Genomic DNA, 72089 nt, shown 5'->3' with positions numbered 1-72089 from the left:
AGGTAAAGCAGCTCTGCATTATTTTACATCCTAATGACAAAAGTAAGCTGGAATTTAGTTCATTTTTGAAGGCCTCTTTTGTATCTTACCTCCTTTGATGGAGCCTTGAAAAGGAAAGTAAGAATTTTATTCAAAGTGGTTTTATAGCAATTTTACTTTGTTCATGGGCTGATCTGTAAACAGTAAGGAGAGTAACACAGTGTCCTCCTCATACAAAACAGTATTACTATACTTCAGTGAGAGATCTGCCTTCAAAACCTGTGACAACTCTGACTGACAACTGTGACATTTTTTTTGGCACCGAGACCTCTGATGACTGCAAAAGAAGGCCAGGAGCGGAATTGTTTTCCTGTAAATGGAGAAGTTTCTAAGTGCTAATCATGCTGAAAAAAAAAGATGTTTTAATGGAACACCTAACTTGTTACAATCAGCTCCTGAGACCAGCTCCTGGTCTTTCTCTTTGCTTTCTCTTTCAAAGTGACGAACTGTCCCTACAAAGCGCACAGTAAGCCTTTTAAAAAAAAACAAAAAAAGCAAACAAAAAACAACAACAAAATACCCCAAACAAACAAAACCCATGTTTTTTTACTGCCAATAACTATGAGAGACCTTCCAAAGCTTTCCCGTTCTGTTTAATTTAGCTAGTATTTTAAAACACAGACTCCAGAACTGTGGTCTGCAGACCATTGGTGGCCAATAGCTGGTTACACTGAACACTGAAATATATACACAAGTCAAATTTTGATGCTAAGAGGTTTTCTGTGAGAAACTTGGAAGACTGATAGCAGTCACTTGTTCTGATCAGCACTAAAGAGCTTTAGTCACCCAAAGTTACTGGATAACCAGGAACCAAACATACATTAAAGCCACCTTAACTGTTTTCCTGAGCATTGACTTGTAGACTGAAAGTGATAATTTCCTCCTGACATTCATTAGAACAAGCAAAAGTTGCTACAATTAACATCCCACAGAGGCCTGGCAAATATGCCATTAAACTTGAGAAAATTTTGTTCTCTCCACCAAATTAAGACCGCAGAGAGGTGGTCTTCGTGCCCACTCCTCTCTACCATTCCCGGCTCCACTGAAAATGTATGTCACAATATCAAGGGCTCAGAAGTTGGGTTGCAGCTAAGATTCTTTTTGTGCACGGTTACATGATTTCAAAGTATTTTTACCTCTGTTTCAGAAGGCAATTTCTTTCCAGATCCTGATGACCCATGGGATTAACAGGTCTCAAATTCGTTTCAGATCCTGTTACAACTCTTTCAGTGAGGGGCATTTCAGGTAACTCCAAGTGTCCTCTTTCTCCCCCACCTTTTTCTGTGGGTTTCTTCTGGAATATAATTATTATTAGACAACAGAGCAGATGCAGATCTGAAACAGGTATCCCCCATATATTTGTAGGCTTTCTGGAACAACGCTAGCATCTTTTTGTAGTCTATCTGACAACAATCAAGTACGCACCTTGAGTTTTATCTTTAGTCAGTATTATGAAAACACAGAAGATCTGCTCTGGAGCAAGAAGAAAGTTTTTCTTTCTCCCTTAAGACAATGTGTGGTCTGAACATCAAAGGCAATGATAGAAAAAGTAGCAAAAGGATGCATAAACTCTGCTAACTTAAAGATGTTTAACAATGTTTCAATTGGATAACTGGGCAACATCATTTACCAACCCTAGGGAAGATTGCCATTTCATGTGAAGGGGTACCATGGCAACAGAGACTCTGCGCTTGTCATCCTTGGCTCCTGAAGCTGGTGAGTTTACTACAGCCAGCCAGCATTGCCATGAGCCCCTGGAGTATCCCACTTTGCCCGTGATAGTGTCATGACTTGTGAGGAAATCCTGTTGTGTGCCTTCTGCATTCACCATGTTTAGTAAATAATGTGAGTGATAAATTATGCTTAACATGATACTAATGCAAAAACATCAGCCTTCATGTATTTGTAAGAGCTCTTAAGCCTGATGGGATTTAAAGTGGGTCCTCAGGTCTTTTTAAAAAGGAAAAAAGTAATTTTAAATCTGCCTTACTCTTAATCATTGCCTGAAAATTGTATTGTCAAGAGAAGCCTCCGTAACAAGCATTTTTTGGACGCACCTCACTCAGTTATCACACGGCCCTACCAAGCCTTTCTACATTTTTCATCCTATTAAAAATTCCAGAGTTGATTTATTTCAGCCTTTTCTCCCAAACTCTTCAGCTGTGTTGTCTGTACAAACCATCCCTGGCCTGCCCTTTGTTGCTGTAGTATATTAGGCCAATCTTGGTGCTATAAATTCTCTTCTTCACAGGCATGGCCATATTTTTGTCTCAAATACTCTTCTGGCATTTATGTGATCCTTCATTTTTCATAGATCATAACGATAGAAGGGACTGTTGTGATCATCTGTTTTGCCCTCTCAGATAAAACACTCCACTTTTTTTTTTTTTTTCCGAAAAAGACTGCACTTGAACCATAAAACTTTGCTTGTGCTATAGGGTCTGTCCCAGACCTCTCTGATAGCTCTTGGTAGGCTTCTTGTCCAGGAATGCCAGGCAAATATTTTGATATAATACTTTCCTCACTTTCTGGACCCTTGTCTGTCAGCACTATTTCTGATAGTACTTCACTAGTAAAGATCTGCATAGCAAATGGTACAATTTATCACAGGTGGCCAGATGCCAGGCCTGCTGAGTACTCTTCAGGTCATCACCTGCAAGAAATTGTAGTGTGCAGCATCTCTCTGCTGTGTTTTCAAAAAGCTCTGTTCCTGGCACAAATGCTGCTAGGCACAAACACGTCTGATTTACATCTGCTTGCGTAAGTTCATGTCTAGTTGAAATATGTAAGCCAGTGATAGATTGTCTCTGTTTTTCAAGTATATTAATTAGTGATCCAGAATGTAAGTTTTAAAATAATTTTATGTAAACTAAAGCAAAGCTTCATTAGGGTTTGAAAATACAAAGTTTTTAGAAAATGCTTTATAAACTTCTTTTTCACTTCTGTTTTCCTCATCAGTAATATTTAATTCTACTTCTAATGATAAACATAAACTCTTCATTTGAAATATGAGTTCACTGACTGAAATATAAATAAAAGCAAAATATGCTTTTATTTCTATTTGTATTATCCTGTTACAAGGAGGCTCTATGAAAACACACACACTTTTCTGGTGATTGAGTACACTGTGTTTCCAGCCTTGTATTTCATGGGGAAGGATCTGCTGTTTCCATAGGAAAATAATAATTAAAAAAAAAGTTGGCAAAAGAACATGTTCTGGAATAGAATTATTCCACTATTCAACTAATGTGAGTTTCCAACCATTTTTGTGTGTGCGTGTGGAATAGAGCCCTGTTATAGCAGCTTTTTTATTGCAAAGCTTTTAAAATATGACTCATGTGTGTTGCCCATGGAAACGTTTGTAAAAGATGTTAGAGTATTTTTTTGTTTTCAAGTTGTCTGTTAACCCTGATTTCAAATGTTTATATACAGGTCACATTCAATCATGTCTTGATTCAAATCATCTGAAAGTAAGTTGATGTGGATAAAAATCACTTCATAATCACATTTTTGTTCAACTTTCCATATGACATCTGTTACAGAATAGAGACCATTTTTTAAAAAAAGGCATGTTACTGTACCTTTTTGTTTAAATAGTTGACATAAAAAAACATGTAAATGCACACTTCAATTAAATACAAACATTTCAAGTTAAACATATAGCTGAAAACTTTTATTCCCCAGAGGTTAAATTAATGATAATTCACAGTACCACTGTGAATTTAATGATCACTGACTAACTGGGATAAGGTCTTTCTAGAAAACATAACCACACGTAAAAAAAGATCATAACATTAAGAAAGTTGTTAAGGTATGCATAAAGTCATTATGCATGCTGAAACGACCATTTATTTTATTAAGAAACACGTCAGTAACAGTCAAATATTCAAAATCAAAACCTGAGCTGCTATTAACTCCTGGTCTTATAGAACAATGCAAACTTTTTTATCTTTTATAAGTGGGCTACTGCTGGTCTTCATGGTGAATATTGGCTGAGTAAAGGATAGTTTAAAAAGAAATCAGAAGATGAAGGAAAGGGACAGGTAGAAAAATATACCTTTCATACTTCATAGATGTAACCCGATTTTCTGTTTAGACCAGAAAATCCTGAGATGTGGCTCCTGGCTTTTTAGTTTTTTGAGCCACTGTGTTCCTGGGAATGGAAGGACAAAGAAAAGACAGATCATTTCTTAGTCCGCTAATTTGGTAAAATAGTGTTTTATCTCTAACAAAGCGTTCAGTTAAAGAAACAAAAAAAAATTCTGTTGAAATTATGATTTGGCAGCATACTTCTGTCTCTCTGATTCATCAGTGTTTTGCTGATGTTTAGAACCACAAAGGCATATTTCAGTTCTGGTAATGTTGCTCTTTCTCATGAAAATGAACCTGAAGCATTTGGCAGGACATTTCCAAAAGTAAATAAATAGTAAGGTTGTTTCTCTTACCAGACATAGCTCTTTTCCTGGTTTCCTGCTTTTCAAAAAACAATAAAAAGTAAGAGCAAATAGCAATTACAGCAAGGATGGCACTTAGTGAAAATTTGGCCTATGTCATTTGGGAACTTTACATGAAGCACTGAGATAAAGGTGGATCTTGTGGTGAGGTTAGACTATGATTAAAAAATCTGAATCAGTCTTTTGCAAAATCTGTGTGACTTCAGGAAGATTTTTAAATAGAAGAAAATATCAGAAGTTTTTAGTGAAAACCTCTGCTTAGTTACTTTTTGCTATTTGAAATAATTTTAAACAAATGTATTTTTATTCCCAGACTTTTTGAAGAAAAAAAAATTAACAGGAAACGTTTTTAGTCTTCCTTCCTCCCTTCCCTCCCTTCCCTCCCTCCCTCCCTTCCTTCCTTCCTTCCTTTCTTCCTTGCTTTCTTCCTTCCTTCCTTCCTTCCTCCCTTCCTTCCTCCCTTCCTCTCTTCCTTCCTTCCCTTCTCTTTAAAATTTTATTTTAATAAACTGGCTATAACTATTTATCTCAGAACCAGGAAACAATACTCTGGAGAAACAGGAACTTAACTATCTAACTTTCCCTTCATTATTCTGCTGTATTTCAGATTGCTTTCTAAAAAACAGTTAACAAGTAAAGCTAAATTCAACTAAATATTTTCATTTGTCAGAGGTCCTTTATATTAAAAAAAAGTAATAAGTAGTGATTGAAAAAAATAATGAGAAAGTGTAATTTTTTTTCTGAAAGTAAGATGAAATATATGTAAAAGAAATATTTTACAACCTTTAATTAAAAAACAAAATACCATTTCTAACAAAAAAGTGAACCTTTTTTCTTGGTATAATAGTGGACTATACTTATCAGCACCTGAAACAAGAACAATCAGTGCTTGATCCCAGGAAAACATTTGAAACATTTCATCAGAGGTCACTGGAGCCTCTCCTTCTGTGCAGCTCTGGGAAATGAAACCCTTCCTTTGCTCACTGTAATTTGAAGATTTTCAGGGTTTCTATTTTGAAGTCTGTGACAACGTATGCCATTCCTGCGATCATGCAGTTTTTAATTGTGAATAACTTCTGATTAACTACTCAGAAGAAGCACTTACTTAGCCTGGGTCCTCTAATCAGAAAAGAAATTTGAGGCATCAAAGCTCTTACTCTTCAAGCAACCACAAAGAATGCCAGCGACTTGGTTAGTTTTCAGTATTCACGGAAGAAAGAAGGAAAAAGGCAAATGGTAACAAAATTCTTAGTTGTATTCATCATCTTGCAAGACAAAGATTTGCACCACAAGATCACTATAATGAATAAGCTGAAGACACACCTGCCACTCAGAAGCTGAGTGCAACTTGATTCAACTGCTTTTTGCAAGCAAATGTGATCCTGGGACTTTACAACAACTGAAAAAGGCTCAAAACAAATGCACAATTCCAGTTACTCAAGATCGCAGAAATCACAAATCTTAAATCTATAAGGGCTATTTTCACACTGGTTTATTGTAGACAGTGTCCAGTTATGGTTGATGAAACAACAAACTTCCTCAAGAAAAAGCAACTGACTTTACTCAAGCATACATGGATAATGACAGAAGATTCATATAGAGTCCGCAAGATTACTCAATGTGGAGAAGTAGTTGTAATGGTAAAGTTATGATATTTTATTCAGTCCTGAGGCTCAACAGTTATCATGGAAACTTCTGCAAGGATGCCAATACTGTGGAAAGCTTGGTACCATATGTAGAAAAACGGACTTGGCAGGGGCTCTGTTTGCTCATTACAATGCCCGTGCTTGGAATTTGGCATGGCTTCACACTGTAATATACTACTATTGCATGTGATATCTCTGCATTTTTTTTAGCAAACTATCAAATTTAATTTAAATGACACAAAAGAGATGGTATTTTTCAGATTAAATAAAGAAGAGTCATGATGACATCATAAGGAATTTGACCAAAAGGATAGCAAACGTTTGGAGGAGCACTGGTTTTAATTTCTGAACTGACTAGAACATGTTGCAATAGGAAAATGGAGATATGCAAAGAAAGCATTTTAAATGACTGTTTGAACTGATTGCAAAGAGTTGTGAGTTTTAAAAATCACCCTCTTTCATACGATGGAAAAATTCCAAACAGGGTAGACCTTTCCAATGCAAGTTGCAGCAAAAGCAGGTAAATTATATTTCTGTCCACTCACATTGCTGAAATCTAGAAATAAGATATCAAGCAAAGATTAGCACCTTGTAATTCAAATGACAGAATGGGGTTGCAGTAGGAGGTTTTTCATGGTACAGTTTCATATTATGTATGCAATGAGGAGCACTCACCTGATATGTTATGCCAGAAGAGCTCTAGCAACAGAATCCCTGGCAGAGAAGCAAGGATAAAAATCTGTGAAGGGTGTAATTTCTGAACTGACACAGACATTTTGTCGGGAATGATTTGCCAAGGGTTATATTCTAGGACAAATCCACCAAAAAGATGCAAAGTTAGAAATTCTTGGAGGTGCCTGAGATTCCAGGGAAGAGGAAAGTTCCAAAGAAAGAATGGCTGACAAATAAAACTAGACACTCAAATTCATCAAAGTATTTTATGACTTTAGCATTGGCTCATAAATACATTTCCCAGTCTCCAGCACTCAATCAAACTTTGAACAGAAGAGGCACCAATTATATAAGATCTGGAAATTCATAATGATGTCAACCTTAATAGAAACATGCATGCAGACGTGCTTTGCGTGAATGGTTGTAATTGCAACTACAATTGGCTTATTTGCTAGCTTTATTAGTAAGTTTCCTTTCAAGATTCGTCTACTTCAAAGCATGAGGGAGATTCTGGATGATAAAAACAGGAATGTGAGGTTGAGAGCCAAGTTGAAGTGGCATAGAAGTAACACTGTTTTAACCATAGAAACAAGTCCTGGAAGAAGTCCTCCCATGCGGGGCAACCCAACACACTCCCCTACTCTGTAACCAAACTCTCCAGCTGGTCAGCAAACAACCAGCAGTAAAGGCACCTGAGCGAAGGTGCTGCACGGCCAGTGTGTGAGATTTGGTCCTAGCTACGGAGAAGCAGGAGGCTGGAGTCACCAGCATGAGCCTTGACCTCTCAGTGTGCGAGACAGTGTCAGCTTACAACAAGATCGTTAAAGTCATAGAATCGTAGAATCATAGAATGGCCTGAGTTGGAAGGGACCCACAAGGATCATAGAGTCTAACTCCTATCCCTGCATAGGACAATCCCAAAATTCACATTATGTGTTTGAAGGTGTTGTCTAGTCGCTTCTTGAACACTGTCAGGCTTGGGACCATGACTACCTCACTGGGGAGTTTGTCACAGTGCTCTACCACCCTCTGGGTGAAGAACTTATTTCTAATGTCTAACCTAAGTCTTGCTTGGCACATCTCCTGCCATTCCCTTGGGTTCTATCATTGCTTGCCAGAGAGATCAGCGTCTCTCCCTCCTCCTCCCCTTGTGAGGAAGCCGTAGATAGCAATGAGTTGTCCTCTTAGTCTCCTCTTCTCCAGGCTGAAAAAACCAAGTGACTTTAGAAGCTCCTTATATGGCTTCCCCTCCAAACCCTTCATCAACTTCACGGTCCTCTTCTGGAGACTCTCCAGAAGCTTTATATCCTTTTTATGCTGTGGCACCCAGAACTGCACATGGTGTTCCAGGTGAGGCTGCAGCAGTGCAGAGCAGAGCGGGACAATCGCCTCCGTCGCCCAGCTGGCAATGTTGTGCTTGATGCACCCAGGACACGGTTGGCCCTCTTGGCTGGCAGGGCACATTGTTGGCTCATGTTCAACTTGCCATTGGCCAGAACCTCCAGATCCCTCTCTGTGAAGCTGCTCTCCAGCCTGTCGTCCCCCAGTCTGTATGTACAGCCAGGGTTGCTGTGTCCCAGGTGCAAAATCTGGCACTTGCCCTTGCTAAACTTCATGCGGTTGGTGATTGTCCAGTTCTCCAATTTGTCCAGATTGCTCTGCAGGGTCTCTCTACCCTCGAGAGTGTCAACAGCTCCTCCCAATTTTGTGTCATCAGTGAATTTACTTAGCATTCCATCAAGTCCTGCATTGAAGTCATTTATGAAGACGTTAAAGAGTGCTGGCCCTAAGACAGATCCCTGCAGAACCCCGCTAGTGACTAGTTGCCAGCCCAAGATAACCCCATTTACTAGAACCCTTTGAGCCTGGCCCATCAGCCAATTGCTCACCCACTGTATTGTGTGTTTATCCAGCTGTGTGCTGGACATCTTGTCCAGGAGGATTCTGTGAGAAACAGTATTGAAGGCTCTACTGAAATCCAAAAAGATCACGTCAACAGGCTTCCCTTGGTCAACTAAGTGAGTAACCTTGTCATAGAAATAAATTAGGTTGGTCAAGCAGGACTTAACCCTCATGAACCCATGCTGGCTGGGACCAATGACTGTGTTGTCGTTCAGGTGCTTTACAATAACTCTCAGAATAGTCTTTTCCATAATTTTGCCAGGCACAGGAGTGAGGCTGACAGGCCTGTAGTTGCCAGGGTCATCCCTATTGCCCTTCTTGTAGATTGGGACAACATTTGCCAGTCAACTGGGACCTCTCCAGATTCCCAAGAGCATTGAAAAATCATGGAAACAAATCTCACTATGACATCAGCCAGCTCTTTAAGTACATTTGGATGAATCCCATGAGGCCCTATCAACTTGTAGAGATCAGAAAGGTGTGTATTTGTTCAATCAAACACCAATACCATCTGTTTTCAAATGTAGTGAAAGCAGTAACAACAGGCCTGGTGGCACTGATAATGAATGCTGTTTGTGGGCGTATTTAAGTACTCTCTTCATTATAATGAACTGTGGCTTTGATCCACAATTTAACAGTCATGACTGAACTTGTATATGATTTCACATGTTTAAGAGTGGAAAAAAATGATGACTTACAGCAGATGCTGCTGAAGATTTTATTTCAAGAAGCTCATCAGGAAGCTCTCTGGACTATTTGTAGATTTCTAAGTTGTTGTTTTTCTCATATTTGAAAGATTAATGTTTTAATGAATAGTATTTTACTATGATTAAATTTGTCCACTAAGCTGGTGCAAAGAGCACCAAATGCAAAGCAAAAATGTAGGGTTTTATATAGGCAGGTGTTTATGAGCACTTCTTATGTGTTTTTGCATTTGCATTACTGTAGTCCAGAAGTTTTTCTGTAGCATGCCAGCATCAACTGTCCAATTTGTGTATGTTTTTGAACTTGGCCTTCAGCAAGAAATGCACGCAAAGGCAATCCTCATGGATCCTCTACAATCCAAACTGTTATTTGAAACCATCTTACTTCATAGACTGATTAATTTTTGTGTGCGTGTTTACTGAAATACAACTGGGGTGGGGTTTTTTTTACTTTTTGAGACATCTTTACAGCTCATTTTTTTTGCTGTTCCTACTTGAACTTCCACCCACAGAGCAGTGGCACTGCTGGTCTAAACTCAAAGTGAAGTCAGAGCTGTTAACATCACAATCAGCTCTGGTGCAGAACTGCAGTTTCATTACCCCTGAATAATCACAGCTTCCTCACTGCAGTTATTTTAAAAGACAAATAGAATTGTATATGACACTGAAAGATGCCAGGATAAGCACCCGTTGTATTATTTTGCTGAAACGTGTTTCCTGAAAACACCCATGTCATTTAAAGAAGTTTAAAGTAGTTGTTTGATCTTATCTTGCTCCTGTAGATGTCAACAAAGAGAAACCATTACATTCAAAATGAAAGCAACAGGAATAAACCTTGCAAGATTTCTGAGTGAGCACTCCCTTGAGCCAGTCAGCACCGAACATATTCAGTGCATTGCAGGAACCTGCCTTCCAGAACAGGTCCCATAAAGGCCTTGAAACCAAATATGCTCCTACTTCACAGCTTTCAGTAAACAGGGACCTAGTGTGCTGAAGCAATGTTCCATGTTTAACAGCTTTGGTGGTAAACGTAGGAATCGGATTCTCAGCAGATCTAAAATGGAATTACTCCCTTCGCTTCAGCAGAGTTGTTCTGATTAATAGTAGCTGAAAATGTGGGATTATTTCTTTTTTAGAACTGCATTCTCAGCATACACTGCACTTAAATCATACTATTTATTACACCTTGCAGGTTTTCTCTAAGCTGGCAAGTAATTTTTAGTTGGAACCTTCAAAAGCCTTAAAAGACAACTTAAAACAAAGAAAAACAGGATATTAACAGAAGAAGAGGTCAGAATATTGTCTTCTTGCAATACTGTTATTCCCGTGTTGGCAGCCTCAATGCCGAAAATGTCAGTATATGCAGGGAGTATTCAGCTGCTGCTGCCTTGGATGCTGTGGGGAATGGCTGGGGGTGCTGGCAGTGGGTGGAGAGCTGCTGTACAAGCACACATTGCTCTGGTAGCATAGGCATTAATTACAGTCATTATGGTAATCAGAAGCAATTTGGCGGTATTTCTGAAGAAGAAGATCTCTTTTAAGTACTACAGGCCCAGAGGTGACAGCAGCTATTCCAGGAGCTAGCCAGGTCTGGGAGTGGCTCTTTGTCTGAAATGCTCTTGGGTTCCAGCCCTATTGCTCCTAAGGCAGCCAGAAATGATCTTCCCTTTTGGTAGGACATGTTAAAGATCATCTTGGAAGGTCTCAAGGCCATTACGTGTGCTTCAGATTAGCCATGTGAGGTCACTTGGGAACTAAAGCCAGGTCCTGTTTTTCCTTTGCAAGGATGAGTGGGGTCAGTATGCATTAGGAACAAGTGACATTTGCTCATAGTGCACTAGAAATCTCTTGTTGTAAGAAAAATATTTCAGTTCCAGAAATAGAGTTTTGCAGGTCAGGTGAGTGTTTGTAGAGCTTTTGGAAAATTACATTTCAGTTATTAAAAGGTGAGATGGTATTACTATGATGGTGACAGTGTCTGGTCAGTATCAGTTGCTTGTGAAGCTGAGAGATGTGTACTCTACTGCTTAGATTCCAGCTCAGAAAAAAACCATACACATATGCAATGTAAGTATGATAATTCTGTTCCTAAAGAGCAAAACACCAAAATACACGGCTAAATATGGATCTACATTACATCAACAACAACAAGATTAACTGATGTCTTGCTGACTCAGAAACCTAACTGAACACTTGAGTGATTAGATAGCTGAATAGTTTCTTTATCAGTGATGTGGGTTTTCTTTGTATTGTTAAAAGGTTTTTCCCTTGCTGGATGTACCTGGTGGTGACAAACAGAGTGCCTTTTTCCAGATAATGAGTACATGGAAAGTGAGAGTTCAGATCCACAGTTCTGTATCTCAGATCTGTGACAAAGCCATAGTAGAATTTAACTGATTAGAGTCACTATAAAAATAAATCTAATCAAATTATCTAAAGAAAATACATGAAAAATGCAACAAAAACGTGTACATTTTTAATCTGCATAAATGATGTGTAACTGATGAATAAAACCTGATCAGCCCAGTCTTTCAGACAATTCTATGATATTTTTACAGATAAATTGTTGTTTCATGCTACAGTCATTTTCCAAACCCTGACTTCTATTTCTAGCTGTACACGGCATTTGAAAGGAATTCTTTACGCTTCTTTATCTGATATACCACACAGTAAACATGACTCATGAATACTTAAGGTATTAGACATGAAGTATGATAGGTCAAAAATGTAGTAGACCTAGACTATTGCTTCAGTTACTGTAGAAATATGCAGCCATTTGGCTTTTTGAAGTAGACCACATTTCAAGGAAATGTCACAGTAAGCAACAACATGCTGTGATTAAGGATGCCAGGTGATTGCAGGAAGGGACTAGAAGTCAGCCTCCAGCCCTATTCACAGCTTCACTACTGACTAGCTATTTAGCTAATTTTTAGACCACAGTTCAGCAAATCAGTCACATTTGTGTTTATTTTTAAACACAGGCTAAAGCATTATTAAACTGGAAATAGAAGAAATATTTTCTACTAAACTGAGGAAATGTTCTCAACTGCAGAAAAAACACAAACAAGAAAACAAACAAACCAAACCAACCCACCCCACCCTTACTTTACTGTGAAGAAAAATCTGAATGTGTGGTCCTAGGTATTCAGGGCTTATTAACTCATATATTAGTGAAGATCCAGTCTGTGTTAAAGGCATGAACAGTTGGCTGATACATAAAAAGTTATAATTATGCTGTAATTGATAGATATTTAGCAAATAATTATTCTAATTATTCAAGTTTGTAATGAGGTATAACACAAAAATTTTAATGTGTTTGAGCCTTTCCAAAATTGCATTTTTATCGATCTGAAGTACAAGGAAGAAACCACAGCCAGTAAATACTTACTTTCAGCTTTAAATGGCATAAAGAACACGAAACTCCTATTATTTATGCCAGTGGTCAACTCCTATCTAACATGGACACAATCAGTTTTAAGTTTGTAATGATGCTAGAATACATTTTTCAGGTCTTACCCTGGTAGCTTAAATTTCATTTTCAGAAGCACCTGCTTTCCATTTAGGCACCTAAACAAAGGCTTGATTTTCAAAAGCATCTGGCCTCTCCTGACTCCCAGTGAGGCACCTGTGGCCAGATTTTCAAGTTCTTAACATACTTGTTGCTGAAAAACTGGTCCATGTTGACAATCTGTATGGTCAAAGCTAGCCACCTACTGTTTAATTCAGCAGAGATGCTTGGGATCTACACTGAGATCAGATTCTGATTCTTTACGTCTGGTTGTATCAATGCACATACTCTGTTTCCCTGAAAATAAGACAGGGTCTTATATTAATTTTTGCTCCAAAACTTATTACTTTTTTACATTTATAGCTGCCTGGACACTGTTTAAATTGCCTTTTTTAATGAACTGTAACTAGGGCTTATTTTTGGAGTAGGGCTTATATTTCAAGCATGCTCAAAAATCCCGAAAAATCTTGCTAGGGCTTATTTTTGGGCAAGGTCTTATTTTTGAGGAAACAGGGTATTTTTTTTATTTTTTCCTGTATGGACATCAACTAACCAAAAGAAAAATAAACTGTGTCTTTAACTGTTGAAAAAGGAAACCTTCTCTGGATTTTGTGCTTTCGTAGCAGTCCTTTTTTTTTTTTTCTTTTTTGATTCTCTGAGGTCTAATAATATGGTAACTTTCCCCTCACAGACATGTTCAGCTTTCTCTTTTACTTGGATGAGCCTTTTCATGAAACTCGTGGCATTCTACCTAATCTGAGATTTCTGTCCCTGCATTGAGCTGAACTTGCTAATGGGTTCACAAACTAGTGCTGAGGAGGATCAGTCGGAGTCTTAGACAGACACAGCATGATTGTATAGACCTTTTTTCCTGAGGAAATCAGACTAAAAACAGCAACAACAAAAAAAACCCTTATTCACGTCATCTCTAGCAGTCAGTTATTTTCTACCCAAGCGCAGCTGAGTACAGTGTGCGAATCCTTTCTAGAAACACAATATAAAAAAATCTTCTGAGACGGAACAGCATTTTTCTTGCCTTGCTGCTCATCCTCTTTAAGACATGAATTTTTTTGGCATGGACCCTGTTCTTTTGCCTTGTCACTTCTGCCTGCAGAATTTTTTTTTACTGTCACATGGAACATTTTCCTTGATGACACGCAACGTAAGTGAAGCCATCCACCGTAACAAGTCTGAGGAACTAGGACAAAAATAGGATTTTCCTAACCTGAAAAATGTTATTCTTTTGCTCAGCCTGTTGCTATGGAAGTAAGTGCATTGTGGCCCTACTTACTACTGCCCCTGCCTTGGATCCAGAGGCATCACTGCAAGCACCTCTCTAGGATGGATCCCTGCAAAAACTTGCCTGGACCCTGGAGGTCTTTGCCTGCGCCATATTGACTGAGGTTCTAGGCTTGCACCCTATAGCCAAACCTGTTTTCCTTCTTTCGAGGTGACCTGCTGCCTTTTCTCTGTGAGAATGGAGTGAGTGAACCTTCCCTGCAGAGCACAGCAGATTTGGCTGGGGAGGGGAGAGGTTTGCTAGCAACAGAATGGAAACTGTGTAAACACAGAAAGAAATTGTTTGTTTAATGAACACACTTTGTATAAAGTAATCTAGCAACTAGCAAAGCTAAACAGCTTTAGTTACAGAGAGGAAACAAATGTTTTAATGGTACAAAAGACATCTTGTGAGTCCTTCCCTAGGGCACAAGTTCCAACCCACTTGCTATTTCAAGAGAGAAAGAGATCTTTCTCTACCACTTTCAGAGCCCTTCTTCCAAGTCCCTTTTGGCAAACATATGCTCATCGTGCAGAAAAGTTCTTGCCCTGATACTCTTCGGTCTAATTTGCCAGCTACCTATTCATATTAATGTTTTGATTTGATAATCCACTTTAGAGTTTTGTCTTCACTAGAAAAAAACTCTTTTTAAATAATGTTCAATCAGCATAAAGGCATGTTATACTTTTTCCTTCATTAAGATAAATACTAGAGGAAACCAATTATTTTACTTGAGTTGTTGATGTATGCAAATCAGAACAACTGTGTTTTCACTAGGACTTTCTGGGTGATACTTTTCCATCTTAAAAAAACAAAACACACACAAAAAACCCCACCAAAACCAACCAACACATTTCAGTTCTTGGTCCAGCTCACCATGGAGAACTGATTCCATTATTTTTTTTTCCACAGCACAAGCAGATATAGTAAATACAGCTTTAGCTTCTGCTGCTCAATATAACATCTTCCTTACTAACTTCCATGCTGCACAGTGTTGTTTCAGTTTGGTTTATTGCCTGCAGCAGTTTCAGTACATATTTTTGCTGCAGACTTTGGCTGTAGTTTCCCCTACTGTGCTACTGTTGCCCCAAGTTCTATGTATTCATTAAAATGCAATATCACAGATCTTTTTTAAACAAGTCTTCACCTTGACTAAAGTCTGAGAGATAGCCCACTGATGATACAACATGCTTTGAGAGCTGTTTTTCTGATGTTTAACGTTGCACAGAACTATATGCTGCCCTTCAGAAACCAGGTAAAAGCTTTCTGATTGCTTTGGTTCACTGTTTATCAGGAAAGGTGGTTTTGCCTGCCTGGGTGGAGTGTTCCTTAGTGTTTGTAAAGCCTGCTTTGTATTAGAAACTTTTGTTAGTATAAGTAATGTCCCTTAGGAATGTGATTTTTGGCGATGTTTGATACTGGCAACAGCCCTAATGTGGACACAGAACTGGCAGAAGAAGTGCTTTTGCTGGTATAGATTATACTCGGGGTTCTGGAACCAGTAAAAACAGCCCAAACCGCTTTTACCAGCATAACTATACTATAAAATGTTTTCTAGCACAGACCTGGCAGAAACCCAATTTTCACCCCCACACCACTCTTGGTTATTAAATATTGTTTCATTGGGAGGTATACTCAAGCTGCTATCTCACGTGTAAACATCTTTGGCCAGCACATTCTCTGCCATGGAAGTTTTTCTTTCATTGGTGGAGATGGGGGAGAGAAAAAAAAAATATTTGACCATTTCTGAGTGGCTTCTTTATATCCAGAATAGCCTGACATTGCACCTTTGTTTCCTCTCACATGTGCATGCATAAATCATGGTGTATTGGCCACAGCTAATTTTCATTGGAAATCATTGTACAGGTAACTGTCATGCAGCCTAGGGTTTGTGGTGCCCCTCTTCTAATGGTTTGATGGGCAGCGGGGTTCATATTTGTTTTCTCATGAGCTTTAGGAATGATGAAAACAAATGGGATGAGAACAATATGTAATGTACACTGAAGCCTTAATGTTTATCATTCTTCTGATGAGAACTGCAGCAAAACTGAGATCAGATCCAAAAAGATATGCTACTTTCCACCCCAGCTGCTCAATCTGTTGCAGGCAAATTAAATATGTTTATAGACAGAACCAAAGTGCGTCCTTTGACTCTGCAGTCATTGCTAAGTTTAACTGTCAAAATATGTAGTTATTTAAACAAAAGAAATGCAAAAAATCAGTGAAGTGGAACGCATATACTGTAATCAAATGAAAAGTGACGACACAGCTGCCACTTCCCATACATGTTATGTTACATCAAGCCAGAATGTGACTGTTTACACTCCCAAGACTTCCAGGATCCTGCCACTACTACCAGTAAGGTTGCAAAAGTGAAAGGATGTGGCTTGCTGGCATTCACTCACTTCCAAAGTGAGGTAAGATCCATGATGCTGCTTGTGCCCTGGAGTTGGCAGCCCTAGTTCCTGCAGACCAACTCTCCTGCTATTGCAACACTAGTCACCATGTTCATATGCTCCGACCCATCATGCCCAGCTCTCATCCAGGACTTCCTACGTACATGTGTTATCAGCTTCTAAATTTCCTGTGTCAAAATTTACCTTATAGGTCCCACTTCTGTCTCAAAATATTCCTCCCCAAATTCCATTGATTTCAGTGACAGAAATATATCTGAGAAATGAGTTGAGCTTAGCAAACAAAAAATGTGAAAAATGTATTGCCAAAACAGCCTGCAAGCATCTGCTATTGCTTTTGTCTGCATGTACAGCATGTGGGTTTCCCCTGTACACAAACAGTGAAGTTAATTAAACGCATGAAATTGCTTATTAACTCTCCAGGTCATGCTTAGCATTCCTAAGACCTAACAGTCTAAATCTGCTTTCTGAAAGTCTTTGTCTTGAAAATGAGTCAAAGTGCAGAAAGCTGCACTGTCTCATCAAACGATGTTCAAAGAAAAGTTGTTACGGAGTATGAGTTTCAGTGGAGGATGGAAACAAGCTGACAGATCAGATATATTTTTGGAGAGGTAAGCAGGGTATGCAGTGCTGTCTTTTAAACACCTACTTGAGATACCCTCGAGGTAAACTCCATTACACAAAAAGACAGAAGTGGTAGAGTTTGATAAAAATGTGGGAACTAATAATTGGTTGCCCTTGTACAGAAAACCCTGGCAGACTCTCTTAATACTCAAGCCCTTTTCTGAGACCCAGAGGTGAACTGAAATCATGTAGATGCCTTATGTGGGTCAGCAGGATCCCACAAATCTACTGGTACAAATATCATCTATAGTGATTTTTCTAGCTGAGAAACAGTTGAGAAGCATACTAGATTTAATTAATTTTGATTCATCCCTGTGAAAAGTGATGTTAAAAATCATCAGCCTGAACTTAAGTCTTACTGTTTAAGGTAAAATACCACTACTATTTTCAAAATTATTCTTTCAGTCAAAAGAATGGATCGTCAAAAACATCTGGCTCTGAAAGTACTTCTACAGGGAACAAACATTTCTGTTATGAGCTAATGGTCCATTCAGAGAAATGAAGTCTAGGGAAAAGTATCTTATCTAAATGGAAATTTTAAAGAGTAGTATGAGATGACAGAAAATAAGTTGAAATCTGGAGTTTAAGATACTAAGATCTTAATTTATTATTAAATTATAATAGTGTAACAGTGAGTTTCAACTGTTTTGGGATATCATTGTCATTAGCATTACAGACACATGACAGATGGTACCTACCTCAAAAAACCAACAACAAAACCCAGAAAATTAAATACATAACAAAAATTAAATAGCTGCTTTTTTAATAGCTCTGAGTAAGCCACTAAGTATCTTTGGAAATGTTTTCCTTCTCCTCCTCATGTCTAACAGGGCTTTATCTGCCCTACATATTCTATTTCCAGATCTTAAATTTATAAACTACACCTTTAGAGAGGCAATAGGAGCAGAAATTACATGATTTTTCTGTAACAGGTAATTATAGTACAAAGTGAATAACCCTGCTATGTTACTCTAACCTCTGGCTTCTCATAACAGCACAGAGCTCTCTCAATAATGTATCTAGTTGGTTAAAGCATTTGGAGATAGGGCACCTCTTATCTTTGTCACAGTCAAGGCCTTACTTTATTATACAAAATAGAAGAGATTACCATCCCCAAATCGCATCTGGTCAAGTGCAAAAGGCTGTTTTTTGTATTATTAGTTGGGGAGGGAAAGTGTGCAGTTCTCTGAATGAACTGAATGTTATTGCAGTGGATTGAGCATTTAGTTGAAATGGCATTGGCACCATTTCAACTTCATTTTTTTCCAGATGAAACTACTTGCTGAGTTTCACCCCACTTTACTACTAGCTCTGGTCAAACAAACCCACTTATTTCGGTAAGTAGCTCATTTGGTAGAAATTGCGCACCATGATCGACACTATCTCCTCCATAAACAATCCATATTCTGCCTTTATCCACATTTTTATCCTGTTTGATTTATGCTTCAGCTTTTTGGAGACAGGCTTAGAAAACCTGTGAAGCCTCTTTTCATCAAAGGGGAGTTTCAGCTGTGAGTCCTAAGAGCCACAAAAACACAGGTAGCAAATAACAACAGGACAAGCAAATCATCTCTTCTCCAACTCCTCATGACATTCCTGGTGCAAAGACCATTTATCTTATCTCCCTGTGGCTATAATCTTTGTCCCTTTAATGTTATTCAATAAAATGATGAAATCACTGAGAAAAACACCTGCAATATAACATCTGGGAAAACCTGTTATTTCCTCAAGCTCATGGAGGCAAAAAGGAACTCTTTCCCCACCCCCCCAAATGTCTCTGCTTTTATAGAATCACAGAATAGTTTGGGTTGGAAGGGACCTTCAAAGGTCATCTAGTCCAACCCCCTTCAATGAGTAGGGACATCTTCAACTAGATCAGGTTGCTCAGAGCCCCGTCCAACCTGACCTTGAAAGCTTCCCTCCTTTGTAGATGTCTTCTCAGGCCGTTGCCATCCCTCCTTCACTTGCTTCCTCATACCCAGCAGTCTGATTCTCTCACAAGCACAGAGATGCCCAAACCGGTCATACAGGTTCACACGATTTTGGTCACTGTATTCATTGCCAGTAAATCTAATTATTTCTAACCTTGGTCCTTATCAGAAGGACATCCTTTTTCCCTGTCCCAGCAAGTTCGATATGTTTGCAACATGCCATGTGAAAGTATTAATAGAAAACCCTAACTCCCAGCGGTGCACAAGGAGTACACACTTCGTTCTTTCCTGACTGTGCCTATCTCTCCTCCCTAAGGCGAAACTCCTGCACCACCTCTCCTGGTTTCAGGTGTAATCATAAACCAGCTGAAGGCAATTATGGGTAATGTAGTTCAATCGCTTCCTCCTGTCTGTTTGAACAAGTGGTGCCAGGTACCTGCTAGACTGCACATTCCAGCAGGCATTGCTCAGCACCCCTGAGAGTGAGGCATACCAGGTGTGCTCCCAGCACCTACCCAAGCACAGCGGAGTTTTCCACAGTTGGAGCAAAAATAGGTGCTTTTTCAACAGTGCTGATGTCTTGATGTCTTGATGTCTTGACCAATGACATAATTTGGATCTAGGAGAAAGGTCTTAGTTTCCAGAATGGTGAGTTTGTTCTTTTTTTTTTTTTTTTTTCTCCAAATATCTTCTGTAGTTTTGTTTAAAATACTTTGGGAGGGCTGAAGTATGGGAGTACTTTTTTACCTAGTATTAATGCTGCAGTCTGATACTCTCCTTTTGGCCATAGCTAGTGCCAGGTACCTCTGGAGAAGGCACAGAACCCGTGTACATTTTGAATTGCACAATATTGTACCCTAGAATGGTTGGAGGTGTGTGGAGAAAGGCACGGAGCTTGCTAAATGCTGTTGCTTGTCTTTCCTGAGAGCATAAATGATCAAGTTCCTAAAATTTTAAATCAACCAGTCAGCTTTCTCTGTCTTTTGTCTTTCGTGAAATAAGCTGCTGTAGTTGTGTATGTGTGTGTGCATGTGTGGGGTTGTTGTTGTTGTTTGGTTGAACTTTTGTTTGTTTAGTTGTTTTGGTTTTATTGAAGTACTATATGAACTGAAATACTCCTTTTCCCGCATGCAGCAGTTGGACTGGTTCCTGGTTTTGTATGTTAGAGATCAGAAGTGTGCAATAGGATGCTGAACACTGCATAATGAACCTTCCTGCTAACAAGGCAGCTATTAGAAATCAGAAAAACAGAGTTTAAAGAGCACATATTCTTCTGAACTTTAAAATGTTAATTTGCTATTAGAAGAATACTGGAAAGGTAATATCTCCAGGCTAAACGGAGGCAAGACCTCTGTGGAGGCAAGACCTATCATGCTGACAGACCTTGAACCAACTCCCTTTATGGCTAAAAAATGACAATCAGAACTGGCGGGTCTGTTTAGAAATATAAACATTTAAATGAAAGGCAAGAAAGAAACAGCTCTTGTTCTCTTGCCACCTGTTATTACCACTCAGCTAATAACACCTCTTTGTAGTTATAGATTTCTTTTTTAAAGGAGACACCCTGGGAATAATTTTTGACTGGCTTTACTAGAAAATTGCAATAGGCATCCTCCTGAGTAAGTGAGAAAGGGAAGGGAGGAGGGAGAGGATCGCACTGAGTAGAACTTGGGGAGGTGCAAATTGCCACACTGGCAACACTTTCCCTCGCCCAAAACCATGTATTTGACAGTGGTTAATGTGAAATGCTCCAATGCAGAACTTACACACTGAAACCAGTCACACAGTGTCTGTGCTGGGTGGGGTATATACAACGGGATTTAAAACCCGACTACAAGCTGGTTATTGTCATGCTAGAAGTCGTAAAATAGTATTTAGCTTGGGTAAATATCTACAGTTGTATTCACTAAACTGTATAGTACAATATCCTGTGGGAATGTGTTCAACAGGCTAATTATATGTTGCAACAGAAAGCTCATCGAGCATTTAAATGTTTGTTTTAAAATGTTTTGCTGTCTTTATTGCCCCCCTTTCTCCCTTTATTATGAGAATGGCTAATTGGGTTCAATTGCTCTCTTCTTTGTTATTCAACTTCTTTTTAACTTTATAATTGTGATTTTCGGCCTGTGGCCAAGCAATATTTGTGTTTGGTGGACTGTCTCTGAGGGATTTCTACGAAGGGTATCCAAGTGAATAAAAAACTTAGAAATTCACCATTTCTGAAGCTGGACGCTTTCGCTTTCTGTTTTCCACAACAGATAAACTCAAACACCTTGAAAAACTACATTTATGCTACTGTAAACTTTGGCATAAATTCCCGCAGGGAAGTCTATCCTTGAAATATGAATACAAAGTAGGTGGAAGAAACACATGCACACACACACATATATATATATATATCTGCAGAAATAGAAATTATGTTCCTGAAAAAAAAATAATGGATTTTTGGACAGAACAGTCAACATAATTTGATGGTCTCTGAACAATGTCCTGTCTGAAAAGTTGAACTCTGCAGTAGTAGGAACTGCAGTGTGGCAAATTTCTGTACTAAAAACTATGGTTTGTACTTGCAAAAAAAATTTGTAAAACAATAAGCCTGGCTCTGTCTGGAACTACAGGCTCTTCCATCCCTTCTGCTACAAAATACTATATAGGATCCTAAGTTACCTCCCAGATCTCACAATGGGAAATGTAACATGATTGGAGAGGAGAAAAGGAGATATTTCAACAGCATTCCTTTCCTGACATTCCCATAGTCTGCTGCTACCACAAAAAGATTAGTCTAATCTGACCTTCTGTCTTTTTAACTACTTCTTCTATGGAAGTCTCCTCTCTCTCTCCTCTCCAGTTATTTTCAGTTCATCTCCTTCAGCTTTGTATTTTAAAGAGTAGTTTTTGTTTGTTTCTTTTTTTCTAAAAAGGAAGTCTAGAGAAAAGGTGAGGTCATATCCTCATGAAAAAAAAATGTATTTGCTCTGTAATATTTTACCATATTTTCATCTGCTTCTCTGTACAGACTAGTATCTCATTTGCATTTCTGCACATTGAGAAAACATCTTTTTTCTGAGAAACTACAACTAGTTTAGAAATCAATGTGCATGAGGAATTTTAAATTGCTCCTCTGAAAGCACATCTTCATGTTCTTAGCTACAACAAACAATGTTATGCTGTTCAATTAATTAAGTTTTCCAACAGCTTTTCGTAGTCCACCCCAGCATTAATTACCTCAGTAATCTTGGTTTGTGAACAAACACTGCCATATTGCTTTCCAATGACCTTCCCTTCCCACCCGTCAGAATTTACTCAAAGTGCCTGTTGTACACTGCAATAAGCTGGGGCACTGGAGCACTTCCCTACCAAGGGGGGGCGGTGAAGTTGCATCAGGACTTTGAATCGTTGAAAACTTTAAAAACCTGGAAGTTTTATAGTTTGCGACAAGTGACATTTTGGGCTCTGGTTTGGTGTCTTCATGGTGGAGAGGAAAAGCTTCTAGGTTTGGGTGTACCCAGACATTCTTTGCAAGGAATTTTATCGGAGGGATATATGGCTTAATTGGTGTAACAGTAGGAGTCCTTTCCTTTTGTAGCTGACTTCACCTCATAAGCCAGCAGGCTCAGGAAGAAGCTGGCTGATTATTTGGTTGAAAGCAGTTTTATGTACCCCCGAATGCTGCTTCCCCCTTGCTGTGCAGGTGAATCTGCAAGTTGAAATGCTCGGAAAACCCCGTGAGTATGCTGGCAGCCGAGAAGAGATTCTTCTAGGTCTTCTGCTTGGGATGTGTGTTTAAAGAAGACTCTGGATGACAACTATTTGAATTGAAAATGTAAACAGTTGAATCTCTTTGCCATTTTCTTCAGCTTTCTCAATGAGGAAAGGATCTTTTGGAATATTTAATAATCTTTGTGTTCCTCTTTACATCATGCCTGTGAGATATGGAGCTGCCATTTTACTTTGGGTAAGTCCTTGTGCTACATTTGAGCTGCTGTAATGGCTACCTGCTGCTGCATGGGGCAGTCTCATTCCTCCTGCCTTGCCATTACTTCCCACAGGCCAGCATGGGTGAACACTGACTCATCAGTGCCTGGGCCAGCTCCTTCTGGGACCAGATAAGCACCGGTGTTGATGCAAAGCAGATGTATGACTGCTGCTTTCTGGAGCAGCCAGCCAGCCAGTCAGATGGCATCCCCAAGAGCAGGCTTAGCCTCAAGCACAATGGTAGATGATCTTGTCCCTTGCCCAATATTTTAAAAACTTGGGAGATTTGACCTTAGTTCTATCCCAAGCTTGCTCTGAATTACTCTTTAATCTCTGTCTCTTTATGGAGGCGTTAATCATCCCTTGCATTAAATAGGAGTTCGCAAGTATTTAAATTGATTCTAAAATGTATTGGCTCATACTTTAATGTGCACTGACCTCTAGTTAGATATAATGGTATTAATCCAGGTTTTGTCTTTACTTACTAATACGAACTGCCAACAGCATTGCTTGTCCATTGTGCCAATCACCTTGCAATCATGCCAAAGCAAACACCTTCTTTGCCACTAGGTGTAATACTCTGTTCACAAAACATTTGTGCAACAACTTGACAAAGAGCTGTTCAAGCTCCCATCTGAGCCTACAGCTGTAAAAAGACAGAAGTTTCACCACTAGACTTGAAGCTTGTGGCCCATCAGTGGCAGATCCTACAGCCTAATTTTGGTCATACGATCTCATTGGGACTGAAGTTTGGATATGTATTTACATGGAGAATAAGCTGTATTTCTACATGTACTAAGCTGCATAATTAAAAGGAAATTATTTTGTCTGAAACAGCTGGTGGGAGAGGAGGGGCAGGTGGAAAGACTTTTAGGTGGTTTGGTTTTATTCATACACAACCTCATACAATATCAACTCTGAGCTCTAAAGAAAATCCTATGATGTGATGATAACCTTTTCATGAATTCACTCCCATTGACCCACTAGCCTTAATTTAACAGGATCTCTGTAAAGGTGGGAGGGCCATAGTGCAGCCGGGAGACAAGAATTCTCAATTTATTCATAGTCCTCCCCTAATTCCCAAAGCACAAATTGTCACCTGTTGCTCCATGTGAAATTATAATACTTCAAACATGAGTAAAGCCAGTTTGTTCTTCTGCTTGGTGATTTTTTTTTTTTCCTTCTTTCTTCTTCCCATTAAAAATGTAGCCTGTTCTTGAATGTGGACACCAATTCTTTGCCTCTGGACTGAGACTGTTAACTTGCTTCCAATAAGTTGCACCAACCATCAAGTTAAATGAATAATATCAAAAATATGTTTGTAAAATCTCATTAGCTTTCCAAGGAAACATCTAACAGTTCTCAGCAGAGGCAGCTTCTGATTGAAGTGTTCATGGTATCTATCTCAAGGCATGAGAAGAGGAAAGGTAAACTCAAACATGGCCCCTCACTTTCCATATACAGGGCAAACAGTCTACTGCAATCTGACAAGGAGCAAAGTTGTGTGCCATCTACAACTAGATGGTAGACATGACATGGGTTACACTAATTGAACCAGGCTTAAAAGTGTTGAAGCTAAATTCCACATTGTTTTGAGGAGAGTGAGGGCAGGTAGCATGGCTTCCCCACTTACATAACTGCTTTATTTTTTTGAGAACTCGGAAGCAGCTGGTCTCTGAAGTGTGTGTGTGAATCTAGTTGTAAGTGCTTAATGCATGCAGCATGCTAACATCAATAACTTAATTTCTTTATCTTATCACTGGAGAGCAAGAGGTGCATTTAATAGCTCTCAGAGTTACCTTTTTGTCTGCCAGAGCACAGGTACTTAGGCTCTGCCAGCCGGATTCCACCCACAATTACTTCCCTGGATTGCACTATTGGGTGGCTGCTGATAATAGCTGCTGAGCAGAAAAGTGATACTAATCTGGAAAATATGTGAGAGAGACCTTCGCGTCTTGGAATTCCCTGGTGTATTTTTACTGGAAATGATTGTACTCCAGTCACAAAACACACAAGCAGGAGGTACTGTAGGTACTAGTGACGTGCTCCCCAGAAAAGTAAGAATTTCCCTAGAGGTCTCCTCATCTCATGTAGTATATGGTAGCAGAAACAGAAGGACAATTTGTTTGAAGGTTGAACTTAATGGAAGTTGCATTCAACATCATGGTGATTTATTTATTTAATTATTTATTTAGGAAAAAAAATAAAAAAGGCAATGATTGATCTCAGACTCCTAAGTTTGGCTACTGGTCAGTTCTTTTACCAGATAAAAGAAAACATGGGAGAGAGAAAACAGTGTGTGTGGGGAAGTGTGTCTCTCTATATAATGTCAGTAATTTTTTGCTACCAATTATACATAGCTACAGTTGTCTTGTATCTGATTTTGGTATGTGATTTCTGCTGATAGCTAGAAAGGAAGGCCAAACCTAGCAATGCAAAACCTGTCAGGAGGTGTTATGAATACCTGCCTTGCTCTCAAGTTAATTGCCTTTTCAGGGTGTGAACACTTCGTGGCAGAGAAGGGCTCTTGTGATATTTATGCAGTTACTTTCAAAGCCCTGATCTTGGTGGCAGTTTTCTTCTCATAGCACTTGCACGTCCTGTGCTCTGTCACTGATTTCCTGAGTAGTCTGAGACAAGTTGTTTGGAGCCAGATTTTTAAGGGGTTAGCACGTGTTTACATAGTTCTTGTGGTTGGGGTGGAAGACACTGAAATGTGGTTATCAGTCTCTTTGCGTTTTGGTCTTTCCATCTGTAAACTTGTTTATCTCCATTTTTCCCCTATCCCTGCCCTTCCGTGTCTTGTGCATTAAACAATCAGTTCCTTGTCACTGGGCTGTGCCTGCTATGTATTTGTACAACGCTTAGCAGAGAGATGCTATTCCAGCTAGTTCTACTAGAATATAAATGAAAAAGTAAAAGAAAACCCTGATTTGAGTCCCAACAGGATACAAACATCATCTCTGGGGCTCAAAATTGCATTTTTTTCCTAAACATTTTCAGTTCTGTAAGAAGTATTCAACTTGGCACAATAACAGCTAGGTAAAAGTCTGTGGCCTTGATCCTGCATCAAGGAAGAGTAAAGATGATTGCTTTGTTTCTTTTGGCTTTTAAATATGTGAATAAATCAAATTTAGTAATTCTGAAACAGTCTGGCAACTATGGAGCTGCCAGGTTTTGAGCTTCTTTGCTTGTGGTGCCAAAATCTGCATGTCTCAAGCCCCATTCCTGTTGGGACAGGTAGATCTGGGAGGATGAAAAACATTGCTTAAGTGGCAAATCAACTCCTAATACGGAGAAAGTAGAGTGAAAGCTCACTCTTCCTCCAGGCAAAAAGTTCACATATGGTTATGCATTAAACCTTAGAGGCTTTTTAATGCTAATCTCTAAAGAACTTAAAAATGAAATTACTTGTGTGGACACTAGTGATTCAGCATACCGAATGAAGATGACAGAGATTGACTTACCCTTGTAAAATCTTGCTAAAATCAGCAATGTGAGATGAATTTGCACTGTAAAATGAAATTATCTGAACTAATTTTCACAACAGAACAAACTGTTTAGCAGTGTTTATCAAGTCTATGTGTAGAGTCATTTCTGCTTGGTGTGAAGTTAAGCAAAATCTCCTGAAGTTCTGAAGATTAGAACTTGCACCAAATTAGACAAATCTCTTTACATGTTTTTACTGATGATCTGCTGACTTATACTTGTCACTTCTGGTGGTTGTGTCATAGCTTTACAATAGCTAACAGTAAACCACTACATTATAGAGTTTTTTAGAACATGATTCAAGTTTCAAGCAAAGTTGTACACATTTCTGTTTATTATGGATGAAGAAACCCATACAAATAGAACCCTGGACTGTGATTTGTCAGGAGCTGACCTAAACTAACTTCATGCTAGACAACATTTGGACCATGCATCTCCAAGAATACTTGCCAAATTAAAGTTTAGGTGAAGCTTTGGAAGCAGAACATATTTCATTTGAGTTTTGATTTTCATACCTCATGCTTTTATTTCGCTTTATGTACCAGACAGCTCTTTGTTAGAGAATCCTATGTTTTCCAAATACATGCTTGTCATCATCAATGACCTGAAACAGAAGAATAATTGCTATAAAAGGAAGACTGAAAACCTCATCCAATAAATTGCACAGCCAGGATTACATGTGTCTGTAGCAAACAGAGGTAACAGGAGTCTCCTGTCTCACTACAGCCAAGGAAAAACATCTTAAGCAAAGTAAATTGCCATCACACAACAAGGTGTGTATTTGATTTGATGATTTTAAGTTAAATGTTAAAATGATATCTACACATTGTGACAGTTGTACACTTTAATCAATTAACTCCTGACAGTAATGGCAAGGATACATGTGTAATGGTAGGAGTGAGCTGCTTGATCTAAACAGTCTTTCAACTGCGCTGTAAAGCTGTTGTGTACGTCGGTCTCTACAGAAAACCCATAAAATAACAAATATGATTAGAAAAAAACCCAAACAGTAGAATTTTGCATGTATGATTCACATAACACAGCGTACGTTTTGAGCCCTTATCTTGAGAGGCAACAGCTAGTTAACGGTGCAAAACTCAAGACTTGCTGCCAAGGAGGTGCGATGGGTAAGGAAATGCTTTGATCTTCAAATTCAGTGACCTTTTGGAAAAGCTGTGAATGCCTCCTCCCACGTTTTGGTACAAATGGAGCAAGGACAGTAAACTTTTGAAGATGAAACCAGAAAAAGTGTTTCTTTAGTGCTGGCATTTGGAAGCTGTTGCTGAATAGGCTGAATTCTCTGAGCTAGCACATGGCAGGTGTTTTCAGGCTCCTAACTAGGAAAGTCAAAGTACTAAAAAACTAAAAACCACACTTATAAACGTGATTTGAATTTCAGCTTATTTCTCTTGTAACCATGCACCTGGTTTCTTCCTGTCTGAAGCAAAGTTTACCCAGCTATTCCTGATCAGACTGAAAGTGGACAGCTAGAGGAACTCCAGCTTCATAGAGGTATTGATCTCAAATGACATGGTCTGCACTGGGGCTTTGTGCCCTGGGCTATTTAGTGATATTTGAGATGGTTGTCTGTTCCTTTCAATCTGCTATAGGCAATCTATGGGACACTGTTCATAGGTCCCTGCAGCGAAGCGGGATTAGTCTCCCCTTCTGCAAGACTGGCTGTCAGAAAAACCTCAACTCTAGGCAGTGCATGAAAATTTACTTTTGGAGTTAAAGTTGTGAAATTAGTGTGGTTTGCATGATGTTTAAATATCCTAGTGGTCTCAAATAAATTTTCTGTAATTCACTTCTGTAGTCCGACAATAGCCTTTACAGCAGTTTCACTTCATGTATCAGGTGATTATTCTTTCTAGTGAACGGAGCATCATACGGCTGCAGAGGTGGTTTTGGATGATAAATGATGCCCAGGGTTTTTCTGTGTAGCAAGCCAGGGAGGTCAAAGAATTGCAGCCTTTTTGTAAACTTTATAGTATAAAATACTGAGCTTGATCAGTCTATATGAAATTGGAAGATGACCATGCTCAGTGCCTCTGAAGAGTGAGGGAAAGCAAAAGACTGACATCAGGATCTTCACAAGGCTGGACAGGGGCCAGGTTTTGCAGAGACTGCCACACGAGTGAAAATGAATTTACTGCATGTAAAAATGCTTGAGGGAGTGCAGGACTGACTGGAATTGTGGGGGCTTTTTTTGGGGGAGGGGATGAGGGGGAAAGGAAGGGGCCAGGGACAGACTGGAAGGGCAGGTAAGTTTGAGACAACATATTGAAATGCCGTGATTATATCTGAGAGATACTGATCTGTGCTAGAAAGACAATAAGTTCCTCTGTGGTGAAAAATAGTAAAGCTTGCTGAGGCAGAATAGGTGAAATAAAAAACTGGGCATGCATTTTGAACTGATAGAGTATCTTCCAGAGCATTTCTGAATTGTTTTCCTGAAGATTTTCTGCAGGGCTACCTGAGAGGCACTGTTTAGGAATTTGAAAAGTTTGGTTTTAGTCCAACATTCAGAACAATTTACAACTGCATCACTCCAGCCATTATTTTTATTTGAGAGCATCTGCCAGATTTGTTGGGGCAGGTGAAACCTTTTCTTCAACTAAACTGACTATTTTTTGTGTATAAAAGGATGAAATTGATGACAATTAAGGGTTTGGATTTGTGTGGGGGGTGTGTGTGGTATTTTGTTTTTTTTTTTTTTCTTTTTTCTTTTTTTTCCCCCCCCACTTTGACACACAGCTTGAGTGGAGAATCTTCCTTACTCTAGAGCTTGACCACTGACCCCCTAATTTTCTGTCCTATGCTAACTCCCTCCACATGTCTAACACAGTGCTGTAGCCAATGTTAGCGAAAGAAATAAGAAAGAAGGAAGGAACAGCTTTATTCCTTATTTCTCTTCTCACTGCTGCCATATTAAATGCAAAGAAGAAATATCATTAAGTGATTTCTTCATGGCGAATGGCATGGAAAGATAGTACAGAGCTGAATGGGGAAGATTCTTGAATGGGTAGGCACCCACCTGTATATAGGGCTTACTCACGCTACTCTTGAGTAATTGCAACTCTCTCAACTTTATCAAATTATGCCCTCAGAAGTCAGTGGTGCCAGATCAGAAGGAAGAACTGGAACCAGCAGGGAGGCAGGGTGCCTGCAGCAGCCTGAAGGGTAGCGCTGTTAGGAAGAGCAAGCTGGAGCTGCGCTGTTGTTTTTTGGGGTTGAATGGAGACAATAGTAGATAAAGTCAATGTAGGAATGCCTTGGCTAAAATGGGGAATTCTCTGATTTGTTGCACGAGCAATTCCTTGATCAATTTTGGAGGTCAGCCAACTGGCCGGTGAGAACCTCAGGAATGGTTTCTGCCTCTGAGCCCTTCGGGGAGGCGGGAGAAGGGAATACACATCCTTAAAATGCTTCCACTGTGTAATACTATCCTTCGCAATATAGTAGTGTGGTTTTCCTGGGTGGGCAAACTAGCTTTCCACTGAGGTGTTGCATCCAGGCTAATGGTACACATCACCCAAGGGAGAACTGCTGCTGGAAAGGCAGTTGAACACTGCGATGCAATGGAGAAAATGAAGGTAGATAAAGAACAGAGGGACTGGAGGAAGAGGAGACCTGGAACAAGTCTCTCACACAATTCTAATTTTCGCTTCTAAAAAGGAAAAGAAGATAAAATCTTTGAAGCCTGACTTTGTCACTGCTGCATAAATGGACATGTTATTTTTATCATATCAAACAGTAAGAAACAAAAGGATAGATGCCTTCTCAACAGGCAAGAATAGACAGTTCTGTCAATGAGCCTGTAAAGCAGCTAGATTTGAAAACTAAATTTAGACACCTAAGTGCATGCAGTTTGTTCTGAACTCATTGCCTCAAATCTTCTTGAACTTGCCCATTCCTTTAGAAGAAGATCCACAGTGGTATTGAAGACTGAGGTTTGTTTGTTTGGGTCTTTTTAAATGACAGAATCACTCTTATTTTGGTTATAAAACTACTAGCAATACTGGAAGCAGATCTTCCTTGTTTTCATATGCAGGACTTCTCACTTTTTCCTCTGAAATATGTAGTCTTCTGTGATCAGAGATGGGTTATTAAATGGGGTCTGTTATTGCATGGCAGTTTATCTTCTTCTGACTTCTTTTTTGTTGCTGGACCATTACCATTTTAGAGTCAATCTGGCAGTCATATTATTTCAGTAAATGTATCCTGTTAACAATACTGTTAATAAGAAGTAGGTAAGAGTAAAATTCAGAGATTCAAACGTACTTCATTAGTAGAGAAACTATCCATCAAAACATAAATCTGATTTGATAGAAATAAGAACGTTTTTTGCCCACCAAGAGCGTGTGTAATTCCTATGTAAAGGGAGAGTCTGTAATATAATGAGAGATACTGGATTTGGTTTTTAGAGAACAAAATACATTTTTATGAATTCCCCTTCCTTATTCTCTTCAGATTTACAGTTTCAGAAATAACTTTAAAATATTGGCAGGTGTAACTTAATGGACAGCTCAGCCTATTGTTAACACAGGCACAAATGTTTCAAATGCAATGAAGTCTTGCTGCTGGAGAAGAGTTCTGACCAAATTTTGCCATAAAAAAACCAACAAAGAAAAAGTCTACTTTTTGTAGTATACCTTGGAAAGTGTCCCTGTGATTAACATTTCCTCTCTGATGCTCTTTTCACTATGTTCCTAAAGTGCCAAGGACTATTAAACAAGTTCTTCAGTCAAAACAGATCGATACATAAAAAATAGGTTTCAGTCTTTCCTTGTAAATATTATCACAATCTATCAAACATACTATTTGTGCTGTTACATATTCCCTGTGTCTGTTACATGGTCACTCAGGTAGAGCAAAATGTAATTTGTGGATACACTGAAGAATTATTTTGTTTAGTGTTATTAACTCTCTAACCTAACCTTTAATGATAACCAGAGGAGTACTTGCCAAATAGATTGACTTTCTTCTGCCATATTTAATGGAATTATTTTCCTAATACAGGTGGCTGCCTGTTTTATTTATTTTTTCCATGTCGAGCTGGTCATGTGTCAGCTATCTGTCATCATTTCTGCCCTCTGAGTATCGATCTCCCTTTATAATCCCCAGGAGAGATGGAACAAGTGTCTGATTTGAGCCCTGTCCCATCCCCCTTTCATGTTCCCCATTCATGCCCTACACACTGGGATTTCTTCTTGCCTAGATTATATATTTTGAAAGCTTGCTTGATGTAATTTAGATATTGCAAAACAAGCTCTTCATGTGTATTGCCATGTTAACTTACTTTTTGGAGGTGGTGTGTGTGTTTTGTGTGCATTTTTTTTCATTTGTCCCCCCAAGCCAAGCAACACCAAACCTATGTGGCTCCATATAAAAAGATCCACTTGACAGTGCAGGCTTTCTGATGTGTTTTTGCTTTCCCCTGGAGCAAAAGTCTGTCATGCTTATGGAAAGAGACCTTTCTAGTCCCATATCTCACCAAAAGCACAACACACTGCGATGCCCCCGGTATCTTTCTCCAGGTGCTCACCTCAGTTTCCTGAAAACAGAACATCAGAAGAGTAAAGGCACCTTGTATGTATCTGGATATCAGGTTCAACTTGCCTCAAGGTTCATATTGCATGTTTTTCCCATGCATCTTCAATCTACATCTGTCCAAAATAAAATGTCAGTATCCGGGCAGTGTACTGAAAGGCAATTCAGTTCTACAGCTGGATGTTCAAGACTGGTTCCTGGCATAGTGTCAGCCACATTGCTTGGTTATATCATTTTTAGCAAAAAAAATTCCTACATGTTTGCAACGTATCCAGCTGATGCAGGTGCTTAAAATCTGTTGTTAAATTTCTTATAATTGTAATTAACATTAAGAGCTGTGAACAAGTAAAATACTGGCTCTTCTCTGCAGGTAGGTTTCTTGGTGTGATCTGCTTTGCCCTGATGCTGTGAAGAGAGTGAAGCTCTTGTAGGATTTCTGTTATCACATCAGTGGATCAGATGAGGCATTTAAACACTGGAAGTCAAGATGGATTTTTTCTCTGCTTATGCTCAGGTCTTAATTTTGAAAGTAACTATTTCTAGGAAACCTGTAACACATAAGTGCCTGATTGTCAATTCGTAATGAAGAACTACTTCACTGTTTGACATAGGTTTGGTTGTCTGGAAACTATTTTCCTGTACTTGCTTTCTGTATGGATAGTAGATGTGCCATTTTCTTTATGTAATTGGAAGAGTGTTAAACAGTAAATGCTGCAAAATCAAATCTTTGGGACACAGGAAGCCTCTTCCTTTTTTTTCCCCGCTCCTGACTCTGTGACTTTGAGGCATACAAAGGTTTTTCTGTTGTTTTTGTTGTTTGTTTTTAAGAAATTTCCTTTATTATCCTTGAAGTTAGCTCTTAGATTATAAATCATTCACTACTGTAATGCTACTGCTGCTTCTGTGCCCCCTCCCTGCTTCCTGCCCTCAAAAACCACAGCTCATCTCTGTCCTTCTGCAAAGCTGAATTTTGGCATTAACAGGCAGAGACATGAGACTTTCTTGGGGAAGAGCATAACAAATACTACACAGAGTTGGGAGTGGTCTCTAAGCCAAGGTAGTGTGTAGGTGTCTAATGCTTTATCTCCATTCACCACTAGCAGGTAATCTGCTGAGTTAAAGACCCAGTGTGACTTCTGCATGCAGCTTGGAGGTGAATAAATCTCTAGTTTAATAGAAAGAGGAGAAGAAATCAGAGTAACAAAATAATATATTGAGTACTTTAGAGGTATCCTGTACTTACAAACCTATGATCACGGCTATAGTTCACAGGGATATAAACAGCTAGCAGAGATTTTGAGATTCCCAGTCATATCCACTCTCTAGCTTGTTAAGAAATGTTGACACTTGAGGTTTTTGTTTCATCCTAGCAAACACTAAAAGTACCCAAGGATGGGCAGCGGGGCTCTAGTCTGTGTGCAGAACATGGTACACAGAGGCTTTGCCTTTGCTCTGTAATGTTGCATTTATTATGATGGCATTGAAACACCTGCAGCACCTAGAAATGGAAACCTTTACTGTTTAATGAAACTGCTAAATAAAAGGTGTTCCTTATAGAGTGTTTTCAACACCCGTTTTGAGGGAATAACTCTGTTGGTATCAGTCATAATTTGTAGTATTGTAATCTCTGTGAAGGAGCCAGAAGTGTTTTCTTAGGACCCTCAAAAGTCAAGAAACTAGCTGTGCTTCCAAAGCATGTATGGTTAAATAAAATAGGTGAGAATCCAGTGTGATTTTTAACTATTATTGTTTCTAGAGGCTTTTGAGAGGTGGCAAGGAAATGAATTCATAGAAGAATTAAGCTAAGAAACTTGCAAAGTTTTCTCTGCTTAGCAAAAAGAAGAAATATTGCAAATAGTACAAAGTTCGATCCTTTAGTTCACTTATTAATGACATCTTTACTTTCCATTTCCTGTTCTTTAAAAAATTACCTAGTAATGTGAGTAGAAGGCAAAATATTTCTTTTTATAATACTCGGGGCCAAAGAGAAATCACGAAGTATTTCAGAGTGATAGCTGAAACCTGAAAGATAACATCAAAACTTAACTACACATTCTTGAGGCTTCTGGAAAGCAATATTCCCAAATGTAAAGTCCATAACTGAAAACAAATTCTCTAGCCCTTATTACAGTTCAACAAGGAACTGTAGCAGTGCAGTTGTATGGAACGGAGGGAAGGATATTTATCTTGTAGAGGGAGTGTCTGTGATATAGTCATTTTTGCTTGCACAGTGTTCCCTAACCGGGTGATAAAGCACTCAGTTCTGGGTCACGCAGAGGTAGGCAGAGGCTGTAAAATCCCACTTGTCAACTTGTGGAAATCTACTGAGAGGATGACCCACTTCAAGTCCTGCTTTTGTTGTGTCAAGACCGCTAGCTCTACCCTTTAATGCTAGCTCAGATGAAGTACTTGGAGCAGTGACTATGTCAGTTACAAGCAGCAGTGTAGACACATGTGGGTTTGCAGAAAATTTAAACTCGGGCTTCAGGAAGGAGTGTGAATGGCTCTGAAGTTCCCATGGGGTCATAAATATTCAGAACTTTGAAAAAGTAGGTGCCAAACTTGTCAACTATTTAACAACAGAGTAAATAAGTAGATGTATCAATTGAAAATGCTTTTCTATCATTATAGGAAAAGTGACAAGTAACACGGTCATACTAAAGCATTAAGATTGTGGCCAAGCATTAGTGATGTATAGGGTCAAGATCTCTCAAGGCTGAACATTAAAAGCCATTTCCATCTCTATTCAGAATGAGATACAGCTGCATTTTCTGTGACTGCCTCACGTGTACCAGTCTAAGAGAATAAGGCAGACTATAACTTCAACTGAAGGTTTCATTTGCTATCCTTTACTATCATTAGCTATGCAGTACCACAGTTCAGACCTGTAATCAAAGATCGATGAACTTGTGTCCAACCGCTTGACTGGAAGTTGTGTAAAACTGTTCCATGCCACAAGTGTCAAGGAACTATTAAAATACCACCTATTACTGTAATTAATGTTCATCTAGAAACATGTTAATCTGCTGAGAACAGGCAGTGTTTTAGATTTGATGATGATGTTTAGTGCCTTCTGAAACCATCTCTCTTTGTATTGCTTTCTCTTTAGAATTCCTTTTCTTCTCTCTATTTCACAGAATTTAAATAATCCAGTATACTTAGTACTTGATCAAATCAGGAACACCATATTTAACATTCTGGTAAATATACCTTACTCTCTTTTTAGAAATAAACTTGTAAAGTAAGTCTAACAACCCAGCCTATGTAACTAGCAAGTCATTTTTCTGCATGACAGCTAAAAGAGAGCCTGAGGAAAGAGGCACATCTCTATCTCCTGCTTGTGTTGTTTGTCCTCTCTTTGCAAATGCATAAACTTCATCTTCTGGATACAAAGGCCACATATCACTGTGAATGATGGTATGGCTGAGTAGCACTATCTGTGTAAGGTTCATGTAGATGTCCGTGTGGAGACACTGCCACAGGAGATCTCTGCTCTTAACACAACCTGCTTTTGAAGAGGACTGGACTGGGTCAAGGTTGAATGAAAGGCAAATTGCTAGTGTCTTTCTCTGGGATGCTGATACTCTAAAACCACGAAGGAATGTGTTCTCTCTTATTTTTGAGGGCAAAGGCAGCAGAGAAGTGTTTGCTTTTGAGCTTTTTTAAATTTTCTTCCTTACCACTATTTTAAGCACAGCAGGAAATATTTTGTTTTGGTAGCTAGAGTGGAAAGATTAAAGAAAAAAAAAAAAGTGCACTTGAATTTTAAAAGACCCGGAAGGGAACTCTGGAGGCACCACATGCAGCAAAAATACCATTTGCAGCAAATCTATCTCCTGACTTCTGTGAAACTGAACTTTCTACCCGAGACTTTTCTCTTCCTCTAATGCATTTTTCTTCCTCTGTGACAGTGCTGCAATGTGCCTGACAGCAGCACTCTGCGTCCTGAGTCCTCTGCTCTTATGGGTCGAGCACTGCAACCCAAGCTTGAACAGCAGAGCGCACCTGGCAAACAGTTTCTTGCCCTGATACAGAAAAATGCCACTTCTCTCAGTAGTCACTCGGGTTCACTCGCTGGTCACCTCCACAGCTGATCTCTTTCCAGCCTCTTCACTTCCTCATTCCCTGCTCACTTCACGCTGTGAACTGGCATATCATCAGTCAAATAATTCTTTGCACCATTATGCACTTGTCAGTTTACATCTTTCTTACACAGTAGCTACAGCAAATGAAAAGCTTAGCTTTTTTTTCTTCTTTTTGCAGCAAAAGAGTTTCATATCTTTCCCCTTCCCCACTGATCAGCATAGCTTTATATCCCATGTGCATTGTTCTCTCTTCTCTTGTGGATGATTGTTCTTCTGGATTTGTCCAGGTAAGTTCTTAATTAATAGAGTTGCCCATCAAAATTTTCATTTGGGATGATATTTTATCACAGAATGTACCTATGGAAAAGGGGAGCATTGGGTTTTCTTGTTTTCCTAGTCTCCTACAAAGGCACTGGGAATTTATGCATTCCCAGCACTAAGCCTGCAACACAGGAGAGATGGGACCCAGCCCTGGTGTCATATCATGTAAGATCATCAGGCACATTGCCTGGTACTCGATGATGTGCGTACAGCTTGTCCCATCATTTCCCACATCCCTTGACCAGCTGACCAAATGTGGTCATCTTTTGCCCAGGAATGTTTATATTTCCCCCCTTCTCTCATCCTCTTCTTGGCAGGCCTGAGGACATACCTCAATCACAAGGGCTCCCTCATCATGCTCTCATACAAAGGAATGCTTTTGGGGGCGGTGGGCTTGGTTTTGAAAGTGGTTTTCCTTTTCATTACCCGCCTTTTCTGTCTTTGTGCCAGGTTAGTGGTGAAGGTTTTAAGGAGTTCCCACAGGGAACTTTTGGGAAATGGCTTATTCTATTTGCAGAAATTCTTAGTGTTTATAAAACTTCCATATGCAATCTTGTTGTCGTGTCTCTGTCAATATACTCCCACTGCGTAAAGATATTGTTTTTCTTTCTCTCTCCTTCCCCCTTCACCATGGGTTTCTTATTTTAGCCCCTGTGCATCTACTTGCATTCTTGTGCTCTTTCCTTATCCTTACTTGCTGCCTCCCACTTCATAGAGATACTGAAAGAATTGTGGGTGTTTTAACTATTTAAAGAACTGTTCTTAGATTCATATGTCAATTTTTGATAATTCATCAGTCAGAGATTAGTGCTGGCAACAAATACACTGGTTATGTAAAAAGCACATTTTCTTTTTGTACACTTATTGGGATTTTAGACTATGGATACCTTACTCTGGTGTGATTAAACCTCCCCAATCCCTGAAGTAGAAGCATGAGATTAAAATCTTGCATGTTTATACAATGTGTTCAATTTTTCAACACTTTGAGGTGCAGCAGTAAAGCAAAATATATTTCCTTTGAAGAAATCTGTACACATTACCAAAGATAGGCTCTCTTATCAGAGGCAGAAGGAACAGTGACATTTTCATACAGCTGTGGGAAGTCAAATCTAGGAATTATGGTGCTGGAATTTAGGAGGCATTTTAGTTTCCAGTTTAGTTCCAGTGGAATATTAATAGCAGAAGCCACAAATTATTAGTCTTGGAGGCTTTCACTACTGTCTGAAATCAGGACTTCTAAGGCCAACAGCTGAGATTTCTGGTAAGAGAGGAACCCGAAAGTCCGTACAGCCCTATGACAGCAGAGTGGTTGGGTGACAGTTGAGTTTAGCCTGACCTCAGCCTTGTGTCCTGCCTGAGTGCAAAGCAGCCCCTGAATAGATTGATATTAACTGGAGGTAGCTCTTGGGGGAAGAACAAAAAGTACCAATTTACACTTGCAGGGAAAAAAAAACGTCTTAAACCATGGCATTGCACGATGGAAACAGACAATCGGCTTTCAGTTCCTATTCAGTAATGATTTGATATAACTCACCTCCTAGAACTGTAACTGAAAATTCTTTTTTCATATAGCCACAGTGAAACCAGACCAAATGCATTTTTTTTCTCCATTTTATATGTGATAAAATGAGATCTGCATAGGCTGCAATTCTGGCTGCAGAAGTAACAGGCCGCAATATTTCAGACTCCTGAACGAAACTGACTATTGCATCCTCTTGACGGACCTAAAAAATTTTCTGGCGTTTTAAGCATTCTGTTGTTGTTGCTGTGTTTTGTTGTCATTGGTTTGTTTGTTTGTTTTTCTTTTATGTTTAACTATATGTCTTACTGTTTCTATTGCCCATGAGCATTTATAACCCGCTACGTATAGGATCAGTGAGAGGATTCCAGGAAAGTCACTGAGTGGTCTCTTGGTTTATAGCACTAATTTAACGAGCTCTCCTGCACAAAAAGGTCAGCAAGATTGTATTTCCTTCAGTTTCTGCTTCAGAGACACAGATGCTCCTCCTGTCCTGCCCTTGAGATAGGTTTGTTGTTGACTCTTTCTCTTTCAGCCACAGCAGCTGGTTTACAGTCCTCATGTGTCCCTGTCCACATGCAAACCACATCAAAACCAAACACAACTTCTTGTAGCCAGAACAAGGAAGAGGAGAGACCTGAATGTCCTCTGTTGCTGTTGCTGTGCTGTCATGGGCCCTGAGGAAGGGTACTTTAAGTCATTCTTGTACAGACTAAAAGGAAAACCTGACCTGACAGTCTCTCAGGGAAGAGTATAGGAAGAATAATAAAGTAAAAACAGTTGGAAATACTTTGTATTAATTGGCAAAGTAACAGATCTAGTTCTTTTCCTTTAGTCGTTCTAGTAAAACTTATCTGAAAACAGGAATTATGATGTTGATTTTTTTTTTTTAAAGTTTTTATTCCAAACCTTCTGAATCGAAGTCATTGTACAGTTGTCTCAGTTCCAGCTGCAAGACGTTTAATTATGTGAGTTATTGGACTTCACTGTGGGTTTGGGTACTATATTGTACTGCAGCTGTAGCATCTGGTATTTTTGCTGCAAATTAGTAAGACTCAGGATTTTCACGCTCTTGGGCAGACTCCATAAATTTACTCATAAACCATAACTTCACTTTTTTCTTCATTTGTATCACAGCATAGAAGCAAAGCTCCATTATTCTTCAACATTTCCCCCTTTTTCCAGTTGGATATTTGATGATGTTTTATATGTTTAACTATTTCCTAGGAGGAAAGCACTTCCAGTAGTGGAACGGATTCCCTAACCTGTGGAGAGATTCCACGGAGCAGGTCAGAGGGGACTTTGATTGATGTGGATGACAGGACACCTTCAGCCAGCTACAGTATGTCTCTTCTGCTATTTCCTGTACTAAGGCTCTCTGCCTGAAGTCTGTATTTCTGCAAAAGTCTTAATAGTGTCAAGACATATAGATACTCCGTAAATGCCTGCACATTCTTTTATTTTATTGCTTGTGTTTTGCATTACTCAGTCCATTGTAGATGTTCCTGGAGTCAGAACACAAGGGGTTTTCACAGGGTCCTCTAGCAGAAACTTACTGTCATATAAGAGAAGCTGTCTGTCCCCTGCTATAGCAAATGTGGGTCAGGCAGGTTGGGAGAAAGATCTGGAATAATTAACTTTACATGAATAAATGCTATTTAGGGTATGTTCACTGGGGGTTGAGACTGGAAAGAGAAGAGGGAATTCTTAGCCAAACTACATGAATTTGGGATTTTAAGAATTAGAAAAGCAAGGTAATTTTGGAGTTAGCCCATTTTATAAACTGGAGTCTTAGCAAAGTTGATTTATTCTCCTCGATATTTTAACCCAAAAGTTAAGAAAACATTCCCCTCCACAAGATAGGCATTCTCTTAGCTTTTTGTCCAGTAGTAGATATGACTAACAGCGAGCCCGGCACTTGCTGTGTGACTTGAGGACCAGGAATTATTTCCTCGCTGACCTCCTGCAGCCAAGTAATCTGTGCTGTTACATTGGCATGAGAAAGCATCCAGCCTAGTGACTGAAGGTCTGCTAGACTTTTCTGCTCAGACTTGTAGAAAAAAAATCCTTTAGGATGAGGAAACAAACAAATAAAACCCTGAAAATTTCTTTTGGGATTAATTCATTTAATTTATAATAGATAATAATGACCTGACTGTAATAACACCACAACCCATGGAAAGCTTTTGGCCTATGGACAGAATTGAAAGGACTTTTCAGCTGGTACTTGAGCAGATCAACCCTGTCTGGTGGCCCTGGCCAAGGACAAGTGCCTGAGTGGGAGGAAGCTGTCCCTGAGTTCACTTTCCCCAGCAGCTCACCTGGAAGGCTTTTGTCAAGACAACACTAGAGCCTTCCAGATGGGCAGCAGGGAAGTGGGTAAATTTCACTTTAGTTCTTGCAAACTGGGACTTTTCTGGAACTGTGGAGAAACTCTATGGTTTTTGCTACAACTCATGACAAATCAAAAAAAAGTACTAACTTTTTTTTTTCTTTTTGTGCCTGAATGCACTGTCATGCTTGCAATTGAACAATAATTAGTAACCTTGGAGATGGAAGGTACTATGGAAAGTGTAATAATGAAGGATATAGATATGCTGAAAGAATAGAAAAGCTGAATTTTCCCTCTAAAATTATAGTTCTTCACAAGGATGTACAAAGAAGGGATGGTATAACCTCTGTATAGAGAAAAATGATGTCAAACTGAAGTAGCAGAAACCCTTAGCACAAAAAGTTGCAGATGCTCTATTCATTGCAAGAAGTGTGAATCTTCATCAACCTATAAACTGGCTTCTGTGAACAGTTATTAATATAACATAGAGACATTGCTGTTAATAATGAGTAATTTTAACAGAAAACATATTAAATACCACTTATACACCTCTATTTGTCTAAGTGCAATCTCAGAAAAGTTAGTAGCCACAAAAACATTTCTCTCCAAGTTTCAAATTGTATAAGACTTCATGTTATACTATTTTTTAAAAAGGAAAGCTAGTATAACAAATTACACACAAACAAGTAAATTGTGAGAGTGCTGTTATCATTTAAATGCATGTGTAATAGCTTGAAAAGTAATCCTGAATAATAAATTTATCTGCATTGCCTACAGTGTTTGAAAAACGAAACAGTAGTTGTTTAATCTTTGCAGAGAGTTAGACACAAAGGAAAGAAAGCCACAACATTTTGTAAGAGGCCAAAGATTACTGGGATGTAAAGGTTTAAACCTTATGGGACGTTAGCACATCTGATGCCAATTAATCATTGTAGGAATTGATAATTACCAGCACCCCACAGAAGATGCTTTACATCCTTCAGCACTGATTTGTTAGGACACTTTCTATTAACAAAGATTCTTAATGCTACTTAGAAGTCAATATTGATACTGTTTAAAAACCTGAAGGAGAAATATATAAATGATCTAAATGTATTTTAGGAGCATAAATTTAGTCACCTAGTAGCTTAACAGGCAATCAGTTTGAAATGAATGGAATGCCTCAAGTTTCTGTGCTTTAGGAAGTGCTTCTGTTTTTTCTTTTAAACAGATGTCAATGAACGTAAATTGGATTTGGATATTGACTGGTCTGATGTGTTCAAACATGCCCATGCTGTTTCCAAGACTAATCCTTTCTGGAATGAACTGTCAGCCTCCAACCCTTTCGTACATGACATAGCTGCTTCAAATAGAAATGAAAATAATAAATACCTTTCAGTCTTAAAAGAAAAAACCTATTTGTTCTCTAAAGCTTCTAGCAACAGGGATTCTTTGGCTTCCTCGGGTGATGAGCTAGATATTGATTGTCTTCTAAGAAAGACTTCAACAAGAAGATCTGGACGATCCAAGAGTGTCTCTGACTTCCTGGATATTGTCGATAACAGAAGATTTACTCCTCACAAGACAACACCTCAAAAAACTATAGCTTGGGATATGACATGGCTTCAAAAAGACCGCGAAGCCTACAAGATGGCTTGGTTGAGTCACCGACAACTCACTCGGTCTTGCCTAGATTTAGAAGCCATGAGCCATAGTCCTGGATGGGCACAAACGCAAGCTACAGACATTCATGTAGTTTGTAAACTAAATCATGAAGGGGGTTCGGTACAGCTACCTGACTCAGATATCAACATTCACATACCTGTAGGTCATGTATTACCTGGGGAATTCCAAGAAGTTGGTTTAAAGGCTATCCTCAACCCTCCATCGTCATTTAACAGTGAGCTGTCTAGCACTGTAAGCCCTCTGATAGAACTTACACTGAGCAACCTCAGCACAAGGGAAGCAATTTTCCTAGAGGTGAAAGTCGCAGCTAAAGTGAAGAATGATCCACTCAGCCAAGTTATGAGTGAAATGGTGTGTTTTTTTAGTCTTAATAAAGAAGGGCCTTTTAAGAAGTTAGAGAATTGCTACACTTATCAAGATACCATACAAGTGAAGCTAACGGACCTAAGTCATGTGATGTATGCTGTGATTGTCATACAAGCAAACAAAATCCAGCCTCCAGCAACTCATGTCTGGGACTATGTTCATAGAATGGTCTCAGTTGGAATTTATGGTCCAAAATACATTCATCCATCTTTTACAGCAGTTTTTACAGTCTTTGGTCATAACTACATTCCAGGAAAACTCACAATTTGTGACATAAAAAAGGGAGGGAAAAATATGCCTCCCGTTGTGTTTCAGCTGTGGGGAAAACATACATTTCTGCTTGAAAAGCCACAAGATCTAAACATTTCTTTGATATCCTGTGATCCAGATTTTGAAGTGAAGATGAAAGACCAAAGCAAAAATATTAAAGAGGAGGAGCTGAAAACTGGTGAAATGATCCACCAACAATTCCTGTTTTCCATGCTTGGATGTAGGGAGATGCATTTATTTGTTTTCCTCGTTCAGATTAAAGTCTTAAAAAGTAGTCAAGTGATGCAGTTCCATGTTACAACTCCTGACCCAGCTCCAAAATTGAGTGGAATTATCAATAGGCCAAAGCGCTTACAAAACCGCAAAGAAATCAAGTCTGCACCTTTGCTTTTAATACCAACAGTTAAATATCCAAAGTTTCAAGATAAAGCTTTGAGTGTTAATACTTATGGAGTGGCTTTGAAAACTGTGTTACGTCAAAACAAGATTGACTATTTGCTAGAATATTTTAAAGGGGACACAATAGCACTTCTTGGTGAAGATAAAGTAAAAGCCATTGGACAAACTAAAATAAAAGAGTGGTACGTAGGAGTTCTCAGAAGAAAGATCGGTCTTGTACATTGCAAAAACATAAAAGTAATTTCCAAAGAACAAGCTATGGACACTGCTGATAGTGAGCTAACAACCAGGAATCTTGCTGAACTAATTGCATTGCCATTCAAAAAACTGACTTACATCTACTCAGTAGTTCTGTCTACAGTAGCAGAGAGTGTTTATGACTGGAGAGCTTTGGCTGAGGTGCTAGGATACTCACATTTGTCTTTAGATGACTTTAATGTAGCACATGCTGATAAAGAATCAGAAAGAGTTGCACATGTAGTGAAGAGGATGAAGGAAGACTGCCATGCTAACAAAAAAAAAAGACTGTTTCTTTATGAGCTCATTGTTGTAAGTATTGCATGAATTAACTTGGCTATTGGGACTGCATTGCCTAGAAGCTACTTAATAGTAATGCGTGAACAAGAAAACATGGTCCTATACCTCTGTGGGAATCTTTACAAACCAGAACATACTACTAGAAGTTCTAGACACCTATAGATGGAAAATATGTCCAGACTCTCATGAAGAATAATACTTTGCTCTATAAATGCTCCATGAGCCTTGCTCATTTAGTATGTTGACTGAGTTGACTTTTTTTGTTTATAGACAACCATGAATGAAATAGCTTTGTCTTTTTTCAGGGAAGTCACCATGGTAAATTACTTCCCTGAGCAATTGACGTTCCCACTGTGAAGTATTTAGTAACTTTATAGTGGGGAAACTCCATTATTTATATACCTTGTGTACCCTGAGGTGCATGTCTAAGCGAGCTTCATATTTTTAAAGCAAGAATGTCCTGATCCACATTTTGAAGACATGGTTTTCTCTCCACATATGACAACTTCTTAGTCAATGTTGTAGCAGCTTAAGGACAATATTGCAAGTATTTCAGTATATGTTTTCATGGGCCTCATTTGTAAGCCACTGGACAGCTTCTATGTGATTCAATACTGTTACATGTAAATCAAAAATGGTTTTATTCTAAATGCTTCCAGGTAATAGGCTGCATTGTTCAATGTCTTAATTTACTTACAGATCGGTGCACAAATTAATTTGGAATTAATAATTGCTCAATACTACCCTTGGCTCTGACTGAAAAGTCTACCAGCCTACTTAGGAACAGAAGAGAATTATATTTGTGATATGAAAATAAAGTACTATAAAAATGAGTGTTTAAAAACTCACATTGTAGCCTTTCATCTGTCCTGAATTGTAAACCTTAATGGGGTTTACTTCTCGTAACTACCCTGTCCCCTTTGATATGCTGACAGCAATTTCAGCAGGATTCAGAAAATTTTAGTAGCAGTGGCTACTTACAACTCTTAAGACTGCATTAAACTCTGTGGAATAAAACTGACCAGGTATGAAGTACGGTTTAGTCTGTAGTGTCTCTGTACAAAAAGGTGAGGGAGGAATTAAAGGTGAAATTTATCAAAACTTTTACTTCAATACAGTGAAACAGAGTTCATTATAGAACAGGCAAAAGTGGGGCTTAATTAGATTAACAACATGTCCCATTTTGTTGAGAAGTATATGATTTTGAGCTATGAAGTGCCAATGCTGGTCTCTGTGTTTGTAAAGCTAAACTTAAAGCTAGATGTCATCCATGTCACTTTCAGTTAGAATTTACTGGTTATTTCTTTTAATGAATCTATACCCTATTTTTATGTTTAATGGGATTCTTGATTATCAGAACAAAGCCAAACTGAAAAACTTTGTCTCTACTTTGCCAAAGTACAGGGGATTTGGTACTGTACACTATAGTCTGCTTCTCACTACTTTGCCTATCAAAAGTTCTATTGTTTGCAATGAGGATTTTTATGGGAAACTGTTTCACAATTAAATCACACAAATGTCTGATTTCTGCAGAACTGCTTGATATTTTATTAAAAATCAGTATCTAAAAAACAAGGAAAACTTCTGGATTTTGTTCTTGATCTTTCACAGAAAAAGTCAACATTTACAGTGGAACATTTTACTGTTAATTTGAGAAGAAAGAAAAAGCACCTATTTTTCTCTTTAGCTCTTATCCAAACAAATAAAGGAAAGAGAATGGAACACATCTGCATTTGAGGGTTTCACTCCTGGAACCATTTTAATTTGTTTGTTATTAAAAGCTCATTTGGCAAGGGGGAAGGAAGAGTTTTACACTTGCATTTCTGCTTAATTGTCAGCAAATTACCCATTCTGTGGGAGGAGCAAGTCAAAAGGTGCTGGACAATGTAATCAATGATTTTTCAGAAAAGCAGTAGACGAATGACCACACCTTAGTATAATAGTGCTATAACTTCATTTTCAAGTTTCATGTCATATTTTTAAGAAGCTAAAATTGATGTTCCAAATATTTTTATTGGAGAAGTATATTCTTCCTTCAGGATCTGTAAGCTTGGCAGGATCCATGTGACACTGGAATGCTGAAGCAGCTGAATGCCAGTTCAATTTTTTTCTTAAGCGTGTACGCAGTTTTCCTATGAAACTGTTGGCAACACCTTTTTGTAGGAAAAAATAATATATATATATATTTGTAAGGACAAAAAGCCTTCTTGTCTGCTTAGAAATGCAGAATAGTGCTATAAAAATAAATGATAATATTCTGTTTGTAATTACTGGTGAAGGAACACTAATGTAAATTATTGTTGCAGGCACTTTTGAAAATAGATTGCCAGGGATTAGTGGCACGTCTTACTCAGGACACCATCATTTTGACTTCAGCTGTCAAGCTTGGCAAATACTGGCGGGAGCTTGCGGAGAAGCTAGCCCGGCTCACAAAGCAGCAAATCGAGGCTTATGAAAAACCCCACCAAGGGAAAAACGGAGCAGTAGCTCTGGAGGTAAGGCTCTGGTGTGACAGTGTGTGCACCCTTTCTCGTCTGCACAAACACAGCCAAGGCACCTTCCTTCTTCTTTGTTTTGTGTCCTTCATTCCTTTTGCAGTTTGGCCTTGTTATTTAATTTATAAGCCCTTCAATGTGAGGAATTCTCACCAACTTTTGCTTGTAATTGTTTAGATGTTCCATTGAGGCCCGTTGTTCAGTGTTATTGTGCCCAGTTAATTTGCTGTGGATGTCCTGGTCTCCGTCTTGAGCATGAGCTTTTTGCTCCCACCCGTAGGGCCACTTTCAGTCCCTTCTTATTGTCCTGTCCACTTTTTAACCTTACTCCTCTGGTGTCATTTCAGACACAGTGAGGAAGACCATCTAGTCCTTGCAGGAGCCATTTCAAATTACCCTAAGCATAGCTTTTGCTCTTTCCACTAAAAGGAAGCTTATCTCCACCATGAACACTTTTATTTTCTGCGCTTGTGTAATGTTTGTCATCATTTAGCTTAAGCAGCGTGACAAGAGGTTGGCAGCTCTGATACCAATTCCACTTCTGTCCTATTACATGAGCACGGCAAATCCATGTTCTAATTTCATAGTCTGTCAGGTAGGTCACACTATTTATCCTCCTTTGTAAAGCACTCTGCTCATATAGAAGCATGAGATCTAAATAAAAGTCAAGTTGTCCTCTCAGATGTATTTTAGTGCATATGCATCTAAGGAGCAGTTTAGGTGCCTAATTATCTCTCTAGTGCCATTTGAGGTCCCCAGAGGTTAGCCATGGCATCCATGCAATGTCAGATATGTCACAAGACTTAGGGTGGGCCCTCATTCACGCTGAGGGCCGGCCTGTGCTCCTGGCACAACTTTTCCTGGGCAGCCCAGTTGCTCCCTGCATTTCTCTACTCTTACTTTAAGACCAAAGCATACAGTAGATCCACTGTTCCCACAGAGTTACAGAGTTACGTGCCAATGACATCTAGGTCCCAGGCTGGGCTTTACACTGAACACCCTCTTTTATAAATGTTGCTGAATGATGCTCAAGCTGACCTTTCTGCTTTGAGTGCTTACACTCAGGCTCGACTCTCCTTTTGCTTGTACTATCATCCCCCCATTATTGTTTTAAATGGATGTGTATTTAAATGAAGCCCATCTTCTGCCTCATACAGTCTATTCTTTTATCTTTCAGAATGTTTTACATTATTTTTATGATAAACCACCTACAAGATTCGTCACCTTTCAGTGAGTTTCTGCTGCCAGAAGATAGTACTGTCAAAATCATCATTAAAAAAATCCAGTAATAGAGAATGTTCTGGTTTTTAAAAGAACATTCAATGAGCATACAAAGCTCAGAATTTTGCTATATTTTTGTGCCTTTCTCAAGGCTTAGGATGGTCCCATGGACAATTTATTGGTTTAGTGCGAGCCCTGTAACAATGCTTGTCCATACAGGTGTGAGTTCAAAGCAAACCAGGTTTCTAGCACTGATTTGTCACATGGGCACTCAGCATCCTCACTGTCCTGTGAATCTAACCCTAAATTTCAGTACTTTCTACTGAGTTCAGTGCTTTCTTCTGACCTTTGAACTTCTCAGTGTTCTGGAGATTTTGAACCTCTACATAGAAAAAGCAACACTCTGTTTATAAAGTTTTGTGTGTGTTCTTCAGTGGGGAGGCAAAACAAATGTAGGTAATGCAGTGTAAATTCATACCTGTGTGGAGATGCTCCCAGCGTTGTTACAAGGTTGGCTTTAGTCTGACTAATTTCAGAATGGTTGCTGGTCCTCACATTTACTTAGCAGGTATAAGAGAACCCTGATTTAAAACATCTTATCCTGGCCTGGAATTTTCTAGTGGAAAAGCTTTCTCATTGATAGTAGTTGTTGGTATGAAAATAGGAAGCCAAACAAAGAGGGGGGAGTAATAAATTTTGACTAGTTATTGAGGATTATCTGAATACATTAACCAATTTGTTACCTATCAAGGACTGTTCTACCATCAAGAGGATTGACTTGTTGATTGCTTTTAAAATTACTATTTTTCTTAGTGGGAGAAATCTTTTCCCAGATGACCATAGAGACAACCTGAGGTATATACAATTGGTGCCTAGATTTTGAAGTGCTTTTCATCAGTAAATTCCAAATCACTTTACAGAGGATGCAGGTATCATTATTACCTACTCAGCAGAGGCAGTGGGAACAGAGGGAAAACTCATGCACACGGCTGAGATGAGACTTGCCCAGGATGCTGCAGTGATTTAATACTTTGCCTGAAAATCTGCTTTGATATAATTCAAGACTGTCAAATGCAATTCAGTTCATCCATTGCATTAGAGTATGTGGGTGTGAAGAAGAACCTGTCTCAGAAGCCTGTTTTGCGGTGTTAGTTCAGTGTGATGATTGTGTAGATTATTGCTATTGATCGTGCATCACTGATGACCAGTTTATAAAGCTTTTGATCCTCCTCCTCCTCCCCCTCTTTTTTTTTTTTTTTTTTTTTCCCATTTCTTTCATCCCAGGAAAAAAATCAATTGTGATAGAGTAAAGGTAACCAGGGTTTGTATTTTAGGCAAATTTCAACCAATTCCCTGATTGCGCAGTGTCAGACTGACCTTCAGCATAAGTCAAAGTATAACATCTTTTCATACTCACTGTCTTTTCACATTCCAGTGAAGACAGAAGGCTGTACCCTAATTCTTCAAACATCCTGGTCTAACAGGAATATAAGGAAAGCGAGCAGAAGACAGGGAAAAGGCATGGCCAGCAGCAGAATATCAGGAAATCCCAGTTTCTCTTGTTGACTACCTTGGCTATCCAGCTAAAAGTAGGAATACAGAAACTCTCTGGTCTTAGCATAAATATAACAGTGGTGAGATGCTTTAGTTCATTAAAATATGTTGTAATATCTAGTATTTACAGTAGTACATTAAAATCTTCTTCAACATAACCTGTCTAATAAAATGAAAGAATTCATCACTCTCCTTCTTCTTACCTGCCACTAAATTATTTTTTTTGCTCGATAATACAATTTCTGCAAATAAACCTTCTTATTTTTTCTGTTACTTTCAGATGATGTGGAAACCTGCATATGATTTTCTCTACACATGGGCTGCTCATTATGGATACAGTTACAGGGATGTGTTACAGGACCTGCAATCAGCCTTGGATAAAATGAAAAACCCAGTAACAAAACATTGGCGAGAGTTAACTGGGACATTGATTCTTGTGAACTGCATGGAGGTTTTAAGGGCAAGTGCTTTCTCCAAAATGGAGGAAGAATAGGATACCAAGATATTTTTTTGAAAAAGTCACTTGGGAAACTGTACTGCTGATATTTATGTTTCAGTGATGCTCGGAGAGCAGGACAGAATGCAGTTTGTTTTCTGTGAGCTGATGCTGGGTCTAGCCCCGTGGTTCTCAGCTACAGATCGCCAGAGCTTGCTAATGGCTACTGCGTAAATAAGAGTGGGGGATTAAACTAGTGAGGTCAACAAAAATGACTTGAATTCTATAGGGTAGTTTCTAAGAGGAGCCATTTCTGATTGCACTCACTTCTAGATGGAGATGAGTTTTAAAAACAGAACTACGCATGGATGAGTTCAGTCTGTGGGGCCTAGATTTACATTGTTTTCTGTGAGGTAATAAAATCTAAGTATTTAATACATTATTTAAACTGGTGTCCAAACCCCTCAACTCCAAATCAATAGGTACGGGTTAGCCTAGAAAAAAAACTTCAGGATACTTTAATTCACAACTTGGACAAAATTAATCTAATCTGCTCACAAAATAGAAGTTCAACAGTTATTTGCACCTGGGAAAAGGGGGTGTGCTGCTTAGTCCTTCAAAAACAGCTTCCGACGTCCTTTTTGAAAACTGGAAGAGAGACAGGCAATATAATCTTCAAAGATGATTGGTTTTGATTGGTTTGTTGATGTAACTGACAGGGTTTGTGCTGTCTCTCTTTTTTTTGTTTGTTTGTTTTGTTTTGTTTTTGTTTGTCTTTTGTTGGTTTTGTTAGGGTTTTTGTTTGTTCATTTTGTTTTAATTCCAGCAAATGTGTCTAGATTCTGAGTGGAAATTCAGGAAGCCTTCTTGGTGTACATTGTCCATCCCTCTGATCATTTGCTTATTCCTACTCTGTTGTTATTGAATAGGTAAATAGGGAAGAATGGCTTTGTAGACACAAAGGCTGTAGATAGTTCATACCCACTTCTGTTGATAATTTTCTTCTACCTTACTGTATGAAGAATATAGGTGATGGCTATTATTTTCTCAAAAAAAGTTATCAGTGGGGTACTTTTTAGATTAATTTATTATGGAGCAACTAATTATCATTAGTTGCATTTTTTAAAAAGAACCCTGCTTAAATACAACCAATAAAAATCTGAGTAGCTTCTTATAAATACAGAAAGTACAGGCCGAATAATAGCTACAGGCTTCCAAGCTATTTTATTTATTTTTTTTACATGAGATTTTAAAAATATATTTTAGTTAAGTGATAGATCTAAAAGGTTAAAGACATTCTGAACATCTCTGATCAATGTTCATTCTGAAACCTCAGCAAACACTCATGATAACCAGTTGAAAATTGGAGTTCTGCCATCAGGTGCAGCTGACAAGCCAAAGGCAAATTCTGTCAGGAGTACCACAAAGTAGTAGCATTTCAGTCCAGAATCTGTGCTTCCACTGTTTTTTCAGTTGATCTCTTCTAAGGAGGGAGGTCTTGTGATTTAACATGTAAACATTTTTCTTTCCCTCTCCTTTCCTTTAACCTGCCTTTTTTTCTACTTTCATTAAGCTTTCCCAAAGTATGCATAGCTCAGAAAGGAGGCTGACGAAAGAGCACTTGCTCCAGCAATGAGGAAGCTCACTCACCAAAAGACCCTTTAGCATCAGGGCATGACTGAATTAGCATGCGTGCAAGTTTCTGCCTTCTTGGACTTGCTCCTGATTTGCAACAGAACAAAGAATTCAGCCCACAGAACAGTAATTGGCATTGCTGATCAAAGAACAGTGGAGAAAAAGGAGTCAGATTATCAGAGCTCCCTGTTGTTTCAGGTGGTAGCACCTGTTTTATGTCTTGCCCCATGCAGTTTTAAAACAAGCTGCAGAGAAAATATGAAATACCTTTCTCTTGTTAGCAGTAATTCAGTGCAGAGACCAGCTGTTCCTTACTTCTTGACCCCCAAAGAGGAGAAAGTCTCTGTTGTCTTTCTTTTTTGTGCTGCTTGGTAGGGAAAAGATGAGTACTGGTTCATTTGAAAACAGGCTTCTTTAAAGGTAAAAGGATAAATTCAAATATTTAAATTATAAATATTAAAAATAGATATTAAATTAAAAAAACCTTTAAAATAATATTTACAACATGCCACTGCATACTCCCAGGGAAATTTTTTGCAGGTTACCCAGATTGCTGCTGCTTTCACCCTAGCCCCTGCTTACAGCAGACGCTTTGAAACCCAAGCAGGATTTTGCAGTGGTGCAAGAGGTCACACACCATCCTCCCGCTTAAAACTGCAGGGAAATAGTTTTTAGCTCCCTAAGAGGTGAAATACCAGAGCAGATCACAGAGCAAATCTTTCAGCTTCACCATGTTATCTCATCAACTGATTTTCATGCATCCTGGCAGGCCAGGCTCTCTTACTGAAAGCCCTGTTAAGCCACTTTTTTCTTTTTTTTTTTTTTTTTTTCCTTCTTGTTAACCTGGCTGTGACAGATAAGCTTACTTCTGCTTCTGAAACAGGTGTGTGCTTCCGTTGGGTTTTTGCACATATTAATTTATTACCTTTAGTGAATGTGCCCTTACTGCATGCCCTGTTGAAAAAGAAAGGAATATCTTAGTTCAGTCCTGTATTTTCCTGTTATAATATTGCTACTAGTCAAAAGTGGAGGGGGGAGCTACTTAGAAGCACCCATTCCAGTTGTGTGATTCTACCGAATATGAAGGACAAGCTGCCCAAAGACTTCAAGGCTGAAGGACAATCCATCCTGAGAAGGTGGTCAGTGATCAGGAACTCGGCATGAGAACTGCTTAGAGAGCAGAGGCTGTTGCCTGTTATTCTCATGGCCAGGCCCTCTCATTGCTGTGAAACAACAGCAAAGTTGTTTCTGTCTTGAACGAGAGTTGAATTTGGCCCCGTAAGATTAGCAAATATTGACTTAGTGAGTCAGTGCTCTCCTCAGCTTGCAGAATTATGCAACTGGTCCTCCAAGTAGATTTCTTTAAAATGGAATTTGTATTTGTCTGTAGTTGTGCCATACTCCAGGGTCTTTGACTGTGGGCTTTGGTTGCTAATTGTGTTCCCTGTTTTTGCTTTAAGCTTCTGCTCATATGAATGAAATGTGCACTCGTGCAATATATTCTGTTTACTTTAGCAGCCCACACTGGATATATTAAAAAAAAAAAAAAGGTATTAAACCCTCATATTTTATTTAGTGCTCTAGTATTCAAAACCACAAAATGCCAGCTGAGAGTGGAAGCAGCTGCACTCAGCAGCAGCACACAGCTAGGAGCACATGGCTTTGGTAAACACACTGTGTTCTTGACCTTTTCTCCTTTCCTCCCACCCTGTCAAGACAGAACAGCTTTCCCATGAGTCTGCACACATACCTTCTTGGGTTTCTGTGAAGTGGGATGAAATTAACAACTTCTCAGGAGGAGAAAAGGAAAAATACCAGCCCCTGGTCTTTGCCTTAAATGACCCTCTGTTTCCAGGTTTCCCAATTTCTTTGTGTAGCCTGGGGAAAAGAGTTGTGTCAGCCAGTTCCATTTCCGTTTGTAACTGTAGACAGAAAAAACCCCCCTCTTTCACCCTCCTTCTAACCTTTGAATGGGTACAATTCTTAAGCAAAAAGCAAACAAATACGTCTAAGTGCACCGGTATCTTTGCTATTCCATCTTCCCATGAAAACTGGAAAAATGGTTCCCTTGGGTCTGGCTGCACCTGAAAGGGGCAGATATTTTCCACACTGGGCAGCAGCAAGCAAAATCTAGCTGTCACTCATGCTAGAAATGTTGTTTTTTCAATGCATTCGGAAGCCATTCCTGTTGTTATAGTGCAGAGCCATCTCAGCACCATGCCATTTAATGGCACAGTGTGGTGACTTATTTCTGAATTAATAACAGTCAAGACAGGAGTGAAAAGGCAAATTATTCCCCCACATAAGTTCCAGTCCTCCACTTGGGTTTGGGGAAGGTTTCAATACCTTAGGTTTCACTTGGTTTTTTTGGGAAGCAGAGGTTTAGGGAAGGAAAAAGAAGTTTCTTTTAAAATATAAGTAAAACGCTACTCCCAGTCTGCAGGCAGCAGGTTGGATGTCGAGACAAAGCTGCAGGTTGAGGAGCACACTTCATGGAATTGTCCAGGGAATGAAAACAGAGCAGGCTTCAGCCATCCTTCTTCCCGAGGCCAGAAAAACGGGGAGAAGTGGATGAGTGTCTCTTAAGGCTTTTTCTTTTTTTTTTGTGAAAATGACTGATTTTCACAAATTCTTCCTGTAAAACTAAGCTCTGTGAAAAGCAAACACTAAGCACCTTCAAAGGAGCAACTCTGTTTTGCTGTGTTCAGTTGACTCTAAAGACTTATTCCTATCGTACTTCTAGACTCAGTAAGTGATCTAGCCAACAATGACCCACTAAATAACAAAGCCTGTTGTTTAGAACTGCTGATGGCAATACCATGTTCCCAGCTAAACCCAGTGATCCTGCTTTTTCATCAAATAATAACTTGTTCAGCTATGAAGAGCCAAACCAAATAGGAACATAAAGCTTTGCTCTTTTGTTCTATTTTTGTCATAGCTATGAAAGTTGCTCATGAAAAGTCAATAAAATGGTAAGTGGAGTTGAATTTCAACCCCCAGGAATAGGATGTAGCAAATGATATTCTGAATATTAGTGTGAGACACCGACCAGTCTATTAAATTCTCTGGAGAGGTCCTAGAACAATTGCAGATGTGTAAAGGAAGTGTCCAGTGTGGGTGATAACTGTTGTTCTTGACTGTTCTGCTGGCAATAAATGACTACAGACAGTATAGGATATACTTATTCAAATAACCTGTGATTATTCTTAGTACAGAAAGTGCCATTTTATATTTGTTGCCAATGTGTATATATATTATCTATTTTTTTTAACTTACAGTATATATTTTTAAACAAAATAAACAAAAGGAAACAATATTGTCCACTGGCGTCTTGCATGGATTTTATTTTGCTTTTGTAAGACAAAGAAGAGAAAGACAGCTATGTCGTGAAAGATTGTGGTTCTATTTAATACCAGGGAAATGAGCAATGCCTTTATGCACATTTTTCTTCGTTTAAAAATTCCATGTCTTAAAAGGCTGAATGTACACTCCTTTTAGCATGTTCATAAACAAAAGTAATTTGCTTATATTGCTTCCAGAAGCAGAATGAACTCACTATTGAGAAGGCTGTCTGTGGAGCTTGCTGGGGAAGACAGGCCTCCTGACGAGAAGATGCTCTTGATTTTTTTTTTTTTTGAGAGTCATGAAAGTAAGTTTGAAAAGGCAAATCTTTGTTTGAAAAGGTCAGTCAAAACTAACACAAGCTTCTGAACCTTCAGTAGAAATAATACTGCTGGTTAATTTTAACTGAAACAAAAGTTCAATTTTCTCAACTCAAATTGTTACTTACGATCCTTTCCAAATTGGCCAGGAATACAGCCTGTATCTTAAATCCTAAATTTATTATTAGGATTTTAATTCAAAACTAAGTAGCAGGAGTTACTATACCAACTGGAAGGTCAATTTACATATCAATTCTAAATCCCATGTTTTAAAATGTAAATGAACTGGCCTGCCAGGAATAGGGATGGCAGCACAATAGTCCCAAGAGAGCAGACAAAGACAAAGTGCATTCAGCTCCAGTCTGCAACTTTAGAGCTTTAAACATTTAGTTTGTGGTAAATTCAGAACAAGATCTAAAATACAGCCTTGTCAAATACAATACTCTGAGAACAAAGGGAATCAGGAGTGACAGGGAGGAAGTGAATAAGCAATGACTGCTCAGTATGTCTCATAACAATGAAGTTATCAGGCAATGGGTTTAAAAATAAGTGAAAGTGTCTTTTCACACAGTGAGGAATTGGTGAATTCGTTGGTACAGGATATCGTCAATGACAAAAGCATAAACGGGTGCAAAAGGCAATTAGCCACATTTATGGAAAAAGTGCCTTGTGGATGTAGTGGTTTGTGTACAGCCACCAGCTTTGTATAGCACAGAGATGGCTGCTGCAAATGCAGCAGGGAGAAATATTATCCTGCTCTCTCTCTGTTTCTCGCACTCTCCCCTGGAGACTGTAGGGCTGTTGCCTGCTCACACCCTGACTTTCCCAGCTCTCTTACAAACAAGAGACTTGCACAGTCCTCACACATCCTGGTAGGCTCCATTCTAGCACCCTGCCTTCCTTCTGCCCCAGGCGAGGTGATAGATCCTCTATTTATTCTGCAACAACCATGGGCCCTCTCCTGGTCCATGGTCTCAAGTGCCAAGAGCAGCTGGTTGGACAGAGCTGTGGTCCTCCAACCTGCTGCCTCTGGCAATGGGGTCGCTGATGGTGGAGCATGATCCTAAACTTCAGTCAAGGAAATGGCAACCGAACCAAACTCCTCAGTGCTGGCCCAGCCCCATGACCTTTCTTGTTTCTCAGGATCCAGTATAGCCCTATTTCATGCATCTGAGGGAAAAATTCATGAAGGTGGGAAAGGGTGAGAGTGGAAAGGAGTGGCAGATTTTAAATGACATCTCAGACAAGAAAGCTCATATCTTAATTCTACTCACAAGTAGGAAATGTTATTATTAGAGTCTGAAACCATTTCATATAACGCCACCCTCTATTCTTCATACAAAAGCCTATATTGCTATTAATAAAGGAGTTTAAAAAAAGCAGCTAATGGATGGTTTAATAATGCTGCTTATAAAACTAATTGTGTGTAACTCAAAAGCTCTCCCTGGGGTCCCATTTGCAGGAGTGTTAAATAGGATTATCAAATCTAAAAAAAAAACCCAAAAAACCAAAAAAAAAAACCCAGAGCCCTGAAGCCCCAGGAAGAAGATAAGAAGATGTCACAAAACAAGGAGGAGTTGGGACATTTTGCTGATAAATTACAGACCTTAGTCATTAGTGCCAGGGGATTATCTCACAGAAAAGGAAATCTGAATTAGCTCTGTATGCCTGCAAGCACCGTTAAAGGTTTTAGATCAGAAGCTCCGTTTTCATACATACAAACAAGTCTCTTTACCTGGACACCTCCAGCCAGCAGGATGACTTCAGTGGCAGTCCATATACCCTCCATGTCAGCGTATCAAACATTTCAAAGTACGATAGAAAAACTAAATGGACCTTGCCCTTCCGTTATTTTTTATTTGTGCATAAAAAGCTTATGTTTCTCCACAAAGCAAAAGTGATGGTGCAGCTGAGATGAGGAGAATGAGATCAAGGTGTGCAGACTCATATGAGAGTTGTCTCATGCACATTTTCCACCGCAGGTGCTGGTTAGAAGAGTTCACATCAGCTCCTCAACTGCACAGACCCCTTTGCAACCCATGCTGCCAACTGCCTTCTCAGGCTTGCTCATCCCTTTAAAACCTCTTGCCTCTTTCCCCAGAGACGTTCTCTCCTTGACCTGGCTGGCAGCCATTCAGTGTGGACTCCCATCTCACTTCACATCTCAGCCACCCTCCCTCACCCACTGTTTTGGATGCTGGTGTTTTCTGAAACCCCCATTTCCTCTGACCCCCAACCCTCTGCACTTTCTCATTCCCCACAGCTTCTCCTAAGCTGGACCCCGACCTCCAACAGCTTCAGCTCCCCAGGCTTTCCACCACCTGTAAAGTACATCTATGAGCTTCTCTCCAGCTCTCAACTGCCCCATGCCCACCACTTCACAGCCCTGTGGGTCCTTGCTTGGTTTTACAAACCCTGCTGTTACCACTTGCCGATCCCCTGGTCAGCCATGTGTGATGCTCTCCCGTTATTGCCACAGTGGCTGGGCCCAGCCCTTCGTTTGGCTCTTTGCTCAGGAGCAGATTCCATGATCTGGCCCATGATGAGGTTGAAAACAACCTGGACACAGGCTGCCCCAGCCAAAAAATCTGCCCACGCACAACTTGGAAGGCAGAGGAGAAGAATATATCCAGACAAAAATCAAAAGAAAACACAAAAATGTGATAGTCCTGTCCTTTCTGTTAATAGACAGCAGCCAAAGATGAAGTATGATTTTTGACTGTAGACAAAAGACACCTTCTCACAGGTTTCTGGTTTCTTGCTATTTAAACTTTTTTGGTAATGAATTAAGCCAAGAAATTTAGCAGCAGCACATTAGTTAAGGACAGTCTTCTGTTTTAAACAGTACCTTTAACTTCACGTGGCTTTTGACCTTTTGAAAGTCTTCACGAGTAGGATATTACTTTGGAGATGGGATTGCATAAAGATAAGCACTGCTGGCACAGAAACTCAGCATGTCAGAGTCTAAGAAATATGCTGATGGAGCTTATGTGGGGCTACTGCACTCCTACTGAAATTTGTGTCACGTTACTTCACCAGGGCAGGAAAATATAACAAAAAAGGATGCAGAAGACACAGTAATTAAAACCACTTCAAGATATTTACAGCCAATCAACACATTTCAAGCCCTCTTGACAATTTATTTTTGTCTACTGTAAAGCATGTCTGGAGAGGAGGAGAAGGTAAAAGAGGAAAGGGGGGGGGGGAAAGAGGTTATTATTACTTGGATGATTATTCTTGTTGTCTATTTGTACTACCTCAATGGCTTGTTTGAATCTGAAGATCCATTGTGCAGCGATCTTCAACAATGGAAAGAGAGAAAAAACACAAGAAGCAAAGTGAACCTAGGTAAAACTTTTTTTTAAGGATATCAAAAGATATCTCCAGGATTTTTCCAAGCTCTTGGTCAGGCATTGGGCATTGCTGCCTTTATAGTTAACTGGCTTATCATAAAGCATTATGTTAAGAAATGCTGGTCTTTTGGCTGCAACAAGGTTCACAGGTTCTTCACAGGAAGCATTTGCAGGCTGTACACAGCGAGCATTTTTTCCATCATTTAACTAAATATATCCATCACCTGACCAAACTGTGGGCATACTCTGCACATGGAGAAAGTACATTACATCTGACTAGTGGTGCCCTTGTGTGAGGGGTTAGTGATACCCTCACACCATGTGCAGATATGGGATGGACCTTTTGGAGAGAAGAGCTGGCCTGGATTGCCACTGTAGGCCATAAAGTGTGATGAGCTATAAGATGAGCTATGTAAGAGATGTTTTTATTCACTTACCAGTGGACCTCTGAGACAGGATGTTTTTATAGAAATCCTGACTGCTGTAATTCTTTTATTTCAGCCTTGGCAATGTACATATGGCCAGCAGAAATAAAAGCTGGGAAATATCTTTAGCAGCCAAAGACATTGATAGAAGAGTCCCTCTGTCTCTCTGTATAGTACCCAACTACAAGAAAGACCCAAGACTGTATAACACTTAACCAGCAAGTTTGTCTTGAGAAAGGACAACATTTAAATAATCCAAGTGTCTTTTCTAGGTAATGTCAGGTATATCTCCAGAATGGGTAACAACGAGAATTTTGACCACTTTTTATTCATTGAAATATTAGTTCATATTTCACTGTATAATTGGATCATTCCCAAAGTGAACAGCTTTCTTGTAACTGTATAATTTCACATGATCCCTCTCTAGCAGACTGGTTCTTTCAAAATGGATACCACTGAGTACAGGAAAATAGCAACCCAGGCTAGTTAATCTAAATGAGAAATCTTGAACCTGGGCCCACCTACACGCCTCCCAATAAGGTACTGGCTTAGCATACATTTTTTCCCTAAAGTCCAATTATTTTTGTCCTCAGGGATACCTATTAACTTAGAATAGTGCTGCTAGCTTTTTTTTGTCATTAAGGCAGAGGGACTCATTAAAATATGTGTATCAGCTAAGGATGCTCTGGCCTTTCATTATGTTCAGTAATAATAGTTTTCACTATACCTATTAAAATATCTGATTTATATAGCTTCTTTTACCTGCATTGTATTGGTTTTATGTCACCAAGTGTTACACTTTTAGGACTGCAGTCTTGCAAATGCTGAGAAAATACCCTCCCAAAAGCCACACTATTAACCCATACTCACCTATACTAAATGGCCTATACCACAAATTGGCACGTTTTTCTCTCTTTTAGAAAAGAAACTCGAAATTCCAAATTTACTTTCCTCCCATTGCCCCTGCTTTTCTGTGCACCAGAAGGACACAACATTTGGTATATGGTACAAAGTAACATTTTTGTGGGAGGTATTTACTGAAATACTGGCAGCACATGACTAAGATTATAACGAGCACAAAAGTGCTTACACAAATGCTAAGAGGAAGCCAGCATAGTACAGAGTAACTGGCAGGGAAAAAATTGCTGAGGTTAGTTATAGAGTTCCTGTATGATGTTACTAGTTACAGCCAACCAAAATTTTGCAAAACAACTAGACATAAAAGGAAATAAACACTAATGTCAGCCATTGTCTGAAGTCACAGACTAATAAAAAGCAGAGTGACTCTTCATCATTCTGAAGTTATTTCTTTTTTCTGTGTTTCATTTAGTGGAAGATGCCTCACAGTTTCCATGCATGAATGCAATAATAAAAAAATACAGATTCCTTTTTCTAGCCTTGTTTGGTTCATATACAATTATGGAAAATATTCCTCTGTGACTAGTGCTCCCCTCAAGACAATCAATTATTTTTGAGCACAATACAGTAATCAAAGCCTACAAAGCCTAGCTTGCATAATCCTGCCTGTGCTCCTATTTGTAAGTAGCTTAATTAATGAAGGAGAGGATCATAGGATAGTTTAAAAGATATAAGTACCTACAAAGTGCATACAGACAGAAAAGTGATGGCATCCAAAATCTCAGTCTTCAAAATTCTCTCCTGTTTTTTCTACTCCAATTGTTGTTTTTATTTTTTTTAAGACTAGTTTACTGTTTCCCCCTTCACTGTCACCTTAACATCAAGACACATTAAGATTACTTTAAAGGCAACACATAATATTATAATCCTATCTTTGTCTTTCAGTACTCTTCTATTACATCTGCACCTCCTTCCACCTCTTTGCACATCTTGGATATTGACGTAAACAGTGAAAAAGCCATGCTGTGGAGATTTGTAGTCTGATGCTGATAGGATGCAGCTGAAGGTCAGGAGATAATTTAGACCAATATATTTAAAGGGACTTATTACTGTGCTATTTGTAGTAACTGATCCAGAAACAGACAGCATCAGTACTGTTATGCTAGGCATTGTATAAAGTCAGAGCAAAAAGCAGTTGTCAAGATCTCCTTGGAGCAACTACAAAATTCAACTGTAAAAGACACACAGATGCTTTTCATCTATGCAGAAAGGTCATAGACATCCACTAATTTGCAACTGCTATTAGTTCCTTTGATCATGGCTGTTATTTTAATACCATTAACCATCTGATTCTGCAATAGCATTTTGAGTATCATGGATGTAGTTCTCCCTCAAACAAGGACTGTACATACATGAATATTCATGATCCACTGTACAGGACAAGTCAAAGTGATTGGCATGAAGTAAGGAACAGAAACTCTTGCATTCTAGCCCCAGATGAGGGTTCAAGACTGACCCAACTACCTTGTTTGTCTGCTCCGGTTAGTCACTTGTTGGAGTTCACATAACTGTCAGTATAAATTATCAGGAACAACAAACACAAGCTCTTTCTAGAACTGTCTGCTTTGCTAAGTGATGTGAGCTACTTCTGGATGAGACCTGGAGTCCAAACATGCATCTCAATATCTTTCTACAGGTTGAACTGTTTTCACGATCACCACCTTCTATTGGAGTAAACTTTTTTCCAGACAACTGCAGTACCAGATCTTTAGCTGACCCATGTAGCTGGAATAGCACTCACATTTTACAGATCCTCTGGAAGGACACAGGATGCACAGAGATTTGTCACACTATTGTACAAAGAATGCCCTCCTGCTATTTACTTACCATGAAGTTGCACTTAATTCAAGGCAAGTCAAGGTAAAATTCAAATGAAAACACACATTCGCACAATTCCAAACTAGGCAATACAGTTGCACTTATTTATACAAGACAACTGTACATTTGAAAAAAAGCCTGGTGTGCCTAATGGACTTAATAAATCAGAAATGTCTCTATTTCTATACCCGTTATAAAAGTGGTCTGCTGTCATATCTTACCAAGGTGATGTGTATCCCAGCTTCCTACTGTTAGAGAGTTGATCATTAGACAGATCTCATCAGAAAGCACACGTGTGTCAAGTAGGGCATGTTGACTTTTATAGCCAGTCTCCTCAAGGAGGAGATTTCCAGCTGACCAGCTAAATGAGCCATTGCTCCTTAAAGGGTCAGTGCTCATAGGTGTATGCCCCTTCTTTCTCCTTTGCAATTCTCTGACAAATATCTGAATTTACTAACCCAAAAGGAAACCAATCCTTTGTTTTCCTAAATTAGTTTTCTACTGATTCAGTGAATTGAACTGACTGCCTTCAGAGTCAGAGCACAGCTCAGCTGTCTTGTGAAATCCCACCTTGAATAAGTTGCTTGACCAGGAGATATCTGGTAATTCTGAATTAAAATGAGCACGGGATCATTTTCGTGGAGAAAATGACGAGGGAAAAGATAGAAAGAAAATGGGCCAGGGTGAGCAACAATCTCTTTCTTTTAAGGATGGCATAACACATGCTAGTACAGGTATTTTGGCATGTAATCATAAGCTCTCAACTGGAAAACCTTGGCTTGGCTGCCTATAGCTGAGCACCCTGGCACTCTTGCACGGTTTGAAGCAGCAGCTGCCCAGACAAAACAGGAGAAGCAATGCTACACTGGGCATCTCAGCATCGCAGGACACAAAGTGAACACACTGAACTGGGAAGGTTAAGGAAAAGCTACAGCCCTCCTGGCTGGCTACAGCACTATAAATCTGTGGCAGATTCATTCAATACCAGAGGCTACCTTTGAAATTTTCCACTTCTTAAACTTTCTGCCTATAAAACAGATATACAGGTTTTCTTATCAAACTCACATGACTAGTAATATAGGTCAGATGCCCAGCATCTGTGTATGTCATCCCAGCACCACTGATTTCAACATATGTTAAATGAAGCTTGGATCCAAAGGTTTTAAAGTGGTAATAAATATACAAAAGTGATAGAATATTAAAAAAAACCCACCTGATTTTAAAAATAATTTTTAAATTTCACATCAGTGACAAAAAAGATTTAGCCATCCCCTTTGCCATCCAAACCAGAAACAGGCTCTGTGGCACTCTGGAAGCTGTGGCAATTGCCATCAGAATTTAATGCAAAAGCCAGCAAGTATTTTCACATACATTACAAATGGCCTGCTGTTTTTGCTAAGCTGCTTTTATATGGTTAGCTTCTGGGATACATACATCTATGATACAGCTTAGGTAACTAACTGACAAATGTCCATTTGACGTCAGCAGTAGAATGCTGAGTGCAGGGTAAACTGGGTAAGATTTAAAAGCACACTAGTTATTTTTCACTAACACTCTATTTGTTCAACTGTGAGCTCTTTTCTTTCCAAAATATTCGCTGATCATAAACTGAGAGTACTGGGATCTTTGTCACTCTTATTCCTTCTGAGTTGTAAAATTAGCAAAAAATATATTTAAAATGGTAATGAAAAAGTATTGGTGTTTACTCCACTGCCTGAGGTCTATGGAGTATGGTTCTCATGAAGAATAAATGAAAATCATGTGGTGTGTGAGCAGAAAATATTGGCACCACTTCTTGCACTCTTGACACCTGGGCCTCAGGTCAAGCCTTTTGCATACAGCTGGATTCTACCCTGGGTGCTCACCATCTTTAGGTATTCAGTTCAATCCTTGTGACGGCATTTGCCAGGCACTGGAGAAAAGGAAGAAATGCTTCTCTCTCTCTTCAAACAGGTGCCTGTACAGAGAGAAAAAACCTAAAGAAATACAGAACAATTTTCAGAGATGCCCGGTTTGGCATAATTTTAACATCCTAGTTTAGGAAGTTGTATCACCTACCCCTTGGACTTTGAATGATGGTTTAGTTTTACAGCATAACTGACCATAACAGTAACAGTTGTTCATTCGCAAGTCAGCTGAGGGATGCCTAACTCTGCACACGCCATATGGCCCCGATAAGACTTTCCAGCCTACTTAAAATGGAAAGCAAGAGAGAACATGTTGTTTGTATATTCTTTATTCTAAATAGGGATGCAAAGTAGTTTAGGCACAGATCAGATATTTTCTAAACACTGGAGACTATCTTATTTTATGTTGTAACTAAGCCAAATGACCTCACTAGAGTTTTCACAGTTCATATCTGTAATGAATTTGACTCTCTTGGGCAAGTATCTTTTTCCTTCTTTTAATGAAAACCACAAGTAACCTAGGTCAAATGACTGAGCCAGGTTGTACCTCTTAGAGTGCTGACTTACCATTTACTAGTGTCAATTGAGCAACACAGATGTAAAATGCTACAAGCTCGTAATCTTAGTATTTTATGCTCAGAGACTACTGTACAAGTTTTAAGACACATAGAATTTCACCTGTGGTGGTTAAACCTTCCAGCTACCTCCTGTTCTCAGTATCAGCTCAGCCCAACCTCAGCCCTTTAGCTTTGCGCTGTTAAATGTGACTCCATAATTCCTCTGTTTCTAAAACAATTCTGCTTTGCCCAATAAGCAAAGTAGGGAAACCTGCCCTGTGTGAAGATCTTCAACCCATCTTCAAAGCACATGATGAGAAATGCATAATTAAGAAGCTGAATACCACAGACTTCAATAGTGAGGAGGCAGAATTATGGCAGGAGATCCAGATTCAGTTGAAACAATTCAGAATTCCAGGAACAACTGCTCAGTTCAGGGTGATGTTGACTTTTTCAAAAACAACCATGGGTCATATGTTTTCTTATGAACAAGTTTATCTTTCTTTCTTTCTTTCTTTCTTTCTTTCTTTCTAAGAAGAAGGTCATCCTGACTAAACTATGATGAACTTGCTTAGAGGGACGTAAAAAACTATCCAACACTTCAAAATAGCCACAGGCCTTCAGCATACTGCTATTAACTCTCTTAAGCTTTTTATTTTAGACTGCTTACATCAAATATTCATCTCCTTGTCACATTACTGTTTGACCATGTATAAAGATGCATTTGACCATCACATAAAGATACATTTACTCCATTTTACAATTTTTTTATAACTTTCACAGGTTTTCTTGATTTTAACAAGGATTTTCATTATGTATTTCTTTTCTTATTGTACATTTATTACACAAACCAAGGTGATAAATACCTTTTTATTTACACAATTAGCTGTAAATGACACTTTGGTACAAACAGAATTTGAAAAAAAATTATGAACAGGTTGAATGTGCATTAATTGTAAGAAGTACCTAAGAGTTTTAGTAATGACCACTGCACTTTTTAAGATTGAGTTTTACATATTAGTTATAAGGGAGAATGTGAAGAAACTTAAGTCCAAGCTAATTAAGGGATGATGGAAAATTTTCTGTCATGCATTCTTTATTAGTCCAGTTTAATAAGCTGACTACAAGCATCCTTATCAAGAATATTATACAACTGGCTACTTTTCATTACTCTAGTGAATGAAACATGTCATATCAAATGAAGTAATGTGAAAGGTGTTAATATAATAAGCTAAGAGTCATTGCAGCTCCAGTGTAACTAAAATAAAGTGTTAATTCTTCCTTTATTCATTCTTGCAATTTTTGTCAGATATCTTTTAAATCAAACTGGTAGTCACTAAACATGAATAGAAAAGTAAGTCTCTTTCTCCACTTTCTTATTTGAAAAATTCTGTAGCAGAGCTGAGAAACATCACAGAACTTAAACCAAACTTAGTCTTAGCGGAATGACTAAAAGTGCCTGAATACATGAGCAATGGTTTTAAAATGTAGTTGGTAGTCTCTGTAGAAATGAAATTAGAGCTGCAGAGGTGACTGAAGTGCATTTCAGAACTGATGGACTTGAATATAATATTTTTTGATGATATTTCATTCAGCAGCTTGCTCATTCTTTTAGGATTTTTGCATTGTGTTGTCATGGAGTTTTTATCTGGCTGCCAAGCTGCAAGTACAGGTTACAAGCTACACATTATTTGTAGTTATCTGACACTTTGTCAAACTCACAGAACTGAAGAGTCAGTATGTTAAGTAATAACACAAATTTGGTCCTAGCCATGATATTTTGCTGCATTTGAAAGCAAAGCCTAGCTTATTACTGTGTGGTCAATTCCTCAAGTGCAAGGAGCCTTACCTTCTTTTTGTGGTATAAAATACATTCAAACTACAGTCATATCCTCACAAGTGCCCTGAGCCATGGATGTTTTATGGGACCTCTCAAAAAGGCGACAGTGGAGAATATCTTTTATCTATTCATGTTGAAATGAAAGTATACACGTCTGGCACCATGAAAGACAAAAAGCAAAATTGTGCTACTCAGTGTGTCCACTTTGCGCTGCTGTCCTTTTCAGATTCTTATTTCAGAGAAAATATATTACAAAGTAATAAATATAGATTCTGCAATGAAGTAGACATATTTAACACTTTATTTCTTATATGCAATTCTGCATTAGTAATTCACTCCAGAATCTTTTGCTTTTGATAAGAAAAATCTACAATTTCAAATAAGACAGTACTTCAAAGAAACTACTTTGAGAGCTTTCTATGTATCTATTAATATTTCAATACAGCTTGCAGCATTTGTCTTGATTGAGAAGTCTGGATGATGAATGTGATTTTTAGAGAGCTAATCAATGCTTCATATTCAATGTATGAAATATGTCTATGTGTGCATACATAAGTTGAATGTTACTGAATAAATAAGCCAAAAGTGCCTATAGTTTGTATCAGACTCATTGCAACCACCACCAGAAAAACATTTTATATGTTTCCATAACAAAAATCTGCTTCTTAAGGCATGTAGGAGTCCTTTCTATAACAAAAGCAAATGAAAAAGAGACATTCCCAGTGTGTACGACACAGATGACCCAAGTGCTTAGTAAAGCCGGAATTTAAGGTAGTTATAATGCTGCTACAAACTGTGGACCCGAAAACTTCCGATTTCAAAGAATCTGTGTTGAGTCTTAACAAGTGGGGAGCAAATCTCATAGGATTGTTTTTATTCTTCCTTTAAGAAGCCCAAAAGATTTTTTTTATAATTCTCAACAAGGAAGCCTAGGCTGTGGAACATCTTTGCCCCCAGGCTACTATGGAAATGCAAAGCCACAAGGTCTTGCTGTGTTTTACACTGCAAGTAAGCTCAGACTGACAGGGGCTCTTGAACACACTAACCAGGGTGATAAATTTTGCTGCGTCCTCCATCAGCTTTGGCGCCATCCCAAGAAGAAGCAGGAGGAAAGGGGCACAGGTGACTCTCCTGTACTGTGCATGATTTACCTGACATCACATGCATGTGTAGCAGAAATTACAGTGGTCACATGTCAGCAAGTAACTGTATGGTGCAAATATGACTTCTTTTTTTGTCCCACACCGACTTGGAGCAGTATCATTCTCTTTTTTTGGCTTACAGTTGGCAAAGGGCAGAGACTCTAACAAGACTTTGAACACAGGTGATACCATCTTCATGTCATCTGCTGGAGAACAGCACTAAGTCTTGGACAGTGCTACCATCTGGGCACCCTCACTCTCGAACCTGCTCTTTGTGCTGAAGGAAAATGAATAGATGGCTAATGAGACTCATTGTACTGTGTGTTAAATAATGTAAGAAAATTACTGTGAGCCAGAGACCCTGCTGGAACAGTAGGTCCCACAATCAGCTAGGCAGTACAACAGGAATCAGGAGGACCATACAAACTATTCAATGGCAAAGATACTGTGTGAGCACAAAACCATATTATTCAGTTGGTCTAGTCTACAAACTGTAAGTTCATAAGATAAGAAACTGCGTGTGCTTCATTAGAGTTATACATGGGAGTCAAGACTAAAGTAGAATTACAATGTGGAGAGAGCAGAACAAGTCAATTAAGTCTAAGCAGCATGAACAGAGTAATTGGGAGATAGTTTTGGTATGCAAGGGTGCTTGTATCTGGGTAGTCGCATCAGTGATACCAGAATGGGCTGAGTTTGCCTATGTAAAGGTGTTGGAAACACTGTATTTAGATTTGCATGTGGCAGAACTGGGACCAATGAGGAAAACATAGTTAAAAGGTGAATGGTAGGTAGGGTGATGAAAAAATATAAGAAAAAAAGAATCAGTTGTCAACTTGAGCAAAGAATAGAATGGGGTGGTATCCCTCTGGTGGTGGTGAACATGACCTGCACACCCAAGTCCCATGGGATGCTGGGGACAACCCCCCCAGACAGTCCACTGGGCTCCCCATCAAGTGTATGCTCAAAAGACTTGGCAGGACAGGGTGGAGTGAGCAGGAACAGACTTGCACCCTAATACTAAATGGAGAAGGGAAAAGAATAGTGCTTCTGTGTGACTTGAAAGGGTTCTCCATAGCAGGGCAACTGTGACTTAATACTCCTAGTAATACAGGTGAATTTTTTAGATAATTAAGGAATTAGTAATTTCTTGGTGTTGTGTTAGTTAATTAATAAACATCATAACCATCTAAATCAGTTATCTCTCAAGTCTCCAGTCTAAAGGGTTATAGTCAGATCTTGTCAGTAATACTTGCCTTTCATATTAACTCGGGAGAACCTGAGGCACAGTTATCAGCTCTCACAATCTCAATCTTCTTTAAACCTCCAGTTTCTATAAATTTATATTTAAGAAAATCTCAGTTTACATTTTCTTTTAGGAATTTCTGTTCAAGTGTTTGCAAAGAAAAGGGTACAAAACACATCTGAAGTGCTTATCTAAAATCTCACAACCCAGAGGTTAAATATAAAGCATTTTAAATGTATTTTAGAACCAGTTTCTTTCCAGAAAATCTCATCTTTTCCTGAGGTTTGTCTTACAATTACAAAACTCTTGTGATAGACAAGCGTTAGTATAGACAACAGCTGATCTTGTAATATCCTCTTAAATGTCTTGTGTTTCTGCTACATGCTGAGAAAAGATAATGAAGAAGCCACATAATTATTAAGTAATTTTGGTGAACTTTCAGAAATGTTTTTAGAATTGGTGAAACAACATGGGTGACATTTGCCTAGAAGCCATTGAAATCAATTTCTCAAGTGGAGACTATCAATCATCACAAGAAATAAAAAAAATAAAATTAAAAAAGGTTGTAAGACAAAATACTGCTCTCTGATAAATTATAATATAATTGCAAATGAGAGATTTCTATCTAGCAAAACCAGCCACTTTGTCAGCTATGTAGAAAAATAGATTTGAATTCGGCATTGAATTACTGGAGTGTATCAGTTCAAGCAGCAGAAGTGAATGTGTAAGCAGAAAGATAAAGAGTTTTAATAAACTAATCATTATAATAACAGGCAAATTTTCTTTTATAAGAGTACAGATGGAAGAGAGAACAATACATCTGGGCAAAAATAGAAACTTAATTTTAGAATCCTAAATACATATTAAAGATCCCCATGAGTGGAATTCTCAAAAGTGACAATTAAATGAAAAAAAAAATCTACTGAAGTTAATTATTTTTGTTTTCTTCTATGCTTACATAGAAGAAAACATAGAAGATTTAAAATATGTTTCTTAATTTTTATTGATACTATTTTATTAGATTAATACTATTTCCTTCATAGTATTTCAATATATTTTATCACATTATATCACACTTTTAGTTACCTTTAAAAAAAAATTCCGACCTTTAGAAAAATAATTCTGAGTAAATTGGAAACTAGTATAATGAATTCCATAGTTCTCAGAGTTTTGATTCAAATCTTTGAAATCATGGATCACCTTGTTATAGTTTCATATGACTATTAAAATCATCAGGTTGTCATGCAATACATTTCTATGTTTTAATGAAATGAAATGGGAAATAACACAGTAGGTTCATGTCACAAAATAAAAATCTCTTATTTTGCATCCTTCACCATTCTCCCCAGTTTTCTTCTAATGAGCCAAGCTTTACAGATGAGAAATATGCCCATACCAGATGCCTAATTAGCACCACAGTCCATTCAGTCTTTGAGCTGCTTAGCAAGACTACCAATAATGGAATCAGTTTTGACAGTGACTTTTTTTTCTTAACAGTGACGTTAAGCTGATTATAATGCTAAAGATTGGACTCAATACACACACATATTTTAAACATACCATTGAATAGAGCTTGACACAGCTTTAAGATGGATGATTTGTTTAATAAAAACTATTTTACAGAGAAATCTTGCCCTCTCCCAGTTATTCAAAATTTTAGGACAAAATTAGGAAAAATTTAGGAAATATAACAATGATGGGTAAGAAAAAAACTTTGTAAAATATTTGAAGGTTTTTTTGACATTTTCTAAATAGAAAAAAATCGGCTAATTTCGACATTCATTAGAGAAATATGACTTTCAAAAGTGGAAGTGAAAATGAAAAGTAGGTTTGGTTGTTGTTTGGGTTTTTTGTGTGTTTTGTTTTGGTTTGGTTTGTTGTTTGTTTTGGGTTTTTTAAGTTTTTAGTTTTAGCTAGAAAAAAATATTTTGAGTCTACCTGATGATTCTATTTGATCAGTCACTGAACTACAATAAGCCAAGTACAGAATCATTTGTACTGTCTATTACATTCTGCATCAAGTATGTGGGTCTGGTCCTACTTTTGGGCTTTTAAGCTTGCCAGGAGATTGCAAAAGTGAGAGTTTTACCAGTGCTGAGTCAGACTACAGCTTCCATAGCTAATGCAAGATCTCTCTCTCACCCAATGCATTTAGAAAGAAAGGATAAGATTTTTCTCTAATGTCTGTAACATCCTTCTTTCCAACAGCCAGCCCCAAGGTAACTGCTGCACCCCATTTCTATTTGAAAATTCTTTCCTGTAATGGTAAAGGAAGCATTTATATAATGCACTGCAGCATGCCGTAAGTAGGGGTGATGCTGTCTCAGCTCAAGGGTCTGTATTACACTATTGATTTGACTGCACAAGGTTAACACTGAGCCAGCCCTTCTATTCTGTACTCATTTTTCTGATCTTTAACTGTACCAGAATTTGAGGCTAAACTGACACCTTTCCCTATGACTTATGCTGTAGAAATCACTTACATTAACAATCATGTCCCACACTTCTGAAGGAAAGTTTATAGAGCTCTTTAAATACAATAGATTCATCAAAATACAATGACCCATTTTAAACTGAAGACAGAGATGGTCAAGGTGGACTAATGACTTGAACTAACTGTTTTTGAATTACGAATCTGAGAGAAATTTAAAGGATCATGTTTCAGAAAATGTTCTTCTAAAACTGGGCATTTTAAATCCTTAGTCTGATAAAAAGTTTGATCAGGATCAACAATTTGGGCAACTCAACATTATATTGGTGACGTGAAGTCATTTACTGTTCTTCCGTGGCTTAAGCTACAAGGCAAAATTAACTACTGTTCTTTCAAGTTTTAACACATTCCTTCTCTCAAACATGTAGCCATAAAGAGTTTTGATAATAATTTCACATAGGTTAAATTATCACCTAGCATTAAGTTTCTAGAAGACAACATACTGTCCATCTTTTTGAAATATTTTAGACTGCTAGTATTCTCGTTCTTGAGCATCTGATACATAATACATCTTCTCACAATGCTTCAAGGAATGGGGAGTTAGATTTATCCTTATTTTATAGCTAGAAAATTAATTTACCTAAGGCAAAATATGAAGCCTGGAGCAGAGGAGCGCACTGAAGTTGTCTCTCCCATTTGCCTGTCAGCTTAAGCCTGAATAGGCTTTGTTTCCCTATTTTGCTGTTACAGCACTGGAAAGAGAATGGCACTGTCTGTTTCATTATTTCAACAGTTACCAGACACACAGAGTGAATATCTAGTGTTTGACAGCTAGGATATAGTGGACTTTTTCCCCTTTGGCAGCTTTTTCTTTTATTCTAGAGAAGTAGCATAGTAATGGATAGAAAGATGCAGGAGACAAACAATTTACCTTTGCTCTTGACAAACTCTGTGAATTAGGCTAAACGGCATTTTTGATTTTCCTTACTGCAAAATGGGCATTAACCAAATTACAAGTGTGTTAAGAAGATTCAGAGTTCAATTCAACTTAATTTCCATGGAAATAAAAGATTTTATGCTCATTCTTCAAATGTTTTGCTAGATTGACCCTTTACCATCACATCTGTAGTATTCAGCACAATGGTGATTTATATAGTACTGCATATCAACCTTAAATTGTCATACTTCTAAATATTTTATTTAATATAAAATTAATTTGTAACACCAAAATGAACATGTAAATAAATGATTCCTGCAGATGCATTTATATTGCGTTCAGAAAAAGAATCACAAATAAAATATTGGGGCATTATATAGAAGCCATTTTGCCTGATAAAAATCACTAGTTGTCAAACTAGAACGTTTCATTAAGCTTTTCATCCTTCACTCTACACAAAATTTTGTAGAGTGGTTGTCAAAAACGTGAAAAAAACATTCTGTCTAGTTTGATTTTATATTTTTCTAATTGGATAAGTAGATACTGAAGCTAGGGAAGATATGACTATCGCAAATAACAATTAATTTGGAAAACTTTAGTTCTGCTTGATTACTTAAAAAGAATGCAATTAGAGTACTGCAATTATCCTAAACATCACAGTAGCAGCAGAAGCCATTAAGCACAAAATTTTCTTGTTCCCTGATCTATTTTTCAGTCACACTTCCATTAGAAAAATATGTTAATTTAAAGGATATTGTCAGTCTCCTCACTTTCTACTTGCATCAGTGTTCCTACCAACAAAATACTCAACTGGGTTAAAAGGGAACA

At 38.6% G+C, this 72089-nt stretch overlaps 1 protein-coding gene across 1 annotated transcript; it reads left to right on the top strand.

The window, feature by feature from the left end:
- Positions 1-19769: 19769 nt before the first annotated feature.
- MACC1 (MET transcriptional regulator MACC1) lies at positions 19770-49447 on the top strand. The gene is made up of 5 exons (XM_065629710.1): positions 19770-19821; positions 39343-39457; positions 41658-43696; positions 45991-46179; positions 49235-49447. Exons 1-5 carry the CDS (start codon positions 19819-19821, stop codon positions 49445-49447), a joined length of 2559 nt encoding a protein of 852 aa, XP_065485782.1. The 5' UTR covers positions 19770-19818.
- The last annotated feature ends 22642 nt before the right edge of the window (positions 49448-72089 follow it).

This window comes from Caloenas nicobarica, chromosome 2, assembly GCF_036013445.1.
Source record: "Caloenas nicobarica isolate bCalNic1 chromosome 2, bCalNic1.hap1, whole genome shotgun sequence".
Taxonomy (NCBI): domain Eukaryota; kingdom Metazoa; phylum Chordata; class Aves; order Columbiformes; family Columbidae; genus Caloenas; species Caloenas nicobarica.
Note: the sequence above shows the minus strand (reverse complement) of the source record. Positions and strands in the feature narration are given on the sequence as shown.

Excerpts from the sequence above, each read along its gene's own strand:
- MACC1 (XM_065629710.1), top strand. Across the intron at positions 43,697-45,990 it reads TTCTTTATGAGCTCATTGTT|GCACTTTTGAAAATAGATTG; the intron begins GTAAGTATTGCA and ends TTATTGTTGCAG. Across the intron at positions 46,180-49,234 it reads ACGGAGCAGTAGCTCTGGAG|ATGATGTGGAAACCTGCATA; the intron begins GTAAGGCTCTGG and ends TGTTACTTTCAG.